At 33.9% G+C, this 56,979-nt stretch overlaps 5 protein-coding genes across 6 annotated transcripts; 3 read left to right on the forward strand and 2 right to left on the reverse strand.

Moving 5' to 3' along the window:
• The first annotated feature begins 791 nt into the window (after positions 1-791).
• Positions 792-5,977, forward strand: FBP7 (F-box protein 7). Its single transcript, XM_085754902.1, has 11 exons — positions 792-946; positions 1,421-1,507; positions 1,619-1,731; positions 2,170-2,286; positions 2,367-2,463; positions 2,767-2,840; positions 3,929-3,982; positions 4,069-4,170; positions 4,302-4,360; positions 5,198-5,408; positions 5,647-5,977. The coding sequence occupies exons 1-11, from the start codon at positions 931-933 to the stop codon at positions 5,704-5,706; spliced, it is 990 nt and encodes a 329-aa protein (XP_085611028.1). The 5' UTR covers positions 792-930; the 3' UTR covers positions 5,707-5,977.
• Positions 5,978-7,031: 1,054 nt separating this feature from the next.
• LOC146941113 (Acyl-CoA N-acyltransferases (NAT) superfamily protein) lies at positions 7,032-9,205 on the reverse strand. Its single transcript, XM_085754904.1, has 2 exons — positions 8,886-9,205; positions 7,032-7,308 (listed from the first exon to the last, which is right to left on the reverse strand). The coding sequence occupies exons 1-2, from the start codon at positions 9,135-9,137 to the stop codon at positions 7,237-7,239; spliced, it is 324 nt and encodes a 107-aa protein (XP_085611030.1). The 5' UTR covers positions 9,138-9,205; the 3' UTR covers positions 7,032-7,236.
• A 1,348-nt stretch (positions 9,206-10,553) lies between these two features.
• LOC146941114 (BTB/POZ domain-containing protein) lies at positions 10,554-13,668 on the forward strand. Its single transcript, XM_085754903.1, has 4 exons — positions 10,554-10,758; positions 10,850-10,995; positions 12,292-12,407; positions 12,967-13,668. Exons 1-4 carry the CDS (start codon positions 10,649-10,651, stop codon positions 13,576-13,578), a joined length of 984 nt encoding a protein of 327 aa, XP_085611029.1. The 5' UTR covers positions 10,554-10,648; the 3' UTR covers positions 13,579-13,668.
• A 12,749-nt stretch (positions 13,669-26,417) lies between these two features.
• LOC146941115 (beta-galactosidase 16-like) lies at positions 26,418-34,512 on the forward strand. Its single transcript, XM_085754906.1, has 18 exons — positions 26,418-26,684; positions 29,411-29,506; positions 29,784-29,896; positions 30,030-30,096; positions 30,194-30,286; positions 30,378-30,521; positions 30,695-30,789; positions 30,918-31,023; positions 31,120-31,204; positions 31,287-31,405; positions 31,586-31,744; positions 31,917-32,098; positions 32,220-32,311; positions 32,488-32,597; positions 32,902-32,994; positions 33,253-33,357; positions 33,660-33,805; positions 34,219-34,512. The coding sequence occupies exons 1-18, from the start codon at positions 26,520-26,522 to the stop codon at positions 34,331-34,333; spliced, it is 2,085 nt and encodes a 694-aa protein (XP_085611032.1). The 5' UTR covers positions 26,418-26,519; the 3' UTR covers positions 34,334-34,512.
• Positions 34,513-36,922: 2,410 nt separating this feature from the next.
• On the reverse strand, positions 36,923-39,822 carry OGG1 (8-oxoguanine-DNA glycosylase 1). 2 transcript variants are annotated; one of them, XM_085754898.1, is made up of 4 exons: positions 39,125-39,822; positions 38,827-39,037; positions 37,895-38,126; positions 36,923-37,795 (listed from the first exon to the last, which is right to left on the reverse strand). In XM_085754898.1, exons 1-4 carry the CDS (start codon positions 39,805-39,807, stop codon positions 37,791-37,793), a joined length of 1,131 nt encoding a protein of 376 aa, XP_085611024.1. In that variant the 5' UTR covers positions 39,808-39,822; the 3' UTR covers positions 36,923-37,790. The 2 variants fall into 2 exon arrangements, with proteins under 2 accessions (XP_085611024.1, XP_085611025.1); XM_085754899.1 differs by having other exon boundaries at positions 37,322-37,622.
• Between the last annotated feature and the right edge of the window lie 17,157 nt (positions 39,823-56,979).

The raw sequence follows: 56,979 nt of genomic DNA on the forward strand, positions 1-56,979 counted from the left end.
CAAGTTAGCTGGAAGAAGCAAAGACTGATTAATTTAACATTAAGCGGAGTTTTTATTTTTGTTTTATGTTCAATTTCAAAAGGTTGATAATTAAGAGGCAGCAAGTAACATCTGGGCCATTGAATTAAAAAAAATATCATATGGTTGTAACACAAACTGTAGCTTCATGGGGAAGTCTTCCTTAATGCCACCAATAAAGTAGATGTAAGTTAATAATGAGGAATGATATTTTGACATCCAATTTTCAACAACTTTTTAGGGACAACATTTTTCCTCCATTCTTATTGGACAATAACAATAGAAAGAGAATAAGGAAGAGAGAGAATAAAGGTATAATGAGAGTATGAAAGAGAGTTGTCGCAAAAGTCATTGAAAATCGGTTGTCAAAATATCATTCTCGTTAATAATTTGTTCATAAATGTAAATCTTTTTCAAATTACTAGATGCATTTATTATTTTTTTAAACATACCCCTATTTAATACTAGGAATTTGTCTTGAAATATAAAAAATCAAATTTAGTACACAAACAAACAAAATACAATTTGGTTAATTGCAATGACAAATTTTTTTAAGAAACATAAAAATGAAAAAATGGAAAAGGTGCTTAGATATATGGACGGAGGAAATATTTGTAAAAAATAAAATAAAAAAAATATAGTTTGTGAAGGTTATTCATCTATTAATGTAATGTATCTGGACGTAATTAGCGAACTTAGTCTTTTATTTTTACTGTAGTACGGTACCCAAAGTTTTCGGATTACAACCGTGTGGCATGTGCATGTCAGATTTTATAATTCCGCGAAACCAAACCTCTGGTGTCTTACGTTGATACGTCGCCGTTTTGACGAAGTCAGTTCTATTTTTCAATTTTCAATAGATACCGTGATTCTGAATCATTTCATGCCTTTCACCTCAATTTCCTTTCACTCATGGCGTCAGGTTCAGGTATATTTCAATTTCCTCTCACCACTTCGATCCGCACCTTCTTCATTGTTTTAGATTTTCAATTTGCCATCTATTATTGCGCTAATTGTTATTCAAATCTTTAAAATCTTTGGTTTTTAGTGTCTATTATTTCAATTTTCAACAATTTTAACATGGGTTTTAAATTTGTTGGGTAAATTAATAATTTTGAGACCGGTGCTTTCAGCTGAATATTCATTTGAGGTCATTTCATGTTGTTAATTATATTTTTCTGTGAAGTGTAATTAACTTTGAGCATATTACATAAATGAAATTGGAAAGATTATGTCCATAGGCTTTCAGCTCATTGTTAAGAGTACGACCTTGTGACATAGTTCAAATTCTCTCCTAGACGGTTGTAAAATGATGATCCGTGTCATCTTAATTAATAATAATTTTAAATCAGATGGATTACCTGTTTGATGTCGAAGTGTGTCTTCGTTTTATTGTTTGTAGATTTTGCTTTAACGGTCCCTTCTGAGTTGGAATCGGTTTTGAGGTTGAAGACTGTTAACTACTTTGTTACAAGGAGGCCATGGCTTGGTATGTACAACGCTGCTACCATGTTTATTTATTATTGTGTTGTAGTTTTTGCTCAGTCTAAGATGTTTGCTCAGATTCACTTCTTATTGTTTTTATGTGTTTTGGTTAAAGATCTTTATGGGGTTAATGTGAGACCTGTCGCGCCTTTTGGAAGTGCAAGTAGAAAGCCTCATGTTGATTCTTCTCTTTTACATCGTTGCTTACCAGATGAGCTGCTCTTTGAGGTATTATATTTCACATGATGTATGTAACTACACTATTTGGTCATGACTTTTTTGATATGGTGTGGGACTAGTTACAATGTGCGGGAGTAGTTAGTTTGTTTGCGCTGCATGCTCCTACTTCAGATAGCTCATGTACGATATTTGATGTGGGTATGTTTGGTCATTTTTATGAAACAACGTTAGAAGACATTAACAAATCCCTTCGTACACTTGAAACTTAAAAGAAGGCATCATTTTTACAATATTAAATTAAAAAATCATCTCTGTCTCTCTCTTGCACAACTTATTGACAGTATTTGGTGCATCACCGTTGGTTCTAACGGATTTGAGAAAAGAAACTGTTCTTAAAATAAGAATCAGGAAAGTTTATGGTTAAAAATTCATTATTGAATACAAGAGCAATGTCTCAGAGAGAAATTTATTGAATACATTTTGCAGGTATTTGCTCGAATGACTCCATATGACATGGGAAAAGCCTCTTGTGTGTGTCGAAAATGGCGGTATACAATTCGTAACCCTGTATTTTGGCGCAATGCATGCTTGAAGGGTTGGCAGGTAAGGTCAATGGAGGATTTGAATATAGAAATTTTATAGCTTGCAAGTCTAATTTCTGATTATGGGGCTTTTTTATGAAGCTCTCTGGAGCGGTTGAAAACTATAAGATACTTCAATCAAAATACGATGGCTCATGGCGGAAAATGTGGCTCTTACGGCCAAGGTTGCGATTTGACGGTAAGCACAGCTATCTCTTATTTCATAACCTTATTTCTTGCCCCTCATATTGATTGGTGACCCGTGATGGTTAAGTTTTTTATTCTAGTTGAAACAAATGCTGTATGGAAATTTATCGTATTTAAAGGTGTGATTCTCTTCTAGGTTATATGATCATCCCTCTCCACTGCACAAGACTAAAAATAATATTCTGAAAGTGGCTGCAATATCATGCTTACAAGATATTTACATGATTTTACTCTTCCTTTTCTGTTCTACTATTTTGTCTATGCCAATTAGTCTTATTATGGTCCTGCATCATAGGTCTTTATGCAAGTAGAAATACCTACATCCGGGTTGGAGTTGCAGAGTGGAAAATCACTAATCCAGTTCACGTGGTATGCATTCATATCTACATGTGCTATCCTACTACGAAATAGATATCCTTTTTTAAATTCTGTTAGTCTTTGTTCATTGTTAGATCTGCATTCGGCAGCGCGTGATTAACTAGCTCAATCTCCACTATTTATCAATTTAATATCTTAGAAATAAGATGTATTAAGAGACAGTCTCTACTAAGATCAGAAACTAGTTTTATGAGGCAATTTAAGATATTAGATGATATGAAATTGTTTACCTAAAAAAAAAGGCTTTAAAATTGTTTTCATGCAAACACTAGGGCACTAAGAAGAAAGTAACACACTTGAATGAAAACCTCATGAATTAAAAGGATCTGAACTCAGAAAATCATGCTGAAAATGAATTTAAGGTATGAACTTGTGACATGAATTCCATGAAACTCTAGAGAAATGGAAGAATGCGAATCAATTGATTTGCTCTTCCCTGCAGAGTATAGGAAAATAAGTTTTGTCGAAACCTCTATAAAGTGTGTAACACCCAAGAGTGTTTGGGCATGTCAAAGAATTTTGGACTTGATCTCTTGTGCTCCCTGCTTAATTAGTCAGTCACAGAGAATTGTAGTATTTGAATAGAGGGCTTCTCCTTGTTAACCATTATAATTGTTGAGGGGCACTGGTAAGTATATTGTATTGTCCTTGATATAGCGGAATGCTTTTGTAGTTTGTCTTGTGTTTTTCATCCTCATAGATGGAGGAATTCCATGTAAAAATTGGTTTTCCAGCCAGCACCTTCATCAGAAGGTGTGTTTTACTCATCTATTCCTTGTGTGTGGTGTTGGTTGATCCGGATAGTGGATATACCATATGCTATCTGGTTCCTCTTTGCCATCGGTAAACATAAATTTACAAGGAGAAATAAATATTTTTTTTTTCATCTAAGCATTGCATTTAGGAGGTTTCTTTGAACCTATTTAAAATTATATATGAATGTGATTTTACACATTTCTCCAATCTTTAAGCATATGAATAATGACATAGTAACAGCAAACCATGAGTAAATCTTGTGAAGTATTTCATTTTTTTCACATATTTTCTTTACATATATAATTTCCCCCCATATTCTGCAGGTCTGTTATTACCGGTACCTGAGATTTTTTCCATCTGGGAAGTTTCTTTACAAGGTTATAATTTGGTGCAGTTTGAGTTCATTTTAAAAATATATGTTTTTCCTGTATGTGATTGTATGAGAACTTGATTGTTTGTACAGAATTCTTCTCAAAAGATCAAAGATGTGGTGAAGAGCATGAACTTTCGATCAGCCAAAACAGACTCTGTCTTTGGTGGACACTACACATTGACAGATGACAAGGTATGTTCTTTTTCTCTTTAATCTTCATTATTTGTATATCTACTAGGCATTTCTTTCTAGAAAAAATATTGGGCATTATTTAAATCTATATACGGATCTTGAGGCATTTGCTATTGATATCATCATTGCAGGTTGAAGCTGCTGTCCTGTATCCAGGCATGCGACCTACTGTTTTGAGGATACGCATGAGGTAATGGACAAATTTTCCTTGATAGCATATCCTGTTAAAAGGTTAAGTTAACATCAAGCACCAGAAAAGAAACTTTGTATTCCCTATCTGGTTAGGTTGGATTTGATGTGCCAGTATGTCCTCTGCTAAGAGAATAGATCAAAATTCATTTAAATATCGTTTATAGATCGAGAATTATGTATTATTAGTGAGGCTTCTTCTAATGCTTTAACAGGAACAATTACCATTTTGTTGGTTGGCATTCATTAATTGGAAAACATCAATACATTTGCTTTTGCATTTTATATTCATGCAACAGAACTATTTATGTATTCATTCAGCAAATGTATTGATAATCCAAATAATATCACATGTAAATTCATTAATCCTCATCTACCAGGGCTATGTTATATCACAACCACCTTAACAAGTCTACAAAATCACTTAATATAAGTTAGAATGGAATCATCATATTCCAAAATGTAATTGTGATCGACCCTTCTCTATCTTACATCACTTACACTGGCTTTTGCATAGCCGTGAAAAAGTTTTGATTGCGTGAATTTGAACAGTTGTGTACTTAAGAATGGAATGCATAATCGAACAAACATAAGAGTTTATTAGCCTCTGAATGTAGGTAGAATTTGAACAAGGAAAGTATGCAGTTTATTGGATTTTGCATCTTTGTCTGTTATATTTACTCTTTGAAACTAAACCTTTTCTGTAAGCTAAAAAAATACAGAAACTAATATTTAGCACAAGTGGTGCCAAATATTAGACCAGAGAATCACAAACGTGTCAAAAAAGAGTTGGACTTTCCTTTTGCACTATGCTTATATATATCTCCATGTGGTATAGGTTAAGAGGAACAACTACAGGGGCTAACAATAGGATGGATTTGATCTCACTTGTCACTAGTGGTGTGGACACTAATGAGGCAAGTACATCTGAAGAGGACATTCTTGGAGTCGTTGAAGGATGGCAGGATGATGAAACACACAACCCCGATGTGCCAGCAGTCTCACATAAGAGGGGCATGACTCCCTTTGTCTTTGTTCCATTTGAGGAGGTACAGTTTTATCTTACTCATTAGCTTTCTAAATGAGCATTAAATCTCAGTTTTTGTTTGCCTAAATATTGTCTCAATTTGTTTTAGATTTTGTACTCTACTTTATGTTATGCTATAGTATTTTTCTATTTGAGGCAATCAAGTACGTTATTTGTGCAAATGTTATCAAAAAAATGTTCAGAAAAGAGCATGCATTAGTACTAAATATTACCCCTTACATTTTTGCCTTTTTGTATAGGTGGAGACATCTCTTTTGAATTTGCCCGTGGAGAAAATGGATTATTATGTTCCTGGTTGAATGCTGCCCCTGAAATACCTGGTTCAATTGTAAATACCTCATAACTTTCAATATTTATAATAATAATTTGCGTACTTGCATGTGTGGAAAAAGTACATGATCGATTCTCGTTCATGTTACCGAATTTATCTTTTGTTCCGCTTTGTGCTCCTATGTAACTATAAAAACGGTTTGTACATAAGGGAAGAATTGTATTTGTAATTTGTTGCGTACAAATCATGTGTTTAACAGTCAAGTTGTATTTTGAAATTTGTAATTTGTTCCATACAAATCATGTGTTTAACTGTCAAGTTGTATTTTGAATCATATATCCTTTATTTTTGGAATTTGAAAAAGTTTAGACTATAAATAAGCAGCTTTAATGTCCAGAAGACTAAAACTATTCTTGTGTCTCCGGAATATATAAAGATCAGATGATGCACCATTTCGTCTATTTTCATGCATTACTTATTAGCAATCCTGAACTGCCAAGAATAATTTGTCTTGTTTCATGTCAACCTTGGGTTCTTGTAACTTTTCTAAAAAGCAAGGACAAAACTTGGCAAGGACAAAACTTTTCTTGTAACTTTTCTTAAAATGTACATGCCAATTTGCATGTTGGAGTTCTTCACCTGAATTGTCCAAAATGCAATTGGCATGTATATTTTAAGGATTATTTTCTTCAGAAAAGCATAGTTATATTTTGATCATTACTAATTTTTTAAGAAAAATAGATAAGCAAGTCATTAAGTTTCCGGCCAAAGCTTCGTATGCATCATTGTGTGCCACTAACTCAAAAACAAAGTATTCCGTGTATGCTTGAAAATGCTGTATTCGTATAATATGAGGGGATTATGTGCCTTAGTTACTACTAAAATCCATTAGGTGTTACAACTTATAATTTATAAAATATGTAACTGCACTTTAATGATGAAAGATAAGATCTCCTACATAACCCTCTCATATTGAATTTCAACATGAGAGAATCCAAATCTAAGAACATTCCACATGTAATTTCTAATGAACTTGATTTTGTGATAATATTTTGGTCAAAATTCAGTTAAAGTGAAATAGTTTATATTCAAAATATTGCACTCTAAAAACAAGTTTGATATAAAATTAACTGTAAATTATTCGTTCTTATAGAAAAACTATTTTATCACTTCCAATAAAATTAAGAATTGAAGGCAAAAACTAATTACCAAACATCTGTGTTTTTATAAAGTTTAGCTTTAAGCAAAATGGTTTATGTTTAAATATTTTTATTCTAAAAATAAGTTTGATATAAACTTACCGTAAAACTTTCAATCTCATACAATAACTATTTTCCATCTCTACCCGATAAATTGAGGATTCAAGGCAGAAATCAATTACCAAACAACTGTGTAACTGTGTTATTAAGATCACTTTTGATAAAAGAGAAAATCAAATTTGGTATCCTGTGCCATAAATCTAAGCACAGTTATTCTGAGTAGCAAAGCCACTTAACCACACACGGCTACATTTTGATGAAAACATACAAGCGTTTAGAAGCACACCAAGTTAGTAAGTTTAGATGTGAGATTGACCACTCTCTTTGTACACCACAGAATTCCAAGTTGGGTTCTTCGGAAGAAATGTTTCCTGTCAACAACAAAAATCATTACATGAGTAGAAGTAAAACAAAAACTCTATCATTGAGTAAATCCCCGAAGAAGGTCAACTGCAAAAATGATGAAGTTGCTGATAACAAAGTTAAAATGGGGATTTGTCGGAAATTTGTGAACTGTACTATGTGAGTAAAAGCTTAAAGGGACTACAAAATCGATTAGCTGATAACAAATGTTTGTAAGTTAAGGTTCTTTGTAATCGATAAGCATAAAAGGTGGTTAACACCCAGAGATAGTAGTCGACAATCAAGAAAACTGAGCAATAGAACCATTGTACTTTTATTTCAGCTCAAGCATTGCATTTTATTTCTACCCCTAAATTTTGCATTCTCAAGTAAATATTTTGCAAAATCCAGACACACTCAAGCTTCTTTTGCAATCGTTGCTTGATATAATAATCATCTAAATTTCACAGCTCACCTTAAGATACTAGGTAACATCCAAATAAGCCAATCCTACATTCTTTTATACACGTTGGGAAAAAATTTCCCGTTATATTTCAGGAGGCTGTCTTTAATCCCTGCCTCTCTGGTGAACTATCTCTAGTCTAGGTGTTAAAGATATCTAAGCAAATCAACTATGTTGCGATATGTGGCATTACAAAACTGTAGTTTCTGATATGAGCACTTCACAGACCACAAATTTAGTTCAAAAATCTATTTTACAAGAATTAAACTTGTGGTCTCAGGGTAATGAGCTCATATTGATATTCTTCTATTACGGCTTACATATACATACTAGAAATCACAATTGTTCATTCAAGTTTGAAAATGAAATTGGGGGTGACTACTCACTACTCCTTGGATTATCTGTTATAGAGTATGTTTCTAATATTTGACGGCCTGAAAATTGTATCATTCACATTAGCAAAATGCTAAAGTAGCTGTCTATTAGCAAAAAAAATGCAATAATAGTTGTCAATTTTAGGTTTGGACCGCTAGTATGTGACAGAATAGAGCGAAATGAAATGCAATCATAAATATTCTATTGTTTGATATGTTTAAAATAGGACGAAAACGACTGGCAGAGGATGGGTCAAGTGGAGAGGGCTAGACTCTCATCTCTCATGCAATGAACTAAAGTTCGAATCCCTACCGGCAGAAGTACTCACAATTAGTGTAGGACACGTCTCGAATAAGTTACATCCCCCATAGAGAGCCTATAGACTATAGTAACTAAAAACAAGATGAACATGCATGAATTTCATTCCATCACATCCAAATCCAATACATATTTTTCCTTCCCCTCCAATTTGCAGAAAAAGACATGAAACAAATCAATCATTTTCTCTATTTTTTATTCAAATAATTTTATTCCACTTGGTTCCATTTCATCAACTATTTTCCATCCCATTCCAGTTTCTTCATCCAAACAAACATTTCACATCATTCTAATTAAATAATATATCTAAATGAAATCAAAACAAAATTCCAAATGCCACCTAAGTCATCTCATATAATCTTCCTAACCTAAATTGACAAAAATCCATTTCGGTAAATAGCGAAATTTAGACGAGAAAATAAAAAAGAAGGGGTGTGAAAATGAACTCACGGAGATGTAAGAACAGGTGGGGATGACAGATAAGGAGTGAGAGGTGGCGTGATTAAAGGCAGCGAGAGTGAGGTGAGAAGCTAAACCCAAACCTCTCTTGGAAGGAGGAACATAGGTATGTACCAAATCCAACACTTTTCCGTTGTCTCTAAGGACATACTCCAAGTACGCTTTCTTGTCTTCTGTCTCAAACCTCTTTGTTCCTTCGTTCCACACGATCATTGGACTTCCACTTCCAACAATATTCGCCATTTTCCTCAACTCACCGAAAAACCAAAGACAGTGAAATAAAAACCGTAATGATGTTTTGACAAGGGAGAGATTAATTATATATTTTTTAAAACATCAAAAAACAAAACAAATAAAATAGAGATTGAATTTTGAGTTTATTTTTTTCCAAACATGTATACAAATAAAAGCAAAAGTTTTATTGTATTTTGAATAAGCTTTAATTTATTTTTACTTTTTAACCTAAACATTGTAAAATTATAATTTTGTTTTTAGTATCTTCGTGAAATTAATTTCAGTTGACAGTGAACAACGCATAATATATAAATTGTTTTTAGTAAACATATATTTACGGGTAAAATTATAATTTGTTTTTAGTAAACATATATTTGCGGGTCAAATTTTGCTAATTTAACTAGCTTGTTTATAACCTCGCACGAACCTCCACCATGAAATTTTGAAGTTTTTAAATGAGGAACAAATTAATTATGAATTGTCTAAAAAAATCATAATAACTAGGAATGAAAATTCATAACTAATTTGTTACTCGTTGAAAAATTATATTTTACATGAAAAGCCGTATTTTAATGTCCTAAACGTGCTTAATAAAAATCATAAAAAAATCAACTTCTTGGTCACTTTCTAGAGTTTATGCCGCGTGAAAAAATGAGGTAAAAAATAATAAAAAATCTCAAATTATAAGGTTATAATGTGTGTGTTTTTTTTATATTAATTTTTTTAGACTTTTCATATATCACCAAATTTTAAAATGCATATTTTATATCATTGACGTAGTAATTAACTTATCCATCATCTTAAAAACTAGAGAGGATCTCTACCCCTTGTTTACCCAATTTTTTTAATAAGTATCTCTTTATTTTAATGGAATGTCGTAATTTTTTTCGTTGACAAATAAAATGTGCTAGATATTTCTCACCTCTATAGTATCCTTAAAAATGACAATTTATATAGCACTCGCTAATTGGACTTTTTTTTTTTTTAAGTACACTCGCTGATTGGACATGTGTCGGTACACTTGATCTTTAAATTATTGGTTAAATAATTTTTTTTTATTTACAAAAATGATTATATTTAAATATTATTTAGCAAAAGTCTTAACAAAATGAAATTTCTTACACATGATGAGTCGGGAATAAAGTCATGACGACATACTCAACGGACCAAAGTTCTTTACCACTTGAACCAATCAATTTTTTCTTGAAATTTTACTACTCATAATAGTTAATATTGAATATTTTTTACGACAAAATGTAAAAAATCAATATAATGCTTAAAAACAACGAAATAATAATTTTCCTAGATATACTACTTCAATTTTTTTGTAAATGTACATTAGAATTCTTTTATGAAAAATCTACACATTAAAAAGAAGTTCTTTTCAAAAAATAAAATAAAAAGAGAAGTAAAAAAAGGACAAGTAGAATGCGTTCACGTTTCTCTTTCTTTTCTTGGTTGGACGAGAATGGTTGTTTAGTCAGAGTTTAGAAAGACACACACACTCCATCTCTCCAACCATGGCGGATAGGGTTGACACTGTTGCAAGATTAGCACAATGGAAAATCGAAAACTTCGGTCCTTGTTCTTACAAAAAATCTGATCCTTTCAAGCTCGGAATCTGGAACTGGTATACGCAGTATCAATTCATTTATTTCATTTTTCTCTATCTCTCTGTATTTGAATCAAACTTGAAATTTTCAATTCGTTTTTTTTTTCAGGTACTTTTCAATAGTAAGGAATAGGTTTTTCTCCATTCATCTTTTTCCAGAACCTTCTAAAGTTTCTAAGGAGCACCCACCCGTTGCTCGTTTCATTCTTCGTGTCTCCGTCGCTGGTTCTTCCCGCAAGTTTATTGTTTCTCCTGGTAAAGTAAATATGCACCAACACTTTTTCGTTTTTTGTTTTTGTTGCTGATTTCATTACATGACATTTTATTTGTATTAATGTGATAAAACGGTAAAGTTTGTGTATGGTAATTTTTTTTCATATAGATGGTTTCCAGAATTATGAATTTCTAACTCTGCATTTTCATACACATTTAATGGAATTGTAATATTCTATTGAAATGATTTAAGTGATTTACAAAGTAGTAACTAATTACTACTAGAACGCCTTTCACGCCGCCCTACGAACCACCACAAATGCTACCGAGTATTGTTGAAGATGATCGGTTTCACTCCGTTTCGCATTCGTTGAATAATTGCAGTGCAGTGTTTCTGTTATGGTCCATATGGATCAGCCATGTGGGCTATAGGAAAATAACACATGGAAGAGTCAACTCCTCAAGTTAGGGTCAAGAGAACACTACAAGACTCAAACACCTTAAGGATTATGTGCAGCCTAGGAGCAAGCGGTATGTCCGCAAGAATTGAGAATATCTAGAAGGTTGTAGATATCTTACTAGCTATTGTACTCGGTTTGTTAGGGTGAGTCACCTGTCACCCGATTCTGTTAGAGGGAATCCCGTATGGAGTGCCCAAGATATCAAATAGTACTGTTGAGTGTTGAGATTATGCTATATATGTACACTCATGATGATGAATAAAGCAAGCAGAATTAATCAGAAGTATAGCACTAGTATAGTATAGTTGTACTGCAATTTTATGCTACTATCTTTACTTGCTTACTTGATTTGAAATTAGGGTAAAAACGTAAAAACATACGAATTTACAGTAAATTATCGAATTTATCCAAATTAGAATGGTTTCAAAACCGAATTTACCAGATTTCGAATATACAAGTGAATTGATTCGTTTTTTTTTTCCATCTAACGTAAATTTGTATGTTTTTACGTATTAATACGTGTATTTGATAACCTTGATTAGGTCTCTAATAGAAATTGACTCGGCAGATAATCTAGATCAGATAGCTGATATTTTGAGTTCCCTAATTACTAAAGTGTCGTTTGATCTCTATCCAATGTCTTAGACGGATCGACTATAGTGATCTTAGGAAATTCCGCTTGAAATGGTATTCTATGCCTGGTGCCCCCTGTCTTCCTTGATCATTGCATCTTTATGTGCTATGAGGAAATACGGATAATTTCATATTGCATCCTCAATTTGGCAAATGAGGAATTTGCCATTGCAATTATCTATGGCAGTTTTAAGAGTATATAATGAAATGCTGATCCAGGTCATTTTTGTTTGCTTGTATGCAGTTTATGAAAGGCTGCTTAGGACACAAGATGACTTTGTCTGGTCTATTGATACTGCTTTCGTGGGCCGCTTCATCATTGATGTTGAATTTCTTGACCTAAAGATATGCCATATGAATGTGAGTTTCTAATACCTATACTTGTTTTCTCAAATACCAATATTGATGTAGGTGGCTTAATACACAAAATAACCCAGCACAAAGTGATTGAGTCGCCGTGTAACTTTTTAGCGATCTTAGCTGTTTGATTACCAATACACAGGACTTGCATGTTATGTATCTGCTAATTGATGTGCCACAAAATTTACTGGATTATCTTGTGTATTGTGGATTGTGTGTTTTGCATGCATTATAACTGGAAAAATGAAAGAAAAGGGTTGTTGGTATTTTTTTTGTGTGCTGTGTGCAAAATATTGTCAATTGGAATCGTGGGTAGCAAAAATTTACAGTTTTGTGCTATCCCGTGAACTTCCTATTATCCACTACTTAGACTATTTTAAATATCAAATGAAGTACCTTTTTTATATCAAAATTATAGCAATTATTCCGGAGGATGATCTCTTGAATAGCTGCAAATGTAGTCGATTTGACTCTTCCCTGTATACAGAACTGACACTGAACCTCTGCACTGGTATCATATTTTTTCTGCTTATGCATTGATCTATTCTTTTGAACTCAGGGTGGTGAACCTAGTTCTATATGGTCATCTGATGGAACTTCGCAATGCAATGAAGCTCAAAGAAGTACTCTCCATTGCCTCTCCCGCATGCTCGATGAGGCTATACATGCTGACCTAACCATTGTCACTGCCGATGGTACATTGAGAGCTCACAAGGCAATTTTGTCTGCCAGTTCTCCTGTTTTTCAAAGCATGTTTCATCACAACCTGAAGGAAAAAGAGTCGTCAACAATCCATATTGAAGACATGTCACTTGAATCCTGCACTGCTCTTCGAAGTTACTTGTATGGAGCAATTAAACAAGTAGATTTCAGGAAACACTGTCTTGCATTGCTTGGAGCAGCTAATAAGTATGATATTGGTGGTCTGAAAGATTTATGTGAGGAAAACCTTCTTGAAGATATTAACTCCGACAATGTTCTTGAGATGCTAAATGAGGCTTGGCTTTATCAGTTACACAAGTTAAAGAAAGGATGTTTAACATTCTTATTTGAATTTGGTAAAATATATGATGTTAAAACTGATGAAATAAATAACCTTTTTCAGCACGCAGATAGGGAGCTAGTTATGGAGATGTTTCATGTGATGCTTACAATTTCCAACCCAGAATAGTTTAGTTAATTGTATGGGAAAATTACTATGCCCTTGGACCATGTAAATGGTATATCAATGTGACAATGTCAATGTGTATATTTGCGCTTACTCAGCTTTTACTTTCCCATCTACAACGTCAACAATTTCAATACATCAAGACTGAACTGACCTTTTCTTTCAACAAACCAATTGTGGATGGAAAATTGCTTTTCTGACATTAAGTTTATAATAACACATGTAAAATACCAAATTGCCCCTAGCGGTAGTTAACTACCGCCGGGACATTTATAATAACACATGTAAAATACCAAATTGCCCCTAGCGGTAGTTAACTACCGTCGGGTCCCAATGTAGTTAACTACCGCCGAATTCATTTCTTCACAAATGCCTTCACCGTGAAAATGTCTCGTGTGCATAATTATCTCATTCATGTGTCACGCATTGAACTTCACCATCAAACACTTCACACAGATCCGTAGCACCTATCGAACTTCATAATTGCTCTCACAAACTAAACTTTTCACAATCCCTCTACCTCAATCTCATTTGCTTGTTCCTCTTCACAATCACTTCATACAAATCGAATCATCGCTATCTCAATGAATCGCGAATCCCGTTTCATCTCCAAAACCGACTCTCAATTGCTTCGTTCTCACCAATTTCCCGAAACTTCAAATCCTCAAACTCTTTTTGAAGAATGGGTTTTGGTCTGTGTTGTTTTAATGTATTAATTTTAGAATGATTTTGTATTTGAAGTTTGAACTACACCTGAAGCTAGTATGATAAAAAAAATAACAATTTGAAGGGGCTGGTGTAAAAAATAATAAGGGATATATGTGGGTGAGTGAATGAAGGAAAAAAAAGGGGAGGGGGGGGGGGGGGTAGAAATTTATGGGTTTCATGAAGAATTTTTTTTCTTCTCGGATTACCGTTGTTTTCACAAGAAGACATTTTCACCGATGAAGCCGTGAAGAAATGAATTCGGCGGTAGTTAACTACCGCTATGGGTAATTTGGTATTTTTCATGTGTTATTATGAACTTATGAATGTCGAAAAGCAATCTTCTTGCGGATGGGAGATGTTTAACCGTGAAGCCCAGACACATATGCCACTTCGGTAATCATTTAAATAACATTTTTAAAATGAAAAGTTGGTATATTTATAAGGACCAAAAACATTTTTAACCTTAGACTTTATTTGGCAAAAAATAAAATAAATAAAATAAAAAAAGTCTAACATTTAGCCAATGTTTTCCAAACTTTCAAGAATTTGTTGAAGTTTGAGTTTAAAGTGCCGAGATTATTACTCCCTCCGTTTCAAAATGAGTGTTGTTTTAGCCAATTACACACATATTAAGGAATGAAATAAAATAGTCAAATGTTATAGCAATTTTACCAAATTATTCTAATCAACTATTGATTTGTTTTTCATTAAAGAAAAAATAATACTTTGGAAGTAGTGTAACATAATATTAACTCAAGGGTACAATTGAAAAGAAAAAGTTATTATTGCATTGGAAACCGAAAGTGACATTCATTTTGAAACAAATTTTTTTGGCTAAAACGTCACTCATTTTGAAACGGAGAGAGTAATGTTTTTATTGTATATAATTGATTTTGATCAGTAATATGTTGGTTTTGGAATTCGAAAGTACCTTGAAAAGTTTGTTTTGGAATTCGAAAATACCTCGAAATAAGTACCTAGAACACCATCGAAGAGATTATTGGGTTGAGTCACGACTAAGTCGCTATGTTTAAAACATTTTACGACACTAAACTAAATTGTGCAAGGTAGACTGTCAATTGGACCACATCCAAGATAAAACAACCCAATTCGGTATTGCGATTTACTATTGTCATGTAGAAAACCGTTCTAGAATTACACCTCTAATATGCACTCAAATTTAATATTGAAACAACTCAATTGTGGTACCGTGACCACTCTAATATGATAGAACGATCACACAAATACGATGTTACCACTATTCTAACCTCTAACATCTCCAAAATATCTAACCTCTAACATCTTCAAAATATCGATATAGTACTACGACCACTTAAATATGGTGCTACCACCATTCCAACATCTAACTTCTCCAAAAATCAAAGGAGAATGTACTCTTAACATTCTTAATTTCGAACAGAAATTATACCTCAAAAGTGACTATGATCTTAATAATATTCTTTATTCCGAAAGGGACTATGATCTTAACAATACTCTTTATTATGAAGGGGAATAAAATGTCAAAGGGATTATGCTCTTAAGATTATTCTTAATCCCAAAGGCACATTATATCTACAAATGGTTTATGGTCTTAAGAGCACTCTTAATTTCGAAGGCCGTAAAAAGGAGATGAATAAAAGAACAATTTAAAAAAATGATTGATAACTCAAAAGTTTTTTTCGGTGTGTCGAATGAACCATGTGACCTTTCTATTTATAGAGAAATTCACAATTAATCTCTCGAGAAACTTTAAAAACAAGTATCTCACATTCACATATTATGTCTAGTACCAAAATATTTTAGATCAAGTAACAAAATAGTTTAGATTGCGTACAAAAATATTTTATAGAAAAATGATTGATAACTCAAAAGCTTTTTTCAAAGTGTGTCGAATGAACCATGTGACCTTTCTATTTATAGAGGAATTCACAATGAATATGTGAAAAACTTTAAAAACAAGTATCTCACATATTATGTCTAGTACCAAAATATTTTAGAACAAGTAACAAAATAGTTTAGATTGCGTACAAAAATATTTTAAATTGTATATCAAAATATTTCAGATTACGTTTCAAAGTATTTCAGTAAAACTTGGAGATTAAAAAGGCACTTTTCGATAATATTTAAATTAATTAATCATTTAATTTTTTTGAAAGAATTAATCATTTAATTTAACATTTATATATAAATACGAGGAGAGATATATTGACTAAAAGAGTAAGTTTAAAGAGTTATTCCACATCTCCACCTCTCATATCATTTTGATCTAATGGGCTAGATTTTAGTCTTTTTTTTTACGTTAAAGACAATTTCATTAATGAAAGTACGGCAATAAATCAAATGCCAAGACCGCAAATACAAGGCGGAGTTTCTTCAATCCATATGCAATCTAAATTCTTAAGAGCATATTTTGCTAAATAATGAGCACATTGGTTGGCTTCACGCCTAACATGCGAAAAATTTAAACTACGAAAACTACCCTTAAAATTAATACAATCTTGAATAATTGATCCAACATAGTTTGGAGATTGTTGGTGAGCATTCAACGCTAAAACCACATTAGAAGCATCCGATTATGCTATAAGATCTCGAAAAACATGTTTTTTGCAAATTCCAAACTCTTCCGCATAGCTAAAGCTTCGCAACCTCTCGAATCCGGTGATGAAAAGACTTGTCGGCAACTAACACCAACGACAACACCTTCATTATCTCTCACCACAGCACCAATACCCCACTTATCACCCTCTATCGGACCCTGTCGCATCAACATTAAACTTATAGAAACCACTAAAAGGAGGTGTCCAATGAACATCGGATATTGGCAAAATTGGACCTCCACTTTGTGTCTCCACAAACACCGTACTAGCACTCTTAAAATTCACAATAGATCTTTGTGCCTTTTGAACAAGCAAGTGTACCACATCAACATCACCCTCAAAACATTTCTTGTTTCTAGCACATCATATCTCATAACACAAGGCCAAAACATGGACTATAATATCCTCATCGACATCAATAATATTTTCCTCCAACCACTTATGAAAATGAACATACCCGTAATCATGTGAATTAAATACCACACCTAAAGAAGAAGCAAACCATATCCGCTTTGACCAATGACACTCCATAAAGAGGTGTGAAATTGTCTCATTATGTTCCCCACAAAAAACACGCAATGGATCGCTACTTATTCCTTTTTTAAAAAGATAATTTTTTACCGGTAGTTTTTCATGTAGAATCCTCCAAGAAAAGTGGATGTGTCTTGGAATGCTTTTTATTTTCCATAATTTTTTCCACACTTGGTGATTATTGTCCCGCATTGAGCTATGTGAGCCAACTGCTTCACGCCTTGCCTTTAAGAAATGGTATGAACTCTTCACGTAAAAATAGCCGACCGTGAAGCACCCCACACAAATTCATCTTGCAATTGAGAGAAAGAAATTGACAATTGAAGAATTTGTTGAGCCTCAAAAGGGAGAAAATTTTCATTAATTAAAGGAGCATTCCAACATCGAATATCATGATGAATGAGATCCGAGACAAACATAATATCACAATTAGGAGGTTTAGGGGACCAAATATTGTGCCCATTTTGATAAGGAAGCCAATTATCCTCCCATACATTAATTAGACGACCGTCTCCTACTCTCCAAAGACCAGCCTTTCTCAATAACATCCACTCGTGCTCGCAAAATACTTCTCCATGTATAACTCGGGCGGTAACCGGTTGAAGCTTTCAAGAAATTGCTTCTAGGAAAATACTTTGCTTTCGTACATTGTGAGATCAATAAGTCATCGTTGTGCATAATATGCCAGCCTTGTTTAGACAACATTGCAAGGTTAAACTCATGAAATGTTCGAAAACCTATTCCACCTTTTTTTTCCTTACATAATGTCTCCCATTTAATCCAATGAATTTTACGCTCACCTTGTTTGCTACCCCACCGTAACTTACTAATCATACTTTCAATATGCTCACATAAACCCATCGTAAAGTAGAAAACGGCTCATTACATACGTAGGAATAGCTTGAACTACCGATTTGATTAAAACTTCTCTCCCAACAGTTGATAGAAATTTTTCTTTCCAACCTTTCAGCCTTCTTCCACACCCTATCTTGGACAAAATTGAAAACTCGTTTCTTAGACCTACCAACAAAAGCGATTCCTAGATACTTTGAATGACACTCAACAACTTTAATTTGCATCCAACCTTGGAATAAGATTTTACGATCATTAGGTACATTTCGGCTAAAAGAGATTTCGCATTTGTCCAAATTAATAAGTTGACCGATTGGTAAGTATTAAGAATTTCTAGAATGGTTTGAGAATCTTGAAAAGAATCCCTACGAGAAAATGAGGCTACCATCCGCAAAAATTAAATGATTAATTTTTGGAGCTCCTCTAGCAATTTGAATTCCATGAAGACCCTTGTCCGTTTGTGCCTTATTTAAAAGCCCAAAAAACCTCAAGACATAAGATAAATAGGTAAGGAGATAAAGGGTTCCCTTGACGGAGGCCTCGTTGAGGATAAAACTTCCGACAAGGACTACCATTCAACAAAACAGAGAAAGAAACAAGTGGAAATACAATTGAAAATCAAGTTATGCCATTTCGAGAAAAACCCATAGATCGAAGCACCTCAATCAAAAATTCCACTCGATACGATCATATGGTTTTGACATATCTAGCTTTAACGCCACACACCCCTTCTTGCCTTTTTTTTTCTCATATAATGAAAAGACTCAAAAGTTAGTAAGGCATTATCGGTAATTAAACGTCCCTAAGACAAAAGCACTTTGGAATTTTCCAATGATATCCGGAAGAATCAATTTCAACCTATTCGCAATTGTTTTTGTAATTATTTTAAAAATGACATTGCAAAGAGAAATAGGTCGAAAATCACCTGGCACCTTCGGCTTCTTCTTTTTTGGAATGAGACAAATATATGTATAATTAATGCTGCTCGGATTTCCACCACCATTGAGAATCTTCAAAGCAAAAGAAGTCACATCTTTGCCAATTATACTCCAAAATTGTTGATAAAAAAGCAGGCATTGCGTCCGTATAATTAATGGGCAAGATTTTAGTCTCATCAATTAACATGTGACCTTATCATTCTTGACCATTTTCACCATATCTTTTTTTCTTTTGACAAAAATAAAATGATTTTCATTCATTCAAATCGAGAGATTACATCATTCAACACCGCTAAAAACGTAAAGGATGAATCTGCGAACAAATTCACAACATCCAAGTTAATAGCTTATAACGGCATAATGCCTACAAAAATATCTCGATAAAGTTAAAGTGACCGGAATATCCATGGTCTCCGGATCTACAACGTTGACGCCCAAACCTTTGATTGAATAATCGATCTTTCCGTATGAATCAAATGAACACCGCAAGAAGACGAAAAATCAAACAGCCGCCGCACAAGACGACGAACAACAAACCACCACACTTAGATGATGAAATCACAAAGAAAAAACCTAGATCTATGTGAAAATCACTTATTTAGATTGATATATAGAGAAAAAGATGAAGAGGGTGATTTCGATTCAAAAATTGACCCAAAACCACCCCTCAATGAAGAAATCTGGAAGAGAAAACCTAGAAAGAACCGGTTTTTCTAGATTACCCTTTGCAAATTTGTGGGTAAATACCCGCTGCTGATGTGGACCAATTAAAATGAACAATGTGAACTACATTAAAGAAAGTCAAACATATAATTACATTTTAAGTATTTTGAATATATTTTTGTTATTTACATACTCACCCCACATTCAATTAATGTGTTTTATGTTTTAATTCAGTAAATCTAATCAAATCTTTCGTTACCTCATTTCAACTGTTTAAACATATTTTATTCTTTTCTTTTTCTTTGCTGGTTTTTGTTTCAATTTTTCTTTTTTCTCGCAAATTTTTTTACACCATTTTTTTTAGAATTTTTTTTACGCTATGTCTTAGTTTTTTTTTTAATATTGGTTCTTCTTTTCTCACAAAATCCATTATTTTTTACCCTAGAAGGATCTAAAAAGAACAAGATAAACGTTATTTTCTTTTACAACAGCTAGATTATATACTCCCTTGTACCCATAAAAGAATATATATGTGCATGTGTTTATATTATCAATACTAGTTTAAACATTAGTTTTTTGACATGATGTGTAAACATTATTTTTTCCTAAGATATAAATATATTAGTCTAAAAATTATTTTCTTTGATAAGAATAAAAAAGATACCGGTCTAAACGTTATGCAATTAATGAATTTTAAATACCATTTTGTTAAAAAAATATATTTTAAAACACCTACATTTTTAAAATCATAGAACTCAACTTTTGTTATATGAATTTTTTTTCCGTGTACAAGTTTGCACGCGTTAAACTTGCACTTATTAAGAAGTTTAAAGGGTTAATAGTGTTTTACCCCTGTAATATAGGTCATTTCCGGGTTTACCCCTGTAAATATTTTTTTTTATTTACCCCCCTGTAATTTTTTTTCTTTCATAATACCCCCTAATAGACCATACAAAAACGAGTTTTTATTTATGACCTATTAGGGGGTATTCTGGAAAAAAACTTTTACAAGGGGTAAATCAAAAAAAAATATTTTACAAAATGGGGTAAACCTGAAATGACCTATATTACAGGGGGTAAAGCACCATTAACCCAAGTTTAAAACAGTAAAATTGTATCACAACTTGTGTATATTATGTTAAATATCAAGATGAATTTGTGTGGGGTGCTTCACGGTCGGTTACTTTTTTTGTGAAAAGTTCATACCATTTCTTAAAGGCAAGGCGTGAAGCGAGATGACTCACATAGCTCAATGCAGGACCATAATAACCAAGTGTGGAAAAAATTATGGAAAATAAAAAGTATTCCAAAACACATCCACTTTTCTTGGAGGATTCTACATGAAAAACTACCAAGAAAAATGATTTGTTTAAAAGAGGAATAAGTAGCGATCCATTGTGTGTTCTCTGTGGGGAACATAATGAGACAATTTCACACCTCTTTATGGAGTGTCATTGGTCAAAGCAGATATGGTTTGCTTCCTCTTTAGGTGTGGTATTTAATTCGCATGATTCCAGTGTATGTTCCTTTTCATAAGTGGTTAGAGGAAAATATTATTGATGTCAATGAGGATATTATAGTCCATGTTCGGCTTTGTGTTATGAGATATGGTGTGCTAGAAATAAGAAATGTTTTGAGGGGGCTGATGTTGATGTGGCTGCCACTATTCAAAAGGCACAAAGATCTATTGTGAATTTTAAGAAAGTGCTAGTAAGGTGTTGGTGGAGACACTAATTGGAGGCCCAATTTTGCCAATATCAGATGTTCATTGGACACCTCCTTTTAATGGTTTCTATAAGCTTAATGTTGACGCAGCGGGTCCGATAGAGGGTGATAAGTGGGGTATTGGTGTTGTTGTGAGAGATTATGAAGGTGTTGTCGTTGGTGCTAGTTGTTGGCAAGTATGTTCATTACCCGATTCGAGAGGTTGCGAAGCTTTAGCTATGCGGAAGGGTTTGAAATTTGCAAAAGACATGTCTTTTCGAATCTTATAGCGTAATCGAGTGCTTCGATGTGGTTTTAGCGTTGAATGCTCACCAACAATCTCCCAACTATGTTGGCTCTATTATTCGAGATTGTATTAGTTTTAAGGATAGTTTTCGTAGTTTAAATTTTTTGCATGTTAGGCGTGAAGCCAACCAAGCCGCTTAAGAATTTAGATTGCATATGGGTAGAAGAAACTCCGCCTTGTATTTCTGCAGTCTTGGCATTTGATTTATTGCCGTATTTTCGTTAACGAAATTGTTTTTTAACGTCAAAAAAATGTTAAATATACAAATTTTGTTATACTTTTAGTTGCTTTTGTTCATTTATATTTTTTTATATTTTCAATAAAAAGTAATGGAGTATTTATATTTTTTTTATATACATGTGTCGCTCCCTTGTAAATTTTATTTTACTCTGATTTTTTTCTAATTTTTTTTCTTCTATTTAGCATAAAAATCATCAAATTATCTTTGCATCCAAATAATTAACTAATGTTTAATTAGTTATCACTTCTTATCTTTTAGTATCATAATTTAATTTAAATTTTAACTTTTCAATAAGTTTAATTTTTTGTTTTTTGTTTTGTTTTGAAAAAGTCAAATTAGATCATGATCCACGAGATGTGATCATCAGTCTACCCACACGATGATCTTTACGCTTTAATGTTATACCATTTCACAATAAACCTTGACTAATGTTCTTATAATTAATGGAATCTCACAATTAAGTCGTACTTAATGTTCAATTAAATGAACTAATTATTCTAGGGACTATATTAGTTTGAAACAAAACAAAATTATTAAAGAAATGTCTTGTTATATATATCAAGATCATGATAAAAATTTAAACAATGATATAGGTTACTCAAACACTACAACGATAATATCTTTTTTTTTTAAGGAAACGATAATATCTTTTAATTAGTCATACAATGGTTTTTTTATTCGTCGACAAAAGTTCAACCTTTCTACCAAATTGGATATAACTACACCGAGACTTAACTTTTTATCGGATGAATGAACTATAATGAGTCGTTCTTCTAGATCAAACAAACTATAATGAACCTTAATTTTTTATCGGTTAAATTGTGATTTATTTTTTTGACAAAAGTTCAATCTTTCTTCTCGCATCAAGTAACCCAAATTGAAACTCAACATGCGATCAATTAAAATAGAGCGAATTACACTCTCATCCTCTAAAAGAAGTTTGAATTACACTCCTCTCTCCTTTTTAGTTAAAATATACACTCCCCTCCTTTGAAAAATAAAACTTATACTCCCCGTGGGATGCTTGAATTACAACTCCTCCCTTAATAATTAAATACACACTTTACCGTAATCTATTTTAACATAAATAAATATTTTTACAATATCTACAAATTTGAAAACACCATTTAAGAATAATTTTTTTTTATTTATTTGTAATTTAAGTGTCAATGATGATTAAATTTAAATACTTTGCTATTAATCTTATAGCTTAGAACATAAAATACATTTTAAATGTGAAATGTTTTCTAATATGTTTGGCACAAGAGGAGGGGTGCATATTTTAACATAAGAGCATAGTTGAGTGTAATTCAAGCATCTTTCAAAGGAGGGGAATGTAATTTACTCATTAAAATATGGTCGTGTCATTTTATAACATAGGTTAAACCTTTTTTATGAATCGGATGAACTATAGCGAGCCTTCACTTGCGATTACTCAAATTGTGGTTAGTTTATTTTCTAACAAAGGTTTGAGCTTTCTTCGAATCGAGATTAACTATTGTGTGACTTAACTCGTTTTTGATCGAACTGTTGTTAGTTATTTTCTATCGGTTGGTTTTACCTTACTTTGTATATCGATGAACTATAATGTCACTTAACCCGTGATTAGTCGAAATGTGGCTTATTAATTTTTTGACAATAATTTGAAATTTATTCTTGAATGTATGAGGTACAATGAGACTTAAATAGAGATCAGTCAAACCGTGGGTATCACATTGATCGAAAAGGTTTCGACTTCTCCCCGAATTAGATGATATATTTTAAAAATTGTTAAGGAATATATTTTATATTTATTGTAATGAAATAATTATTTTTTTATTTTTATCATATCTAATTTTTGTTTAAATATATTCATTCCATTTTATAAATACACATGTCTTTCTTATCATGATTTTATTTAATTTTCTCTTGTACTATACTACTAAATAATTGCTAGTATCTTTCAAAAAAATTGCTAGTGTCTTATTTTCTTTCCTTTATCTTTCTTTCATCGATACAAAAAAAAAAGTAGAGACTAAGTTGTCTCTCTTTATATTTCTGAAAAAAATAAAAGTGAATTATATATTTTTCAGCAGACTAAATTAGGTCTTGTAATTTTTCTCAGGAACTAAAACGAGTCTTCATTTTTTTAACTTGTCAAAAAATTATTTGTTTAGGTTAATAGCATTTAGTCATCTTATAAATAAAATAAATTAATGTTTAGACTAATATTGATAGATACAAGAATATGATAATATATAATTAAGAAAAAAATATAATTTTAAAAAAATAAATAAATATATAATTTTGTCAAAAGAAAAAAGTATAATTGATGTCCGAAAAGAAAAATTACGTTTTGGAATTTTTTTTCTGGATCCAAGATTGAAAAAAACAAGATATGGTGCAAAAAATGTAGAAAATAAAATTTTGAAACGAAAAACAGTAAAGAAGAAAGAAGAACAAAATTTGTCTAAACAATTGAAATGCGGAAATAAAATATCTCATTAAAATTTTTATTGGAGGGTAAAAATGCAAATAACAAATTTTATGTAAAAAATCTTTCCATATTTAATTTACTTAATAGAGTATATAATGTTCAATTTAATTGGTTAATATCATGAGGGTAATTACCCCCAAATAATGAGGGGATAACGTAGGCCTCACCGGAGAGAACCCCATTTCCATTTTCACCATATCTATTGTTTCCTTTTCTTCACTCAATTAATATTTATGTTCATAAACACAATTAATTATCAGTAAAAACAATCACAATTGTTCGTCATGGTACTACATTGTTGTAGTGCTTTGATTTTTCTTTTTGCTAAAAATTAAAAGAAAAGGTAAACGTTTAGAACAAAGTTAATTTTTTATTTTTTGAGATTGATATTTGCATATTTGTCATATTTGCAATTGTCAAAAGAGCTCTTTGTGGAAGCTTATGAAATCATAGGATATCATCATCTTTTGATTCATCATCCCTTCGAGAAAAACTAAATTTATTTGTACCATATATTCTATAATAATATATATGGTTTCACCAAATTTGCAACAAAAACAAAATCTGCACATAGAATATTCAAACCATATGAATATAGAGTAATAAATGAGGTCACATGATTATTAATAAGACTAAAATCTAGTCCACTGATTGAGTTGAAATGAAGGATGGAGATGTGGAGTAACTATTTAAACTTACTCTTGGAGTTAATATATCACTTTTTATATATATATATATATATATATATATATATATATATATATATATATATATATATATATATATCTTTTATGTGAGAATGACAAGTATGATAAAATTTGTTCACGAAAATATCCCCAATATAATGCTCCATCATTTGCGACATAAATACATACATGATTGTTCTCTCTCTGTGAGAGAGAGTGGGCGCGCAGCATGCTCGTGTGTGTTTTATTTCATTTTTGATTAATATATGTAATGAATTAGTGTTTTTATTTTTATATACGATCCTGCAATTTTACAAATATTAATAATTAAGATTATTAACTTCCATGTACTAGTAATTACAGCCAGATGTTCATAATTGTGTAGCATTAATTATAATTATAAGTAATTATTCCATTATCAATTAATACAGATCCGATCAATTTTTTTCATTATAAATAATTGTATAGCATTAATTATAATTATTAATTATTTCATTATCAATTTTCTTATGTATATACAATTATTTAAAAATAATTTTTTTTAATTTTAATTATATTTATTTTGTCCTCTAATTTTTTTTTGTTAAGTAGCTTCGATGGATAGAAATTCAACATTTAAAAAGAATAAATAAAAATTCCGAAATTCAAACTCTAACCCTTACATACTGCAATATCGATATCAACCGAGATATACGAGTCAATATATTATGTTATTCACCACTTTTAGCACACCTTGTGCGGGGTGAATCACTTTTCGTTTGAGCAATATATTCGATTTTGATTTGTTCAAAAAAATTAATTTCCCTAAATGTATCATGAGTATGATACCCAACAAAACTTAAAATACTAAACAAATCTTCTCTAATATTATATACTAAAATAATTGATAGCCACTATACAGCCGGAATAGGATTCATGCCGTTACAAACAGAGTGTTGAACCCATATTAACCGTCGGATCAATATTTTATGGTCGAGATTGTTTTAATTAAAAAGACACAGTTTTAAATCTTAACCATTCGATCTCGGATGAACGGTCAAAATTGAAAACTGCGTGAAACTGTGGCATTTTGCTACAGCACTAAAACCAAATCCCTATACCGCCAACTCAATATAAAAGGCTGTTTACACTCACAATTCACAAACACAATACTGAGAGAGTGAGTAATCTCTCTAGCAAAAACTAGAAAAAGAAAACGAGTTTCAGAAACATTCTTTACTTTTGTTGGTGAAATCAAAATCATGGGAGAGTGGTGGCGTTTTTTATTACATGCACTTATTTTAACAGTGTCTCTTTGCACCGTCCATGGTGGCAATGTTACCTACGACAGAACATCGTTGGTCATTAACGGCCATCATAAAATCCTTTTCTCTGGTTCAATTCACTATCCTCGTAGCACTCCTCAGGTACGTTCAAGTCATATATATCCTGTGTTTTTTGGTTCTAAAGTTTGTACTTTTGTTCAATGCTGCATGTTTCATCTGTGTTATTAGTTTTGTAATATTAAGTTTTTTTATTTTATTTTGAGGCAATTAATGTTAACTTCAAAGAACCACTTTACTCTTTTCTAAAAGATCCATATGATAAGCACTCATGTTTTATTGTATGTTTTTAAAGCTGGCATAAATGTTATAATTAAACGTATGTAAGAAAAAGAGAGGCAGAGACGAGGGAGGGAATCATCTTATTCTCATTGTCCTTATTAGGTAAGAAATATAACTTGCACTCCTCCATCTTGAATGAATTATAAAACAAAAATTCATCAAATTACGCATATTAATTAAGAGACGTAATTGATCATTTAAATTTTGTTATCTCAATAAAAAAAATTCAGTCTACTGTCTAAATTATCACATATGAAAAATAAATTTGGTCATTAAAAAATTAAAAAAGTTAAAATAAAGAAAAAAGAATTGTTAAAACTTGCTTAAAGTCAGTCAACTGTCTATATTATCATATATGATTAATAAATTTGGTCATTAGAAAATTTTAAAAAGTTAAAATAAAGAAAAAGAATTGTTAAATTTTTCTTAAATTTAGTCTACTGTCTAAATTATCATATTTGATTAATAAATTTGGTCATTAAAAAATTAAAAAGTTAAAATAAAGAAAAAGAATTGGTTTTTTTTAAGGAAAAAAATTGTTAAAATTTGCTTATATTCCTCCAAAAACTATGACTTAATTTTACTTGTATTTCATTCGAGAGGGAGTATTACTGGATAAAATCAAGCTTGACACAATTATTAATTCTAATTGCAAGCTGAAACTTAAAGCACTTAAGGCACAAACTGACATGACAAGCTGTGTTTCTTTACAATAATGTGTGTAACATGGGGTTCCAATTTTATTTATGAAGTATACTACTTATACTTATACTAATTAATTTAATATATACGTCGTTCTTATGTTTTATCATTGATGGCAACTGCCAGTGGCATCACTTGTGTGTACTTAATCGTTCTAATTTTATATGTTTCACATGGTGAGGCCCTTGAGAAAGAGTTTTTAATTATATTTTGTTTGACCATTATGTGAGTATGATATTCCTTTTTCTGAAATTATGTGAATGTGATTAGTATGATATTAGTTAAACTATATTATCGGGGTCTACTTTCTCTCCAATTGTTAGTTATATATATCATGAGATTTGACTTGATCGATATTATTAATTAAGATTAGGATTGATGAGTTTTAATTTCTCAGTGAATCTAGGTTGTCCTCCAATATTATTTAATTATTTTTTTTACTGGCCTTTGCCGTCTTGGCAAAACTAATGGTTTAACAAGGAAAAAAAAACTTTATAAGGGTCAACTTAATGTTTTTAAAAATAATAACGTGTAGCATATTTTTGGTTTTACGTCCTTAATTGCACTAGTTATCGGTTCCGTTTAAAATGAACCTCGTGAAAATATTGGTCTAAGATGGACCAATTTTTTGTACCGTTGGATCATATGAACCCACCAAACCTTATCATGGTCATTAAACACTAAATTTAACACATATAACCTATCACTCTCATTCATTCTCTCTATTCTTTACCTTCCATATTTCCAAGAGGCAAGAATAAAGTCTAACGTTAATTAATCAAATAATAAACAAGATTAGATAAAATAATTTTAAAAAAACTCATAGACCGTGAAATTTTAATTACCCTCTCAATACTCACAACACAAGTGACAAACTCAAGGTTGTGCTACCATAGAGGGTTATATCTTTGTTTTCTATGGCTTTTTGTTATCATTTTGGCACATGCTTGGTAATATGGCAAGCTTTTTTGAGTTTTGAATTTTCTCACTCTAAAAGAAACGATGAAACTTGCTTCAGCCTTGCAAATGGTGTTTCTATAATATAGAGAAGTAGTAGCTGGGATTGGGAGCTTGGGTCAGCCATCTCAGTAGTAGAAAATTAGAATATGATATGATTTTGGTTTTGGGTTTTTTGGGAGTTGAGATTGTGAATGGAGCTCTTTATAGTTCTTACAATTTGATGATTAGTATTAAGCTTTGAAACACTTTGAAAGAGAAAGGAACTGAAGTTGAAAGAGAAAGAGAAAGCTTGCAATGATAGAGAGATGAAGTTGATGGGTTGTATTTGATACAGATGGACTATGATAAGAATTGGTAATCGATTTAATCTAATGGTTAAAAAAATTGGTCCATCTTGGACCAAAACCGAAAAGGTCCAAGCTAAATGGCACCCTAGTTATCATAGACCTTACAATCGTGTTAGATAAGAATGTTTGACGATAGAGTGGGTGGCATGTATCAAATTTAATCATCTAAGTAAGTTCAAAGGTTAAATCATCTTTTTCTATAAAAGAAGGAAAAGTTAAATCATCTTTAAACTATATGCACCAATCGAGTATTACTTAAAAATGTACGTAACCAAAAAAAAAGGCTTCAAAGATGACGTCTACATAATTTGTGAAAATTTGTTTTCATTCTCAAATTATCTTGATATATGTAGGCACCGAAATAATTCTTCAAAATGACGTCTTACATAATTTGTATGAATTTGGTTTTCATTCTCAAATTGTCTTGGTCTATAGCCTATAGGTTCCAATATTTATGTCATTATGCATAATTAGAGCATTATTTTCTCTTTATAATAATTTAGTTCATAATTTTAACAGATGTGGCCTGACTTAATTTCCAAAGCCAAAGAAGGAGGATTAGATGTCATACAAACTTACGTGTTTTGGAATCTTCACGAGCCTCAACAAGGCCAGGTAACCTCATTGGTGCATAAATATAATTCTTCCTCGTGTTTTATCATCTATTTTATTTTTGAGCTCATTACTTACAATAGAAATGCTAGCAATACACTCCTTAGTAGTTGAAATTCAGTGGCACCCACTAAATCATGTGTGTCCCACAAAAATTTGGCGAGACACAAAATACATGTTAAAGAGTTTAATGTCAACATTTTTTATACTTGCAAACAAAATGCATGGTTTTTGTCCAAAAAAAAAATGCATGGTTGTGATTTTTGACTTGCTTCTGCAGTATGAGTTTAGTGGAAGGTTTGATTTAGTGGGATTCATTAATGAAATTCAAGCTCAAGGTTTATATGTGACCCTTCGAATTGGACCATACATTGAGAGTGAATGCACTTATGGGTAAGACATCCCACAGATTTAATTTTCAGCACAAAAAATAGTTTTAAATAAAAGATTATCTATTCAATATTCATACCAAATATTTTCCATTGCTACATTTTAGAAGAAATTAACTCTCAATTTTTTGCTGTAGGGGTCTACCATTATGGTTACATGATGTTCCTGGAATTGTATTTAGAAGTGATAATGATCAATTCAAGGTACCAAACTACCAATAACTTTTGTTTTCCTTCCATGCATTCAATTTTTGGTAGTACTTAATAGATTATTCATAAACTAACCTTTTCTTAATGACAGTTTCACATGCAAAGATTCACTACCAAAATAGTCAACATGATGAAATCAGCCAATCTTTTTGCTTCACAAGGAGGACCTATCATACTATCCCAGGTTTAAACTTCAATGCAACATCAATAGTTACCAGTACAAATATTTGAAATTGTTTTTGTTGGTACTTACAAATTGCTTGTGATCCATGTAGATTGAGAATGAATATGGCAGCATTCAAAGTAAGTTTCGAGAGAATGGGTTGCCCTATATTCGTTGGGCTGCCCAAATGGCCGTGGGACTTCAAACCGGTGTGCCTTGGATGATGTGTAAACAAGATGATGCTCCTGATCCAGTGGTCAGTCTCTCAAGTATTATTTATCATGGATGGATTTAACACACTCCGTCTATTTTATATCGTCGGTCGTTTAATCAAGTGATTTGACCTAAGTAGTTTCATGAGTTTTACCTAATGTTGAATCGTTTAGAAGAACATGTTACACGTGAATAACTTATGTATATAATATGCAGATCAACGCATGCAATGGCATGCAATGTGGGAGAAACTTTAAGGGGCCAAACTCTCCTAACAAGCCTTCACTATGGACAGAGAATTGGACTAGCTTGTATGTTATTTTGCAATTTTACATTACAATTTCCAAAATTGCAGTTTTTCTTTTAAGTGTGAGTTTTAGTTAGCAAATTATCTTATCTAACTGGACTGATGTCATTTACTTAACGTTTGGATTAATAGTTTACAAGCTTTTGGTGGAGCACCATACTTGAGATCAGCTTCAGACATTGCCTATAATGTTGCCTTGTTCATAGCAAAGAAAGGAAGTTATGTCAATTATTACATGGTATCATCACTGTCTATAATTGCTCCTCCTTCTCTTTCAACTTAGCTGAATTTCTGCTTATTTTTCTTGGTAACTCACTTGACGAATTTGATGCAGTACCATGGAGGAACTAATTTTGATAGATTGGCCTCTGCTTTCATAATAACAGCTTATTATGATGAGGCTCCACTGGATGAATATGGTATGGTTTTTTATTTTCTCTATCTGATAAAATTGCAAATATTGAACCATTGTTACGTGACTGACTGTGCTAAGGTAACCAGGTTTGGTTAGACAACCAAAATGGGGACATCTTAAGGAGCTACATGCTGCAATCAAGTCATGTTCACAACCTCTACTTGATGGAACTCAAACCACCTTCAGCTTAGGCTCACAGCAACAAGTAATTAAGAATGAATCTTCCTGGACATATTTTCCGCAATTTTTTTAACTAGTACTACTTAAATAAAAGGAAACAGAAAAAAAATCTATAATATGAGTCTTATAGTTCTAATCTGATAATAAGAAATATGAATCTTATAGTTCTAATCAGATAATAATTTTTCTCACCTTTTTCCACCAGGCTTATGTTTTCAGAAGTTCCACAGAATGTGCTGCCTTCTTGGAAAATAGTGGACCTAGGGATGTAACAATCCAATTTCAAAATATTTCGTATGAATTGCCTGGGAAATCAATCAGTATCCTACCAGGCTGCAAGAATGTAGTCTTCAACACCGGCAAGGTAAAATCGAATGTTCAATGCATACTTTATCATTGATTTTAAAGAAGCAGCGAGTTTCTCTTCTTTCTTGCCTGCTTTACTTGATTTGACCATTACTTTTAAAATCGATGAGTTACACAAATAAAATTTAGTGAAACTGAAGGTGTTTCATATTTTTTTTATGTTCGTGTAGGTGAGTATACAGAATAATGCCAGAGCAATGAAACCACAATTAAAGTTCAATTCAGCTGAAAATTGGAAAGTGTATACAGAAGCCATCCCTAATTTTGCCGATACTTCAAAAAGAGCAGACACATTATTAGATCAAATCAGCACAGCAAAAGATACATCTGACTATATGTGGTACACTTTCAGGTAATAACAACACAATTTCTTAATGCCAGCTGCACTAAAGAATGTTTGCTGTAAGTGTAAGCATAAATACTTTATTCCTTACTAAGATGATTGTTGACATGTTGAATTGTTGATGGTGCAGGTTTAATAACAAATCTCCTAATGCACAATCTGTTCTTAGTATATACAGTCAAGGACATGTTTTGCATTCTTTCGTCAATGGAGTTTTAACAGGCAAGCACTAAATCTCATTTCTGAGGATCATGTTCCTTAGGATAGGAAAAAAACATCTTTGGGCAAAAGACTTGGCTATGACACAAACATTGCTTCAGAATTAACACATATTTTTCCTTTCTATTGTACAATTTGATATGTTAATATTTGGGATCTATACATGTTTTTAACTGTAGGTTCTGCACATGGAAGTCGCAACAATATGCAAGTTACAATGGAGAAAAATGTCAATCTGATAAACGGGATGAACAACATCTCCATACTTAGTGCAACAGTGGGATTGCCGGTAATTGTCTCAATTGTTAAGCTTTCCTTTTTATTCATCATCGGCAAGCAAAGAAAACCACTAATAAGTTACAAAAATTACATATTGAACCATCTTCATAGTATTTGTCAACTCTAAAGATGCATGCATGCTTATTCCATTGAGAAGTTTCTTCTACCTAGATTTGAGATCACAAGACTATGGACTATTAGTGAAGTATAGTTTGAGCATGCTCTTGCAGAATCATACAAATAGACATTAGAAAATATGATAGCCAAAATAAGATTATGGATTACATGAAATGTGTATTTCTTTTTACATGAAGAACTCGGGAGCATTTCTAGAGACCAAAGTTGCTGGTTTGAGTAAAGTGGAAGTCCAAGGAAGAGATTTCAGTAATTACTCATGGGGATATCAGGTGATTATCTCTGCATAATGAGATACTGATTTAGTAGACTTAAATGCTATCACAATTATCAATCATGTTTCTTTAGCATTGCTTTTTCTACAACTTTACTCTTTGAGCATAATTCTTCATATTCAACCCCTTGAAACTATCATTATCCACTGCTTAAAATGTATAAGAATTAGAAGTATGTTTGAATCATCAGCTTTGATTGCTAATCATTTAAACAATGTTGTCCACTGCATGCTGATGTAGAATTTTTAAATGAAGGTTGGGTTGTTAGGAGAAAAATTGCAAATCTATTCAGTCAGTGGATCAAGTAAAGTTCAGTGGAAAAGTTTTCAAAGCTCTACTAAACCACTCACATGGTATCAGGTAATTCATTATCATTAAAATTTCTTTGTTCCATTATCTTTCCTAAAAAATTCATAGATAATCTTGGAGGGAGTCCAACCCAATCTCGTAAAGACCTTGGTTTTTTGTTTCTCCTACTACTTTGTGCTAGATTCTATCTCAATCTTTCTAAGATTGGACAAGGGATGAAGGTGTAAACTATTTCTCACCAGCATAACTGCTAAGCATTTATGTACAATATTATTTAACAATTAATTACTAATATATTTCGTTAAAAAAAATATTTACAGTGCACTAATATTTATTTACGTGTTGGGCGACAGACCACATTCGATGCACCAGCTGGCAATGATCCTGTAGTGCTTAACCTTGGTTCTATGGGAAAGGGACTTGCTTGGGTTAATGGCCAAGGTATTGGACGATATTGGGTATCTTTCCACAAACCAGATGGAACTCCTTCACAACAATGGTATGTTTATATGCCACAGAGTAAAGTATTTAAGACAAAAAACACTAAGATATGATGCATTTATTTTATTTAAAAAGTAAAATAAGACCATGAAATATGTAGAATGTTTATAAACCATGGAAAAGGTAACTGTTATATAATTAAACACATAAGATAAGTACAGTTACTTTATAATTGTATTGCTCCTTTTTATAACTCTTTGCTCAACATTTTCATTTCCATTTAGGTCTTCTAAACAGTCATTTTCTTAAAAGTACATAGATTTTCAAACACAAATAACAGATATTTATAAAGTATATTGCATTTGACTAATTTTCTATTTTTCTTCACGGTTTGAAATTCAGATTTTACACTAGTACATACATAATGATGCCAAGCATTTATTTACTTACAACTGATATTTTTTTATTCAGGTATCACATACCACGTTCTTTCCTAAAATCGACTGGGAACCTACTTGTTATACTTGAAGAAGAAACCGGGAACCCCTTAGGAATCACTCTAGACACAGTATACATCAAGAATTGACATCCTCTCCATTTAAAAGATCACACATCATGAGTAAACATTAAACAAGAGTGCCCTGTGTTCAGTCATACGAATAAAAATGTATCATAGAATTGATATACCATTATTTGGCTTCAGGTTCACTCTAAAAGGGTTTATCTTACAAGCAAAGAGCCACCGGTATAGCTAAAGGAAATACTCCCTCCGTCCCTATATGTAACCACTCTTTCCCTCTAATAAAAGGGTGTTTACATATAGGGACGGAGGGAGTATATATGTTTGCATAGTCTTTTTATTTTTCTGAAAGGATGTTTGCATAGTCTTTGTTATTAGTTGTGAGGAATCTTCAATGTCCTTTTTTACCAAAAGGAATCTTCAATATCCTTGCTGCTTATGTGAATTGGTACTTTTTTTTGACAAAATGTGAATTGGTACTTGTCATCCTTAAACTGGTAAAAGAAATTAATTATGCAACATAGTACAAGAACATACTCCACTAACATGTTAATCAACTTAACTAGACTTTTGTTTCGCGCTATCGCGCGGGTCTGTCATAGACTTTTGATGAGTGCATTTCAATAGATATCAACTGAAATTTTTTTTTCAAAAAGAATTCATTATACTATGGCATACATCATTCATCAAAACTACGTATTCAAAGGCTTTCTATTGGACTTTGCTAAACGAGTGAACTAAATTGATGTAATGGCTAAACAAAGTAAATTGGTAATATGTATAGGAATTTGACAGGGTCAAGCTGCACGCCTACAGGCATAGACATAAAAAAACAATGCATTAAATGATGTTTCATAGTTGTAGGTCTCTTAGTACACTATTACATTGAGCACACAAATAGCGAAGGATTTTGGCACAGCGCATTAATGAGTATAGGCAAGCATATAGCCCTATCAAATTAGTTTATCACCTTGAGCACACCAATATAGTTAATGCCACCCTTTTTTCGATTAGACAAATAGGAGAATGACTTTATATAAGCATTAATGAGTATAGGTAAGCATATACTCCTATGAACTTATGCTAATTAGAACACATCAAGTTGGTTGCTCCAAATATTTTTTGAGCCACTAAACTAATCAATGTGATCGTGTGGTTGATCACAGCCTTTGATCTATGCCATATTACACTCTAATCTAACTAAATTAATGAATGTGGTCGGGTGGTTGAAAAAAAGACTGAGTTAATTACAAAAACGGGAAGCGATGCATTAATGTGTAAATGGGGTCCCGATTACACAAAACCATACATGAAAAAAATGAAATATTCGGTAAACACAAAAGCTAACCTTTTCTTGCCATGAGTGAGTATCCGAGATTAAATTGCTTGATATTTTTCGATGAACTCGTACGTTATGAACTTGAAGAAATTTGAGACAAAGACAATGGCAAAAACACAACTCGCAGTAACACGTATATATAGGAATAAATCTCGGGATACCAACACACTTCCATTTTCCCTTGAGACAAAGAAATAAATGATGTCTATAAATTGTGTGTCTCAATGGTATGTAATTAATTCATATGTCAAGGGCATCATAAGACAAACTTACATTGAGCACACAAAATGCGGTTGCTATGCATAGTTGCTTGCAATATCATTAATGAAGCATAGGGATTGGAAATATTTCTGTGTGTTTCCTTGCCGCAAAGGCTGCTAGGCTAAGCATGGTGTGCAATAATCAAGGTAGTGTGCAATAATCAAGGTAAGCAGCTTATTATATGTGTGGACGCATTAAATGAGATGGTTGAGTCATTAGGGTTGTAAAGCATGGCGCCAAAACTTGGTTTAAGAAATAAGACAAAGCATAAAGTGGGTTAGGGCTTCAATTAGGGTTAGGGTTTAACACCAATCAGACCACCTTAGATTTATATTAAGTAAGATGCAGTAATGCTGCCCTAAAAGTCGTGCACTCGATTGTTTTTAAAGTCAAAATAATGTTTATATCAACACAAAATTGCTTCTTTTAGAATCCTTGGCATATGTCATAAGAATACAAATTAGCATGATTCATTATAATATATTTAGCATTAGTATTTGATCATAATCAAGGCAATATAGTTTAGTTACTGGTGCATGGGAGAGAGTCCATTTATTATTATGACTTTCGATTTTTAAAGATAAAGCATGAGGCTTTTGGGGCTCAAGAGAGCTATTCAAAGGAGCACGAATGCATCACGTGAAATTGAAAAAATATTTTTGTTAAAAGTTCTGTGATGGTTGACGTGACGTAAAATAAAGCTAGTCAAGGCATGTTGTAATGGATGTTGAATCGTATCGAGGATGAGAAAATATAGGGGTGAATTAGGTCTTGGTTGAGTTAATGTGATGCCCTTACTTTGTTAAAGCCTCTAAAATAAGTATTACCCAAAATGTTAAAGCCTCTAAAATAAGTATTACCCAAAAGTAAGCAATTATCTTGCTAGCTTTCTTCTTGAAAAGTCTCGAAAAGTGTTTGCATATACTGTCTTGAAGGAATTGTTTGCATATACTTTGTCTTGAAAAGTGTTTGGGATTTAAACATAAACACGTGCATATATAGGCTTGAGAATGAGTATATTTGTTATTAAAGAACATGTACAGGAAAGTAACATGTTTACACAGAACAAAAAGAGCAAAGGCAAAGCCTCTTTAATTAGGGGGAGCTAATATTCATAATCAATTGTGTCAAGTGTTTATTTAAATGGAAAGAAAAAAAATCTTGTCATATGGCAAGAAATGGGAAAATAAATCTTTCTCCCAATGAAGAGGAAAGATGCAGAATATCAATTACAACAAATCAATCTGAAACTAATCAAATGCAAGGAATTTGTGGCTGACACAGAGGTGGACAATGAACTATTGGCGGAAGACATGGTTGAAGTAAACGATGAAATTGTTGGAGGATAAAACAATGGACATGGACATGCAGGTCAACATCAATATCCGTGAATTCTCCCCTGGTCTGTTTGCATCTTCACTCTACCATCCCAGAATCCCTATTAATCTCAAATATAAAAGAAATGAAAACAGAGAATCATAGTAAGGGAAGAAGAGAAACGCAGAACAAACACGGTGTTGCCCATGCTCTATCCACAGCTGATTCAAGTTATTATTGACTATGACCTACACGTCCATCTCCACTATTTACTCTGCCAACAAAGTTCATCTTCCATGTTCGCAACGACTAAGTCATCCGCCAGTAGTTCACTGTCCACCTCTGCTTCGACCATGATTTCTACTAAGAGTTCATTATCCACCTGTGTCAATTGAAGGTTAGGGAAAGAGTTGTTAACAATATGCATAGTAGAAAAACCTGCACCCCTCATTCATCACTCAGCAGTGAATATGCATAGTAGAAGAACCTACACCCTCATTCATCACTCAGCAGTGATATCACCATGTTTTATCTCAATATCTTGATTGCAGTCTGTCGCGCCTGAGTCTCCAGCGTGTATCGCCTTAGACTCACAACCCGTAGATCTCACTCTAATCGAAAAAAGAAAAAGTAAAATAGTAAATATTTGCCGCATATTCGAACGCCTACGTTATAACATCAAGTTTAAACGACTACAAATATTTTCTTACCAGCTTCTTCTTTGCTGTTTTCTTCTATCTTTGCGGGATTCTTCTGCTTGGTGTCCCTCAAGTGTAAAGGTAGGAGGGCCTTTTGTGAAGGCAACTCGGCAATAAATAAAACAGCTTGAGCCCAGCCGGCATATTTACCATACTTTGTTACAAAAGCCTCTGCAACACGACTGTGAAGTTTCTGTGTCAACTTGGAACCTGCAAGCTCGGGTAAGATATACTTTTGGGCAATCTTACCCCAGTTTGAAAATGATAAAAGCAAATTAACTCTCAAGAAAACAACAATCCAATCATAAAACTCTACAAGATGTGATAACCAGTCATGCATAAATGATAGCAAAAAAAAAAAAAAAACGTATAAATAAAATAATCTAATTAACAGAGGAGATTCACCCTTCTAAATCTGTAATGAAACCCTCCACCACCCCATGAAAAAAATAAGTGGGGTCGGCTACATGGATCAAATTGTGTCATAATGTTCTATCATAAACCTTATTTGGATCCAACTCATTAACCTCTACATATTTCCTAACAGTTTCTCTTATAGTTTTTCCAGGTCTTCCACTACCTCTTCTGATCTGACTCCTACATCTAATCTACTCTTCGTACTACAACATCTACAGGTCTACTCTCCACATGCTCAAACCACCTAAGCCAGTTTTATACCACTTTTCTACTGTAGGAGCTACCCCAACTCTCTCTCTAATGGTGTCATTCCTAATCATATCCCGTCTGGTCTTACCATTCCTAAACCACGGAAAAAAATAATGACAACATAAATCTACCCTTTTGCTATCAAATTTGTCTTGCTATATATTCAAATATATTCTCTAAAATTACACATTTTCACATCCAATTTTATTACAACATTAGAAATTGCCCATCTTATTGATAGGTAACAAATTTGAAGTATTTAAGCAAAAGTAGGTTACCCGCCAAACATGAACATCAACAGGAATGGCATGGTGCTGATCAAGTGAGTAAAGAGCTATACAAGCAGCCACTTTAGGACCAACTCCAGGTAACTTGGAAAGTTCAGATATTACATCTTCAAGCTCCAAAGTGCGAAGAGAATAAAGCCATTCTTCCCCACCTTCAGGCTTTGAATGCAAAGCATTTACAGTGCCAGTTATATATTTAGCCCTATCAAGAAAATAGCAACCACGTTAACATTCACACGAAACTAATAACAGTTATTATAGTTATTGAATAAACTAAACCTAACCTAACCTGTAACCAAAACCAGCGTCTCTTAGTTGCTGTTCAGAAACTAATGAAAGCTGGTTCAGAGTAGGAAAAGCATGAAAATCAAACCCTTCAACTTCACCTAAATAAGTCCCAAGAGACGAAACGTAATCAACCATTTTCGTGATTCTACTAATATGATTATTAGAAGAACACATAAACTGAATCAAGCATTCAAAGGGATCTTGTCTCAAAACCCTAGCACCACTCAAATGTTGCGCCAGTTCCGCAAATCTTTCATCGGAATCCGAGAACACCTTCCACGTGTCAGCAAGAGAAACACCGGCGTTTAAGAAATCAAGCAATGCCGTTTTGCAATCATCTTTGGAGGGAGATTGGGAGTGAAGGGTGTAGCAAACGTCGCCGTTTTGAAGATGTTTGAGGGAAATGAGGTGGGAGCCAACGACGCCGGTGAATTGAGAAGGAGCGGTGTTTTTCCAGCGGAAGGTTTGACCGGTGGGGAAGGTGAGAGGTAAGGATAGTTCTTGTCGGGTTATGTTGAGAGGGATCCATACCCGGGATTTTGAGAGGTTGGTGGAGTGGCGGGTTTGGGTTTGGGGTGTTGGGGGTGTTGAAGGTGGAAGAGGAGGAGGTAGTGATTTGGTGGGTGATCTTTTTCTCTTCGTCATTGCTCTTATCTGAATGGAAAACGAAATCAACGAATTCATGTGTGAAAAGAGCCGTTAACTGGTTTATGGTATAAGATGTGAGAGGAAGAGGGTCAAATAATCACGGGGTCGGGTCGGGTTTGTTGCACTATTTTTTTTTTTTGGTAGATAGGCTAAATCAAGAAAGCCATTATTTATTTATTAGTTTAAAAATAACTTTTTTAAAAGAAAAATATTATATTTTACATTTAATAATAAAATATAAATATTTTGAAGTGTTTTTCTCCTCTAAAGTCTTTTTAATCGAAGATAATTTTATTCTAGATATGTCGATACTAAATGTAGATAACTCTTTTAAGCGAGAGACAAACTTTGATATCAACATCCTGCACAAGTTGGTTAAGTTGTACACAAATGACGAAACATAATTTTAGTCCAAATGAATGCTAAGAGCACTTTCTTCTCGACACTCTTTCTAACATTACTATTTTATTTGGTAAAATTCACGTGAGTTTAGGGATAGCAAAAAATCCGCACCCGTGGATATCCGCGAGATAAAATCCGCCATGGACACGGAGCGAATACCTTAATGGATATCCATAGATAAAATAAAACGGATATTTTAACTACCCGTTAATTAATGGATACGGATGCGAGATTTAATGGTATCCGCATCCGCATATCTATACCCGCTATTAAACCGAGTAAATTGCATAAATAACCTAATAACTTTCAACTTCATAAGCAAAAACCCTCGGTATTGTGAGTGTTACGGGTTATTACGCTCCTTTAAAAGGAAGTGAAAATGATTGGAATTGTTGACGCAAGAAGTTTTGTTTTCGTTGAATATGGTGAGTTTTACTTAAGCTTTTGTTAAATAAAAAAACTTTATTTTTATTAAATGTAAAAGACTTTGTTTATGTTTTTGTTAAGTCAATGATCTTTGTTGTTATTGTAGTGTATGAATATTATGTTTTGTTAAAAAGAAAAGAAAATGCATGTGATGAACCTTTGTTTCTAAACTTTAGCTAAAAAAATAAACAATTTTTTTTACTTTCTTTATAAATGTTATCCATGGATATCTATATAAACCCGCGGATACCTCAACCCGCTAAACGGATATCCACGCGAATATGGATAGGGTACAAATTTCATATTTATCTAACACCATGGATATCCATTTACATCCCTACGTGAGTTCCACCACTTTATGTTGAACCCATTTCCAAAGGGTAAGATCCATGTGATTCCACCCAATAAGAGAGCGATTGCGGTAGAGAGTGTTGAAAAGTAAAAAAAACGTGTTGCTAACACTCATATTTTTGTCCATAGTCGGATAACAAAATCTTGTTATAGCTGCCCAAAAACTATTCAACCAAATTTTCTCTTCATCCATATGCAATGATGTTACCACCTTCATCCTCGCCTTCCCATTTTCGCATTGTATTCTCTCTCATTTATCATAACGAGTGGCTCATCGAAGGATAGAAAAAATGGCCACAACACAATAATTTCAAGGAGAACAAGCAACGAAAAAAGGTGCGCGGTGAGAGAAACCTCAAACGCGGACATGATTAAGATTAGGTAATTGACACATAAGAAATCTTTATGGATCCATGAGTTTTTAATCGTGACATGGAGGAACGATCAACAAGCTCATAATACGAGCGGGATTGTGAGAAGACTTAGCAAAGGGAGGAGGAACAAATAAGATATGAAGGCAAGGAAGTTAAACGTCGTGATAAGATGTTAAAGGTGGAAGGAAATTTTGTAACCGGTGGTTGTGTTAGATTGGGAAGAGGAATCATGGAGTGTTAATAGATAAGACATGGTGAAACTTGAATCTTTTACTATTGCACTTAACTATGGCTGAACAAATAAAAAGAGGGAGGGAGGGAGGGAGGGAGGGAGAGAGAGAGAGAGAGAGAAGAGAGAGAAAGGGAGAGAGAGGGAGAGAGGAGATTGCGAGGGAGAATGGGTGTGTGTGAGAGTGGAGATTTTTGTGAATTTACACATTTTAATGTTTATTTATTTTTGTTTAAACTTAAAAATATTCTAAGTTGATATTCAATAACAATATAACATCCTACAACCAAATTAAGAATGAGTCGAAAGTGTGACGAGTCGAAGCAAGAAGAATCAAAATTGGTTTAGCCCGACCTTCCCCGGTATTAAAAAGTCCCAACTCCCTACGAAGTATTACAAATTTCAAGATTTGTTAGAGCCAATAAAAATCAATAACTCAACCTCGAGAATAATGCATGACGTGAATATGAGAAATCGACGCTTACTATTTCGTGCTAAGAAATAACTAAGACAACTAGAATTTAGGATGCATGATCACAAATGTGTGTGGATGGAGTACAAAACGTTATAAGTTGGAGGAGTAATGCATGATATGGAGCGTCTTGTATACAAGGCTACAATCACTTTTTTCGCACACATTCACGCGAGTTTAGCCGAATAGCGACAATTAGGGCGGAATCTCTGCACACACATTCATGGCTAATGTGATTTTAGACTCTAGACGTTTTCCTGGATCGACTCAAAGAGCATTTGAATCTATTATGATATATTCTATCAAATTATTATTTGCTAGATTTTAGTATTTTAATAATACATACCGGAGGGTTGGGTAGATCAACCAAATTCGAGCTAAACATTAAAGGCATCGGAGGTTATGGATCCAAACATGGACAAAGGAGAAAACTTTAATCTAACAACTAATTACTAACATTTGTTATTAAAAAATAATACAATAGGGTCAAGATGAGCACTTTTGCTTTTATCCATCTGATTCATTCGATAACAACTACTATTTAAATTTGGGGACTAACAAAAAAGAGTTAACAAAGATATAATTATAGCAACCAAATTATGATTAATTCTTGTTTATGATAATTTAGGTATATTGAAAATAAACACACACAAAAGTTTTTTTTTTTAAAAGATACACAAAAAAGTTATGTATCCCTTTTTTTGGTAGTGTAAAGTTATGTATCCCCTTTATTAGAAGTATAGAGAGACTATGTTAGTAATTCATTTTTAGATTAATATTTTTCTCCATCGCATGAGTTAAACCAAACCTCCAACTTCTTTAACTTTTGTTCAAATCAATTTAGTCACAAACCATATGCTCTAACCAAGCTATGATTTAACTCATTCAAACAACGTTCTCCTTAAAAAAAAAACTCATTCAACCAACGTTTATTGCACAATCTTATATAATAAAGCTTAACCCCTAAAGCTATTTCTAACCCTAATATTTTCCCCCCATTTCTCCCTCCACTTTTCCGAGCCATTGGATCTTGCACATTTAGGTGCCATTCAATTTTAGCCATTGATCATCTTACTTAATTAATGCCAGTAGAATTTTGTTATCAAGTTTGCTATAATTTTGGCCATCCGAATCCTTATTATTTTTTTTTTGAATTCCTATCCTCCTTTTTTTCGAATCCTTATTTTTTAAGCAAAAATTTTCTACACTTTTAGGTTTGCAATTATTTAACATAACAAATTTCATCTAAAAAAATGCATCGCACCAATTTTATTCCTATCCTCCTGCCTTTTTTTTTATGAAGCAAATATTTTCTACCCTAATCTATTTATCTATAAAAGTTAACCCGAAAGCTTATTTTAGCTCAAATTTTAACCTAAACCCTATTGCTGAAATTCTTACCGTTTTAACCCTAAAGCTTAATTCCGATTTGTTTAACCCTATTTTTTTGCAAGCCAAAAATCGTATTGTTCCTAATCGTTTCCTACTAAACGAGATAAACATAAAAAAAATCACTCCTATTAACAAATTGTTCCTATCCACTCATATTAACAAAATATTATTAACAATAAAAACAACAAATCTGTTGCATATCCACTCTTATCTATCGCTACGGTCCTTCTTAACAAATTCCATTCCCATTTATCTCGTTGCATATCCACTCCTATTTTTTTGACAATACAGATCGATCCAACCTTCATTAACAAAATTAACAAAATTTTCTTGCATTAATTTCGTTCATTCCCGCCAACTACCCACTAATCCATTAAACATTTAATGTGGCCTTCCATATCTCTCCATGCATCAAGTGAATTTGTATTCCACGAGAAGTCTCTCCAACTCCCCAATTCATTGTGTACACATGTCACCATGATTCAAATTCATCTTGTCTATGAGTCCGGTATAAATAGTGGTGTGCACATACCTTTGTGGTACGGTTAATCTTAATGGATTTCCATACAATTTCTGTTCTAATCAATCTAATCATGTTTCATTGAATATATTTGGTTCTAACAAGTTGCTTGGTGTTTTTTTGTGCAGCTCCTTTGAATCTATATCCAATACCGATTTTGACAAAATTGTGAATGAATTACGACTTCAATACAAAAGGATTTGCATTCGGTTTCATGTTAGGGATGTAAGAATGCAACAATGTCGTTTTTTTCCCGTGCTTGACTTGAATCAATGTGGTAACAATTTGTTATTCTCTTTTTATGCGGGGCACTAGAAGACCTACTCAAGGAGCAGCAAGGATGATCTTTAATTTCCTGTTTTCCGTATCACTCGGTTTCTTAAGGTTGTACCAGCGCGGCTCCTCCCTGTTTACCTCGCCGTCGTCTTGAATATTTTTTCGTTGAGGTAATTTTCTCTCATCATTTTTATTCATGTGCAATTCCTTTTCTTTTGAGGATAGTTGGATTATCTTCAATTGTTGACCTTTTTCTTAATGTGTATCTGAATGGCTAAAATGGATTATTGATTCGTTCGAGGTACAAATTGTTTTCTTAATTTACTTTGGAATAGTGAGTTTTAGGAGTGTTCTTCATCGACAACATGGTTTGGGCTACAATTACATTGATGTTGTCCCTCCTCACTATTGCATTCAAGTGTGTATTGTCTAATATTCATCCAAATTCCCTCCTCTACAAATTATGTAAGTTGAATCATCTTTCATTTTCATTTTCATTTTTTATTTTGTTTTATGGGTTTGATTAGAAACAGTTTAATAATCTTTTTGGGGATTTTTACCAAAAAAATTCTTCAACAATGATTGATAAGGAGGATAATACTTGAGCCTTTTGATGCGAGAGGCAAAAAGTTGGGTATATTGTGTTATTTGAAGCCATCCGAACTATATAAAATTATAAATAGGATTTCACCTTTAATTTATCCCATCAACCTATAAATAGAGTGATCACTCATGACTCGACATTGAGAAGGGCATATATAACTCCATTTTGCATATTAGTTTTAGTCCTTTTTATTTTTGAAATAATATTAGCTTTAGTCCTTAATATCTAAGTTCTTTGTATATTCCACAACATTTTTTCCCCAATATAATGGAATTGGGGAGCCAAAAAACTATATGTAATAGCACTAATCCTCATTTGAAATATATGAATTTTTTTTTTTTTTGTAAAAAAAGCTCAAGTGTGTTTTATTGGATGAATATGAATCTTTTGTTGTTTTTTATGCATAAACTTTTGATCATAAAGATAAAATAGGGTGTTGAATAAGTGTTAGGGAATATGAGATGTGTACATGTATCATTGTGTTGTTGTTTCTTACAAGTTAAAGTTTGTTTCTTTTTACCGGTATTAATTTTTTTCTTTCACATTGACAGATTCATATTGTAGCATTTCGAAAGAGAATGTAACCAAAAAGCTTTTCGTAAAGAGAAAAGAAATAGGATACTCATAGCATGATTCTCAATGGAAGAAAGATAGTAGCAATGACCAAAAAATAGAAAGTTTAAGCCACTCCACATTATTATTGTTGAGATTTCGAAATGGAAAATTCTATTGTTTAATGGTAAAAAATGGGAAATTCTTTGTATATATCTCTAAACTTAATACATATATTTAAACTTATATATAAATAATTATTCTTCTGGATTATATAATTGATTTTAAGCCTCAATGTGGAATCTCTAACAATCGGTTTAGTCATCATCCAAAAAAGTACATGGGTACCATACCACCTATAAATGGTTGTTTAAAGGGATCCTATTGTAAACCGAAAAAAGGACATCATCAATTTTACTTCAAATTTTAGTTAATATCGGTAAAATATGTGGTTTTTTAGATACATTCACTTTTGTTGACCCAAATTTCTCTTATAAATAGGACCGGAGGGAGTATTAGTTATAGTTCTACTTATTTTGATTTTCGAGATCATGCTAACATGTGTGTTAATTTTCCTTTTAAAAAAAAATATTTTCCTAACTTTTGTTATCAAAAAGCAAACAAATAAGCTTAATAAATTACTCCCTCCGGTCACATTTATAAACAAAAAATCACTTTTTAGATTCATTCAATACTTAATGTATTTGGTCAATATATAGACCAAATTTATTATTTATTCAATGAACCTAAAAAGTGCATTTTTGCTTATAAATGTGACCGGGGAGTATGTTTTTGGATCTCGCTAAAAGTAAATAGATGTTTTGGTAAGATTCAAATGTTATGAAGATTTTTATTTTTATTGCAACATTTATCTTTATTAATTTCTTTTGTAATTTTTAATAGTGTCAACCTGTTTTGTAATTTTAAATTTTTGACATTTCACCATCAAATAATGGCCATAACCGATGAAATCAATTTTCAATTCATTTTGTTTTTTAATTTTTATATGACTTCTATTAAACTATGTATGTTTACATTGTTGCGCCTTATTCGTTTAACTTCTTCTTGAAAAGACCCGTGCGGTAGCACGGGTCAAGAGTCTAGTTGAACTAAAGTACAACTAATATCAAATCATTTGGCAAATTGATCGGTTCAACCGACCAATTTTATCAAATTTTAAATTTTTTAAATAATTTTCTTAGTGATTTTTTAAACAACTGATTTAGACATGGGAAAAGACAAAGCGAGAGAAATTACCAAATAAATACATAATATTTCTTTTTTTACTTTTATATATTTTATTTTTGACACATAAAATTTTTTATTTTTGATAAAAATTAAAAAATAAAGTGATTCTAGAAAAAAGAAAAAGAATGATAAAGTAAAAAATAAATATATGAAAATTCGCGTACATTGCACATACATTGCCCTGTCTAATAGGAAAATCGCGTTTCCTTCACGCGCTCAAAAGAGTATCTAGACGTTTTCTGGATCGATTCAAAGAGTATCTAAATCTATTATGATATATGAAGGTGAGAAAAAACACAAGAAGGGGGGTTGAATTGTGTTTTTGGAAAATTCTTCGTTTCTCCTAAAACCGAACACACCGATCGAAGCTAAGTGAGACAGCCTTTCGAAGTGATAATCGTAATCTAAATGCAGCGGAATAAATCGAGAGAGAGAAGAAGAACGACACAAAGCAATTATACCGGTTCCTTCCACAATCCGGAAGTAGTCCAGTCCCCTTGCACTTCCAAGGAGATTTCACTATGAGTAATATGCGATTACAAATGCTCAAGCACACAAGCAAGAGACTTCCAATGCTCAAGCACACAAGCAAGAGACTTCCTTTGCTCAAGAACACAATCAAGAGACTTCCTGCTCAAGCACAACTGCAAGAGACTTCCTAACTAAACAAAATTACACAGAAAATTGTTTAAGGTTGAACACTTGATATACAATCAGAGGTGCTCACAATACAAATCGGATACGGACTCAATGGACTTAAGAATTTCTAAGATATGACTTTGAGACACGAAATTCTAAGTGAATGCAGAACAATTTCAGCGAGAGGTTTGGTACTTGTGAAAATCTTTTTGAGTCTTTCGTTCAGCGTTCTTGCATTACCAATTCTCTAGGTCTTCACTCCTTTATATAGAGGTGTGAAAGAGACGTTGTGAAATTGCCAAGACACCAAAGAGTCGTTGTTGAAGCTTGATCTTTCACCAATGATCTTTTGCCCGATTTGGTTGTTGTCCTATGAAGAACCAATTTGAAATCCATTCCTTATCCAAAGGAACATCTATGCGGCGAGACCGTATTCTCGGAGCCGTTTTCTTGTCTTGAAGTGCGGACACAAAACGAGTAGTGGAGAACGTGGTTGTACAATTCGTACAAAGTACAATGTCAACGCTTTCGTCCAAATTGCAAACACATGCCTTCAAACACCTTTGAAATGACCGTTGCAAACTCCACTAATCCTTTGTTTGTGTTTTCGAATCCAATAGACGGCTTTTGCATTGATGATTCTTCAATTCTTGATTCTTTGCAAATCCGGTTGATATTCGGCTTACGGTGAAATGGCTTCGATGAGGCGGCTTCGATGATGCGGCTTCGATGAGATGACTTCTGCAGCCTTCGATGATGCGGCTTCGATGATGTGACTTCTGGACCTCTTGTCTTCGGGAGCACTATTCTTCGGGAGCGACTTACTTCGGGAGCGCTATTTCTTCAGAGCAGACTTGACTTCGGGAGCGCTTTTTCTTTAGGAGCAAGTTGCCTTCAGAGCGTCCAAGCTTCAAATTTTTGTTGTTTCCATAGCTCTTTATTTGCTCATTCAGAACCAATGATGATGTAACTTTATAATTATGGTCCCGTACACTTGAACAAATATTAGCTAATCCAATTTACAATTTTTAATACCTTGTTATCATCAAAACTCTTTAAGGTTTATTGTTAAACACATTTTGTTCCAACAATCTCCCCTTTTTGATGATGACAAACAAAAGTATTTAAAATTGATCAATTGTTGTTAATCTAATTAACAAGTTGACTTTGGGGTTCCGAGGTTTGTAAGCTCGAATGCGAGGTTTGTAAGCTCAAACTCCCCCGAGTCCGATAGTCTTTAAGGTGAGGTTTGTAAGCTCCCCTAAGTTCTATCCGGGTTAATTAAATTCATTTTGCGCGCAATAATTATTATCGAGCTTAAAAGCAAAACTGAATCAATGAAAGAATTTACTTATAGATAAGAAGAATGGTTCAATTAACTTTACTTGAATTTTGATACTCCTTCGTTCATTCATAGCTTATACCAATAAGGTAAAAAGATAGAAGTTTTTCAAAAATTTCAAATGCCATTAATGGGGCTCGTAGCCTTTAAATACTTGTCACATATACTCCCCCTTTTGTCATTATCAAAAAAAATTAAAAAAAAAATCTAAGCACAAAATACAAAAAGATATGAGAAAAACTCAAACGTGAGAGAGTATACTAAGCAATGAACTAAATAAATCAGAGCAAAAATCATGTATATTCAATTGTCGAAGCGGCTAAACAGTCGAGAATCGGTAAGCATTCGAAGCAAAGAGAATTAAAACGTAATGGTTTCGAAGCAAGGACTAGGAATTCAAAACAAACAACAAACAAAAAGAAAAACACAAGGGTGTGCAACTAAGTGTTGGTTTGATGTTGTTTCTTCATCTCCTCCATTTCTTCAATCTTCTTCGCAACGGTTCTTCAAGCCGTTGTTGTTGCCTCTGGAGAAGAGCCTGTTCCCTTTCCTTAGCTTCTTCTTCTTCTTGTGCCATCTGTTTCTTCGAAGCTTACACAACCTTGCTTCTCTGGTCAAGTAATCCGTTTCTAAAAAGAAAGGCTGGTTTGCCGGGAGCAGTGTAGAACTTCTTATTCGAGACTCGATTCGGATGCTCCATTAACTTCCCGACGAAGCTTCCTTGCTTCGATGCACTTAGCCCTTAAGCTTTCAATTAGCTCGGTTGCCGGTTACGAAGTGATGCCCGGGAGTCTTCATATGCACTTGTGAGATCAATTGTCCTTCGTTGATCCACAAGATTAAGCAATTGACTAAGGATTGTCCGAAGCTCGAATTGATATATCCGGATTCCGGGATGTTTGTGGGTGGATGTTCAAGGATTTCAAGATCGAATTATCGATTTCTAAGTCTTGAATAGGGTTAGGAACTGGAATGGTAAGGTGTGTTTGTGTGTTAGAAGATGAGGGCTGGTCGGAATCAATGTGTGTGGTGGAGGTTGAGGCTTGAACATTGACTAGAGAGATGTCAACATCCATGGGAGTTGGTTCGGGAGAGTGTTCGGGTAAAGGTTGAAATTCGGTTTCGGATGGTGGTTGTTGTGGTGAAGTTGATGTTTGAGTGTTGAGTTGGGGGTCAATGGTAGGCTGTTGGTGATTGTGGGGGTGTTGTGGGTTTATGTGGTTCAGGTGTTTGTTGATGAGGGTTTTCGAAACAACATTTTCGAAGCATTTGCTTCGGAGTTGTTTCGAGCAGGCTTTTACGAGGTGGATTTGTCTATGGGTAACTCACCCGAGTAATGGAGAGCAAGATTGTCTAAGACGAAGTGTCTTCTATTGGTTCTGTACGGATGTTGAAGAAGGTGAAATGGGGATAGAGGTGGTGGAATCGAATTACCGATGCGGGGCCGGCCGAAGTGATCTCTTGTGGATCGGCGGCTTGAGGAACTACTTCGAAGTTCCCTCTTTCCGGAGCATTTTCAAACATGAGCATCATATCGTCTTCCTCATTGTCTTCGGTGGGCTTACCAGCAATGGCTCTTACTTCAGCCAATTTATCTTTGTAGAACCTATCACAATCTTCCAATCCCAAGGCCTTGAGCTTTTCATCTCTTTGATGAGTGTATTGTGCTTTTAGATCCTTTTTATGCAATAAGTTCGAAGCACGTTCATACGCCATCCTTTTCCTTATTGGAGTCATCTCAACCATAGGACTCACAAGTTGAAGGGGAGCCTTCTTCTTCTTCACTTGGGATCGGCCTCTTCTTTTTCCATTTCTTCAAGAGCTTCCTCCAATTTGCTCTTGAGTGATTACCAAGTCTGCCTTACCTTTTCTTCTCTTCGAGGAATAGAAGCGGCACCAATCTTCGCATCTTTCCTTTATCCTTGATAGAAACGAGGTTTAGCTTCGTACTTAGCGGCTTTAGCAATAGCGACTTCGACTCGCATCGGTTCGGCCTTCTTTCCTTTAGTAGGAGCGGCATCGGATTCGAACTAGTTCTCGCCCTTTTTCCTTTAGGTGCATCGAAACGGCTGGCTTCGACACGGCAAGCTGCTTTGGCCTTCTTGCCTTTTCCTTTAGCAAGAGCGGCTTCCTCCCGAGACCTCGCATCTTCCTCCAAGACGTACTCGGCTACCAATCTAGCTAAGTGTTCGGGATTACTTTCCTTAACTATGGAAGGAAAGTCTACGATAATCTCGCATTCTTCGTGGTCAACTCCAACCATTTCTCATCTTTAGGAGCTTCTTTGAAGAACTTCATAGAGTGTAAGCTCCCGCTACCGATAGTCCTTTCGGCGGTAGAGACTTTGAAACATTTATCGAAGCACTCCTTGTCCTTTTTAAGAACTCCGGCACCCTTCCTTGATGAAAGATTTCGGACGGCAATCTTCCATAGGGTACTTGTTTTCTTCCTCGATAGTGCTTTCATTTATGGCCCGGCAGAGATGATCCATTACATATCTTGGGAAGTTTATCTTTTCCAAAATAGCCATGAAGTAAATTGCTAGCTTCGTTGATTGTTGGGTTGGTCGATCCTCCTGCTCTTTGAAAGAAGCAATCATTACCGAATTTCACCAACATCCCTGCTTGTGAATCTCCATTTCGAAGGCTTTGCATCCTTCTTCCCACCCAAAAGAGTGTTGTAGTAACCTTGTAGCAGGACATCTTCCTTCCTGACTATTTCTTGGAATCTTCCCTCTGCATGCCTTCTACAAGCTTTAGCTATAACTTCCTCGGTGATGGTTATAGGAATGCCCATCACTTTAGACCTTATTTCTAAGCCGTCAAATGATGTAGGATTCATATCCATGACCATTTTCCCTTTCTTTGACCCGGCTTGTTTGCTTACAACTTTTGCGAGGCTTTTCATTGTACACTTCGGCTTTTAACCAAAAGTCCTTGACCAAATTCACATATGTTGGCCCATTTAGCATTACGAAATACTCGGACGGCTCTGTGTTTCTATTAAGCCTTCCATGTTTACTTCGTACTTCTTGAGTGAAGTAAAATCCACTGGTGACTCTATTTGGACTATCAAGGATTCCCATGGAATATCCATAGTCTTTTCTTTGTAGATGGACCCGTATCCGATACGCTTTGCTTGTTAGAAGTAGATTCGAAACTTTTGAGCTTGATGATGCCATTTGATGATTGACGAAGATTTGAAGAAGATGAAGATTTTTAGGGTTCCAAGGTTGAGAGAATGCGCTTACTTCGCAAACGGTTTGAGAGCAAATGTGTTTGTTGTGAGTGAGTAGTGTGTGAATTGACAAAGTGTTAAAAGTAAAACGATTGCAATTCAAAAGAGACAAACAAACATAACATTAATGACAAAATTGGGGGCGCGTGAAAAGTACTTTCAAAGCTTTTAAATCATCATTGCCCTTTTAGTTATACACCAACACATACGGGCCACGTAAGAAGTTCACAGAGTAACTACCAAGTTAGTGGGCCGAAGTTACTTTAAAAAGTAACTCCTAACGTTTCCACTAATCCAACTATTCGAAGCAACAAATCCGGCTTCTGGACTTCGGATGCCGATGTCATCATCGTAAGCGAGTTTTCCTCGAACCTCAATAAAGAGCTTCGATGGACTACGCTTCGAACTAACTTCGAACCTAAAATCCTATTCGGGAGCAAGCAAACATTTAATCGGACACGAAGTGCATGTTCAAATTTTTCTTAATAAAATCAAATCTTTCAACGAGTTAAAGGCTTAGTAAATATATCGGCCCATTGATTTTCGGTATCAATGAATTGTATATCTAAAATTCCTTTTTGAACATAATCTCCGATAAAATGGTGTTTGATTTCAATGTGCTTAGCTCTTGAATGCAAAATTGGATTTTTAGACAAACAAATAGCAGCGATATTATCACAATAAATGGGAATACGTTAGCGGTTATCCGATAATCTTCCAATCGATGTTTCATCCAAAGTAGTTGTGTACAACAACTTGCGGTTGAAATGTATTCGCCTGCTGTAGACATAGCAATAGTTGTTTGTCTTTTGCTAGCCCGGGATATAAGATTATCACCCGTAAATTGACAATTGCCTTTGGTTGATTTTCTTTCAATCCTATCACCGGCATAATCGGCATCACGTAATCCAATTAGCTTATAATCTAAGGATTTCCTATAAAGGAGTCCAAGATTAGTTGTTCCCTTCAAATACACGAAGATTCTCTTGACGAGGTCATATGAGATTCTCTAGGATCTGATTGGAATCTTGCACACAAGCATACACTGAATAAAATATCTGGCCTAGATGCGGTGAGGTATAACAAAGAACCAATCATACCTCTATACAAATTTTCCGATCTACTTTAGCTCCTTCATCTTCTTTGCTCGGGTTGCACGTAGGATGCATTGGAGTGTTCATCACTTTACAATCTTCAAGTTTGAACTTCTTCGAAGCTCCTTTGTGTACTTTGATTGATGAACATAGACTCCATCTTTGCATTGATTGATTTGAATGCCAAGGAAGAACTTCAGCTCTCCCATCATGCTCATTTCAAATTCATCCCGCATTAACTCGAAAATTCCTTGCAAAGAGATGCATTAGTAGAACCAAATATTATATCATCAACATATATTTGCACAACAAGAATATCTTTCCCAAGGGTCCTTCGAAGAGTGTAGTGTCAACTCGTCCTCTCTTAAAATCATTTTTGATTAAGAAATTACTTAGTCTATCATACCAAGCTACGGGAGCTTGTTTCAAGCCATATAGTGATTTCTTCAATTTAAAAACATGGTCGGGATATTTAATATCCTCAAATCCAGGAGGTTGCTTAACATACACTTCTTCTTCTATGACACCATTGAGAAATGCACTCTTGACATCCATCCGATATAATATTATGCCATGATTAATAGCATAGGAAAGAAGTAACCTCGATTGCTTCCAATCTTGCAACTTGGAGCAAACGTTTCGGTGTAATCAATGCCTTCTTGTTGACTATACCCTTGTGCAACAAGTCCGGCTTTGTTTCTTGTTACTTCACCTTGCTCATTCAAACTTGTTTCGAATACCCATTTTGTTCCAATAATGTTCTTGTCTTTGAGGTTTGGGTACCGGATCCCACACATCATTTCTTTGAAATTGATTCAACTCTTCTTGCATAGCTAGGATCCATCCATCATCCGAGAGTGCTTCATCAACTTGTTGTAGGTTCAATCATTGAGATTAGTCCAATCATTGACTCTTCTTGTCCGAAATGTGATCTTGTTCTTCTTGGACTATCTTTGTTTCCAATGATTAGCTCCTCGGGATGTGAAGACTTGTGTTTGAATGTGTTTGGGAGGATCTTCTTGATGTGAGCCATCTTGTGCTTTATCGAAGCGAGTTTCATCTTGCGCTTCGATGTGGGTTCGGCTCTTCGGACTATCTTCGGACTCAGCTATCGATCGGGTTGGAGTAGCTTCGGGAACCTCGTATCTCTGCAAAACTTTCACCCTGCTTTGAAGTTTTATCTTCAAGCTCCTTGTCATCAAATTTAACGTGCATAGATTCTTCAACACAGAGTGTTTCGAATTATACACTCTGTATGCCTTTGACCTTTCGAGTAACCTAAAAAGATTCCTCTTTGGGCCTTGGCATCAAATTTCTTTAGGTAGAGCTTGTTGTTCAGAATGTAACAAGTACATCCAAATTGATGAAAGTAAGAGATATTGGGTTTTCTTCCTTTAAAGAGTTCATATCTTGTTTTCTCCAAAATAGGTCTAATATAGATCCTGTTTTGAACATAGCATGCCGTATTCATCGCTTCGCCCAAAAATGTTTTGGTAAATGGTTTTCATGAATCATGGTTCTGGCCATTTCTTGTAAAGTTCTATTCTTTCTCTCTACAACTCCATTTTGTTGTGGTGTTCTAGGAGAAGAGAATTCATGGAAAATTCCATGTTTTTCACAAAAAGCTTCAAATGGCTCATTTTCAAATTCTCCACCATGATCACTTCGACTTTCAAAATTTTTGATTCTTTTTCGAGATTGAATTTGAGTGCGAAGCTTACCGAATACATCACACGCAACATCTTTACTCTTTATGAATTTCACCCAAGTCCATCCGTCGTAATCATCAACAATGACTAATCCATATCTACTTCCATATAAGGATGCGGTACTTACCGGTCCAAATAAATCAATATGGAGTAATTCTAAAGGTCTTGAGGTTGAGACAATGTCTTTGGTTTTAAAAGATGATTTCACAATTTTCCCTCTCCTCGACATGCACCACAAAGTGCATCCGAATGATAGTCAATGTCTGGTAGCCCTTTCACAAGTTGTAACTTACTAAGCTTAGAGATTAACCTCCAGATTAGCATGTCCCAACCTTCGTGCCACATCCATTTCTTATCATTCATCGATAGTAGGCGGATCACCTTCGATCACGGTTCGAAAAATTGATTTTATAGACATTGTCAACTCTCTTTCCCTTGAACACAATGGATTTGTCTTTCTTGTTGATTACCGTACAGTTGGGTTTTTCAAAAGCACATCATAACCATTATCACAAAATTGACTTATGCTCAAAAGGTTATGTTCAAGACCATCTACCAACCATACATTATTAATTGAGGTAGAGGAATTACCAATAGTTCCCGTACCTATGATCCCGCCCGACCGGTTGCCTCCAAATTTCACATTTCCTCCCTCTTTCATTGTTAGGCCGAGGAACATGGACTTGTCTCCTGTCATGTGTCTTGAGCAACCGCCGTCTAGGTACCATGATCTTTGCTTTGGCACCGCTCTTAGACATACCCGCATCATTGACATTTTTAGATTTAGGTACCCATTGTTCTATGGGTCCTGGAAGGTTAGTACTTAAGGCTTTACTCTTCACTTCTTGTACCTTGTCTTTGTGAGTTGGGTTGCTTCGATTAACCATCACCTTAGGTTTTGGTACTTCGAAGCAGAATCGTCTTCTTCGAAACTTAGACTTCGTAACCCCGGATTTTGGTTTCACTCGGACTCCGAGGAATAGGTTCGATCTTTTCAGATCCTAACCTTTGAAGTTTTGGAATCAGATTTGATCATAGCCTTTGACTTAGAGTTCTTTGGCTTTGAAGTAATCTTAGCCTTAAAGCTGGAAGCTTCGAGTTCTGATTGAACAACGATTTCCAACTCGGCCCTTCGGTACAAAGAATGTTTTCAGACCTTCCTTGATGCATTCACAACAAGACTTTAGATTGGTTTTCTCCGGTTTCACTTCGGAAAACCAATTCCTCTGCCATTGTTCTTGTAAATGCTATAAATCATAGAAGCCACTCGCTTCGTCAATGCCGTATATAATGAAGTCTTCAAGAGCAATTTCATGATTACTTAAAGGTTTTTCATTACACTTTTCTTGTAGCTTCGACATAAGAACTCGAGCCGGTCTTCATATGTTTTACACATGAAGTCAAAGCCCCTAAGTCCCTGTTCGAAGCTTTCGGATCCAATAGAGTTGATTTTTGCCGTTGTACCAAATCGGCATATTTTTCTTTTAAATCCTTCAACTCATTGGTTCTTACTTCAAAATGTGTAAGAAGTTCTTTAAGTGACTCAACAAGTTCATCTCTGGGAATTTTGGAATATACCTCATTTTCATCTTACGAGTCCGAATCCGATCCAAACACGAAGTTCTTGTTGCTACCAACCCAACGGCTACCTTTGCATCTTCATCGGCTTCCTCTTTATCGGATCCGGATTCACTACCCAAATCATCCTGAGGTTGCCATTAAACTCGCTTAATCTTGCTTCTTGAGTTTGCTTGGTTTGAAGGTAGACCTCTTTGACTTGTCCTTTGACTTTTCTCTTTGAAGATCGGGGCATTCGGCAATGAAGTGACTCGGCTTCTGCGATTGAAGCATCCCTTCGATCTTCTTTCCTTGAGCTTCGGAGTTACCCCTTCGGAGAGAAACTTTCGTTCTTCTTGGCCGATATTGAAGTCCGTTTGAGAGCATGGCCATTTCGCAAAGCATTCGGTTCGAATCCGAACTTGACCGTTCTTCCTCTTCGCATTCAACCACTTTGAGAGCTTTTGATGACTTGCCTTTGGATGGAAGAGCTATTGATTTACTCTTCTTAGTAGACTCATGTTCATTAAGACTTAACTCATGAACTTTGAGAGAACTAACAAGATCTTCGACACTTAAAGTGTTTAAATCTTTAGCTTCCTCAATGGCGGTCACTTTTGGTCTCCATCTGGCGGGTAAGCTTCGAGTATCTTGCTTACATGATCGAAGCAACATAGCTCTTCTTTAGAATCGTAGACCGAAACTAAGGTTTGAAACCTTGAGTACATCTCCTCAATAGTTTCATCATCCTTCATTTGAATAACTCATACCTTGATGTACAAGC

The sequence above is a fragment of the Medicago sativa genome, chromosome 3, assembly GCF_051527215.1.
Source record: "Medicago sativa cultivar Bolivia chromosome 3, Bolivia_mono, whole genome shotgun sequence".
Classification (NCBI taxonomy): domain Eukaryota; kingdom Viridiplantae; phylum Streptophyta; class Magnoliopsida; order Fabales; family Fabaceae; genus Medicago; species Medicago sativa.

Bases quoted from the DNA above. Each gene is read 5' to 3' on its own strand.
- FBP7 (XM_085754902.1), top strand. The intron at 1,508-1,618 runs GTATGTACAACG...TTTTGGTTAAAG, and splicing joins TACAAGGAGGCCATGGCTTG to ATCTTTATGGGGTTAATGTG. The intron at 1,732-2,169 runs GTATTATATTTC...TACATTTTGCAG, and splicing joins CAGATGAGCTGCTCTTTGAG to GTATTTGCTCGAATGACTCC.
- LOC146941113 (XM_085754904.1), bottom strand. From the start codon at position 9,137: ATGGCGAATATTGTTGGAAGTGGAAGTCCAATGATCGTGTGGAACGAA. The intron at 7,309-8,885 runs GTGAGTTCATTT...TGTTGTTGACAG, and splicing joins CCACCTGTTCTTACATCTCC to GAAACATTTCTTCCGAAGAA.
- LOC146941114 (XM_085754903.1), top strand. From the start codon at position 10,649: ATGGCGGATAGGGTTGACACTGTTGCAAGATTAGCACAATGGAAAATC. The intron at 10,759-10,849 runs GTATACGCAGTA...TTTTTTTTTCAG, and splicing joins AAGCTCGGAATCTGGAACTG to GTACTTTTCAATAGTAAGGA. The intron at 10,996-12,291 runs GTAAAGTAAATA...GCTTGTATGCAG, and splicing joins CAAGTTTATTGTTTCTCCTG to TTTATGAAAGGCTGCTTAGG.
- LOC146941115 (XM_085754906.1), top strand. From the start codon at position 26,520: ATGGGAGAGTGGTGGCGTTTTTTATTACATGCACTTATTTTAACAGTG. The intron at 30,522-30,694 runs GTCAGTCTCTCA...TATAATATGCAG, and splicing joins ATGATGCTCCTGATCCAGTG to ATCAACGCATGCAATGGCAT. The intron at 31,745-31,916 runs GTAAAATCGAAT...ATGTTCGTGTAG, and splicing joins TAGTCTTCAACACCGGCAAG to GTGAGTATACAGAATAATGC.
- OGG1 (XM_085754899.1), bottom strand. From the start codon at position 39,807: ATGAATTCGTTGATTTCGTTTTCCATTCAGATAAGAGCAATGACGAAG. The intron at 39,038-39,124 runs GTTAGGTTAGGT...TTTTCTTGATAG, and splicing joins GACGCTGGTTTTGGTTACAG to GGCTAAATATATAACTGGCA. The intron at 37,623-37,894 runs GTAAGAAAATAT...TGAGGGGTGCAG, and splicing joins AAACAGCAAAGAAGAAGCTG to GTTTTTCTACTATGCATATT.